At 39.7% G+C, this 52,500-nt stretch overlaps 2 pseudogenes across 1 annotated transcript; one reads left to right on the forward strand and one right to left on the reverse strand.

Moving 5' to 3' along the window:
• Positions 1-20,665: 20,665 nt before the first annotated feature.
• On the forward strand, positions 20,666-38,678 carry LOC149022529 (kinesin-like protein KIN-10A; annotated as a pseudogene). The gene is made up of 5 exons (XR_016172065.1): positions 20,666-21,252; positions 21,372-21,527; positions 21,620-21,715; positions 36,625-38,157; positions 38,410-38,678. The product of XR_016172065.1 is annotated as a kinesin-like protein KIN-10A (transcript).
• Positions 38,679-39,344: 666 nt separating this feature from the next.
• LOC149022530 (putative CCR4-associated factor 1 homolog 11 pseudogene) lies at positions 39,345-40,322 on the reverse strand (annotated as a pseudogene).
• Between the last annotated feature and the right edge of the window lie 12,178 nt (positions 40,323-52,500).

Genomic DNA, 52,500 nt, shown 5'->3' on the forward strand with positions numbered 1-52,500 from the left:
CTTGGTGTTTTGAAGTGAGAATGAAATGAAAAATGTGATTTTTAAGGTGTTTTTCGCGCACTGTTTGCGTGGGTCGACTGCTTGGGTCGGATTGAAGACTCGACCCAGCCACTCGACCCAAGGTGAAATTTTTTGGAAATTTGGGATAGTTTTGGGATTTTGATATATAATTCTTGGGTGACTTTTTAATGATTAAAGTAATGATTTTTAGTCTTATTTGGATATGCTAAGACTAAGGTTAAGTGGTTATTGTTGGTGTTTTGGAATATCAACAGAAGTTTGAGGAATTATTTTACTTTGCCCCTGAATCTGTAAGACTTGATCGTGCCAAGGCAAAGAAGTTTTTCAAGGGATTGTGTCTTGCAATCAAGGCTTATTTGACTGTGATTCCGATTGAGAGCTACGCTCAGGTAGTTCAAGTTTCGAAGAAGATTGAAGAAACTGAAAAAGAAAGTACACGTGTGCAAAGGACGTGGCAGCCAAGGAATAATGGTTTGGTTGACCGTTCGGAAAGAAGATTCGTTAGGCCTACTCCGTATCCTACTCCTAGTTTTCAGCCTAGAAGTGTGAGCCAAAATGCTAGTTTTTCACCAGCTGGACAGCAACGTCAATTCAGTGGGAATAGACCAATTGCGAATGTTCCAAGTGCTAAGTCAGTGAATGTGAATCCTCGACCTATGGGTCCAAAGTCTCTAGTAGTAGTACCTTCAGTTGGACCGCCGGTTTGTTTCTTTTGTAAGCAGCCCGATCATTTTGCTCGTACTTGTCCCAAGAAGCCTAATCAGCCCTATGTTCTTGTAGCAAAGAGTGTATCTGCCCCTGTGCCTGGAAAAGTGTTTAGTATATCTTGTACTGAACAAGATGCAAGTCATGAAGTTGTGACATGTACTTTGTTAATCGCTTCTATTCCTGCATTTGTATTGTTTGATACGGGTGCATCTCATTCGTTCATTTCGTCTGCATTCATTAGGAAGACTGACTTGATACCTAAGAATTTGTCTAGTTGTTTAATGATTAGTACTCCTACTAGATCGGTTGTGAAACTAGATAAAGTGATAGAAGATTGTCCCGTTATGATTTGTGAGAAGAAATTGAAAGCCGATTTAGTGATTCTTGACATGAAAGATTTTGATGTGATTCTTGGAATTGATTGGTTGACAACCCATAAGGCTGTAATTGTTTGTTCTTTGAGGAAAATTCAATTTCAGATTAGTAGAAATTCAGCCTTTGAATTTCAAGGTGATAAAGGAAGAATTAGTAAGAACACTTTGTCTGCTTTGATGCAAGTCTGTGCATTAGTGGAAAGTGCTGCAGCTGAAAGTGAAGTTAAGGAAGTGAAAAAGAAGTTTGAAGAAGTTGAAGTTGTTTGTGAATTCAAGGATGTCTTTCCGGATGATTTATCAGGATTACCTCCGGATAGAGAGTTGGAATTTTCGATTGAATTAATTCCAGGAGCCGCTCCGGTATCTAAAGCTCCATATAGAATGGCGCCTACCGAGTTGAAAGAACTACAAGACCAGCTGAATGAACTCTCAGATAAAGGTTATATACAGCCTAGTGTATCGCCTTAGGGAGCCCCGATTTTGTTTGTTAAGAAGAAGGATGGTAGTATGCGTATGTGCATTGATTACCGTGAGTTGAACAAATTGACCATTAAGAATAGGTATCCGCTGCCTCGGATTGATGATCTTTTTGACCAGTTAAGAGGTGCAACAGTGTTCTCGAAGATTGATTTGAGATCCGGATATCATCAGTTGAAGGTAAAAGCTAGTGACATTTGTAAGACAGCTTTTAGGACAAGATATGGTCATTTTGAGTTTAGAGTCATGCCTTTCGGTTTGACTAATGCTCCTGCAGTGTTTATGGACTTGATGAATCGAGTATTTCATGATGTGTTAGATAAGTTCGTTATTGTCTTTATCGATGACATTTTGATTTACTCAAAGAGCGAAGAAGAGCATCGGAAGCATCTTGGTATTACTTTGCAAAGACTAAGAGATAAGAAGTTGTATGCCAAGTTTAGTAAGTGTGATTTCTGGCTTCCAAGAGTGGTATTTCTTGGTCATGTTGTTTCAGCTGAAGGTATTCGTGTCGATCCCGACAAGGTTAAGACAGTTGCCGAGTGGGAAAGACCGAAGACGGTGTCTAAAATAAGAAGTTTCTTAGGTTTGGCTGGTTATTATAGGAGATTTATTGAGAACTTTTCTAAGTTGGCTGCTCCTATGACTAAGCTAACTAGGAAAGAAGAGAAGTTTGTTTGGTCTGACGCATGTGAGAAGAATTTTCAAGAATTGAAGGATAGATTGACAAGTGCCCCGGTTTTGACTATACCCGATAATTCCGGTGGTTTGACAGTCTATACTGATGCGTCTAAGATTGGTTTGGGTTGTGTTTTAATGCAACATGGGAAGGTGATAGCTTATGCTTCAAGACAATTGAAGGTATATGAGCGGAATTATCCCACTCATGATTTGGAACTTGCAGCCGTTGTTTTAGCCCTAAAGATTTGGAGACATTACTTGTATGGTGAGAAGATTGCGATTTTCACAGATCAAAAGAGCTTAAAGTATTTCTTTACCCAAAAAGAGTTAAATATGAGACAAAGAAGATGGTTGGAATTAGTCTCTGACTATGATTGTGATATCCAGTATCATCCTGGTAAAGCAAATGTCATTGCGGACGCTCTTAGTAGGAAAAGTAACAAGAAGGATTTAGATTTGAATGCTATGAGCAAGTCGTTGTTGAAGTCAATTTCAGATTTTGAATTGGAAGTTGTTTCGCAAGGTTCAGATGTTGTGCTTTCAGCCATGACAACAAGATCCACCCTTAGGGATTGAATTGTTGCCTTGCAAGATTCGGATCCGGAATTGAAAGAGAAGATAGAGAAGACTTTTTTAAATTCTGATTTGGACCCTGATTTTAGTATATCTATGGATGGTGCGTTATTGTTTAGAGGAAGACTTTGTGTGCCTGCAGTTGAAGAAGTTAAAAAGGAAATTTTGAAGGAAGCACACCAGTCAATCTTTACCGTACATCCAGGAGGTACAAAAATGTATAAGGATTTGAAAGAACATTTTTGGTGGATTGGATTGAAGTCTGATGTGGAAGATTTTGTAGCTAAGTGCGAGACTTGAACCTTGTCCCTACATGACCCGATCAATTCCATCAGGCACTCGCCATCTATTTTCATTGTTCAACTCATTGACAACATAACGTGAAAAAACCAAAAGCTCTGCCCTCCCTCTCTATCTATCCAAGGGATGGAAGGGTAGAGGCCTTTGGTGTCCCCTCCAGTCAAGAATTGGGGCCTCACAATCACTAGCCTATATGCTTTTCTCTCATGCCCTTCTTCGTTCATGGTTCGATATTCTGGTGTCCTAGGCGTAGAGGAACCACACCAATTCATCCCGAAATTGGTGGTTAAACTCTACTGCGGTGACGATACTGTAGGGGAGGTCCTGTGGAAAAATAGCTCGACGCCAGGATGATAAAAAGCTTAACACCTCTCATTCTTATTACTTATTCAATATGAAAAAGAAAAAAATGAAAAATGAAAAGGTCGTCTTATTCAAAACCCCTTGGAGAAATCTGGATCCCTCCCACTTCACACCTCAGAACGCGCCTTTCTATTTAATATATCTATATGACTTGGGACTTGGGACTTGGGACTTGGGCCGTGGGTCGTGGGCTTTGATCCGGAAGGCCCAGTTTGTCATGGGCCCTATTCTGGAAAGCCCACTACTGGGTGAATACGTGGAGATGCCATTTGAGTGGCACTCTCCTGTAGGGAGGTCAGCTGGAGGTACCTTGCTGAAGAGAGTTGAGCTGAAAGGTACCCTTACAGCCTTACCCTTTCACCCACAGCCTTTGGGGCTCTATATAAACTCAATTTCGTACTCATTCTTGACACACAGAATTCCTCCTCCTCCTCCTCCTCTCTCTCTCTCTCTCTCTCTCTCTCTCTCTCTCCCTGTTATTCTGTTAAGCAGCAGTGAACATAACCTAATTATACCTTGAGTAAACCTTTCTGGGGTGCAACCTTAAAGGTTTGGGCTGACTGGTCTTGGGGTGAAGACACTTTTAGAACCCGTATTGCACAATTCGGGGTGTCTAAATACCTTAAAGAAAATACTTCATGTACGTTTAAGCTCTAAAGGAGTATTGTGATTGCAACAACAGTTCTGGTGTGCGTGCAGATCCCTCAATCATTTACAACAGAAACACCATGCATATATTCCCTGCTGCAGCAGAGGAAGGGAACCTTGTAGATTTCTCCTAAGATCCGAAACATTCACTCCCTTAAGATATTCATCTTGTTTTTTTCTTTCCCCGAATTTGACATCATTAGTTGTGATGGAGGTTCTCATACAAACCCTTCTTTTGACTATTGGCGTTTTCCTTTCTAGGCACTGACACTGGAGGAAGTGTAAGAGCCCCTGCAGCAGCATACTGTGGAAGTTGGTGAGTTGCTAATATGGATTTTCAATCTTTTTTTCTTGTTATATATACTTTTTTTGTGATATATTTTTCAGGAACGCTTTCATGGTCTATGTTGAAGCATGTTTACTTAAATCTTGTTAGTAACATTATTATAATTGTGAGGCCATGAGCCATGAGAATCCCCACCTATTCTGAACTTAGAATTTTTTTTCAAACAGAATGTTGAAAAGTCGGTTAAATATTTCACTTGATAAAAAAGCTACTAGATGTTTACTTCTTTTTTCACCTCTTTTTCTCTCATCAATTGTTATTTAAAGATAAAGGTACCTAGGCAATTTCAATATGATATGTGAAGAGTTAATTGTAAGGACAGTTTTGTTGCTGGATTTGGTTTAGGTAATCTTGATTCTCTAAAATTCGGTCATTCCCCTATTGAGACTCACTCTCACCTTTCACCCCAAACAAAAGAAAAAAAGAGGCACTTCTCTCTTTATTACCCAATTGCATTGCTGATGACCACAAAACTATATTTGCTGATATTTTTAACTTTTCTCTTGTTTCAATGAACCCCCCCCCTTTTTATTGAACAAAAAAGATGTTTCTTTTCTATTTCAATGAACAAGTTCGAATTTTATTAACCAAAAACGATCTGCCATCTTTATTTGTTAACATCCCACCTTTAACTGTCGTTAGATGAGTAATTAACTTTACAGTTGTCTCATTATATGTGTAAGCAAGCATCATCATCATCCTATGGGTATATTTGTGTAGTAGACTTGTGGATTTTAATGATTGACTTATTGATATCTAAAGCCAAAATGTTTGGTTTCTGTTATTTGGTTAGCCTTATTTATTGTGACTTTCATTCATATAACAGTTCTATAATTTGAACTAGGCTACAAGGACCCCTTGTTACCATAAATGGGTCTTGATTGTTATTTGCTTAGTATTGTTTTGCTTTTAATGTTGTTTGAGTTGTTGCTTATAAAGTTCTATGTAATATGGTTATTTTTTTTCTTAATGATTTAACATGTTTGATTTTTTAGGTGAATCCTTAGCTCAATTGGAAGAGCACCTAGATATTATCTGGGGATCGATGATGGTTCGATCCCATCAGGGTTCTTCCGTATCTAGAATGCTTATCTTTAATGTGTTCAAACAAGTCTAAATTCATTCAACTATCATTTTAATTCTCCTCTTTTCCCTACTTCTACTAATCCTTGGAAACAGAGATAACATCAACATTTGTTACTTTGACTAGTTGGATAACTATTGGATTTTAGGCTGTTAATGCTATTGTAAACCAAGTGAATTTTGTATCTGATGGTTGTATAAGTTCACTGAGCATCTTCATGTTGCTGCAGGTTTGTAATTGATCTAATTTTTTCAATGTGTAAGCAAGCATCATCATCATTCTCTGGGAAGTGTTGACAGCCGAGACCATGGATATCAAAAGTTCCTAGTGTCAAATACATATGTTGAATTGCAAATTTTAATGTATGAACAGCTCAAATCCTCTGTAAACATGTTGAACTGTGATTATACATTCTTATTAAAGATTTATGATGGTTATCCTTTTAAAATGAGTTCAATATAGAAACATGATCAAGCATTAGGGGGAGTGTTGTTGTTGCTATTGTATGTATTTTTCATAGGATCTCAAGTTGATCTTATCATTGGCTCTTGTGTTGAACACCACAATGTAGTTTTAAGTTACTTGGGTGTATTTGGAACCTTAGTACTGTAGTACTTCATATGTAATTTTTATTAGCTAACTATACCTAGAATCATCCTCAAGCTTTCTAAAATGTTTCTGAAATTGACCTTATCTTGGATTGCAATTGTAAGTATGGCGTGAGCATGCTTGTTTTGCCTCAGACCATTTTTTTCTTCCTGATTAAACTAATTCAAGCTTAATTGTAATTTCATTCATATTCATAAGGCCTATCCCTAATAGGATCTACTATAGAATCTTAGCTCTAAACCCTCCTTTTAATGTTGAACATAATATCTCGTCTCCAAATTTATGACCTTTAAGTGTTTCCTTGATCTCTAGGTCAAAATTGCCAAGGTGCTGTCTGGGCATCCAAGCACCTTAGTGCTTGCCTTTTTTATGTCACCTTGCATCGTGTGACAACTTTGTGTAGTTCTAATTCCCATTTCAATGTGATCGCTATGATGAATCAGAATCATTTCGTTTAAAGTACCTTCAAAAGGGAACCATTTCGTTTTATCAGACTCAGTGATGAAACGGAATGGTTCCATTTTGCACATACTTGAAATGGAACTATTCCGTTTCATCACTATGATGTCTGATGAAATGGAACCATTCTGTTTAAAGTAGCTTCAGAACGAAACTAATCCATTTTATCAGAGTGATCACAGCGATGAAACAGAATGGTTCCATTTAAAAAGGAACCATTTCGTTTCATCGTTGTGATCACTTTGATAAAACGAAATGGTTCCATTCTAAAGCTACTTGAAATGGAATGGTTGTGTTTCATTAGACATCACAGTGATGAAACGGAATAGTTCCGTCTAATGAAATGGAACCATTCCATTTCATCACTGTGATCACTCTGATAAAACGGAATGGTTCCGTTCTAAAGCTACTTGAAATGGAATGGTTCCATTTCATTAGACATCATATTGATGAAATGGAATGGTTCCGTTTAAAAGGGAACCATTCCGTTTCAAAGGGAACCATTCCGTTTCATCACTGTGATCACTCTGATAAAACAGAATGGTTCCGATGAGAAGCTACTTGAAACGGAATGGTTCCATTTCATCAGACATCACATTGATGAAACGGATGGTTCCTTTTTAAAACGGAACCATTCCGTTTCATCACTGTGATCACTCTGATAAAACGGAATGGTTCCGTTTCATCATATATCACATTGATGAAACTACATTGATGAAACGGAATGGTTCCGTTTTAAAAAGGAACCATTCCGTTTCATCATAGTGATCACTCTGATAAAATAGAATGGTTCCGTTCTGAAGCTACTTGAAACGGAACCATTCCGTTTTATCAGAGTGATCACAGTGATGAATTCAAATTATTTCCATTTCCTCCAAAATGTGTTTGAAACAAAAAGACATCGGATTCGTCAATTCCCTCTTGTACGCCCATCAACGGCTTTATAACTTGCTTAAAATTTGTGTAATTTGAAACAGTATTTCAAACCAAGTCTTCAAAATGTTCAAATATTTATGTGTGATTCAGAAGTTTGGTGCTTTATTTGCCACCATGCAACATGGCCGTTCATAACCCAGCTTTCTAAAAAATTTCTTTTAAGCTTTATAGGATATGCGGATCACATAGAACATAGGAGGCATCTCTCACTTGGTCCTTCGTTATGTAAACTAAATCCATACCTCTGAAATGTTAATTTTGTTGGATTTCATACTTCGTTGCGTAAACTAAACCCCACCATATAAACCATTATGGTGTGGGGAACCTAAGATTTTCATCCATATAAACCCCTCATGGAGATCGTTAACTTCCATGTGATAGAGCAGCCAATGATGAGTAGCAGCAACTAAAATCAATATCGAACAAAAGTACATTAGCTGATGTGGGCATGCATTTGTTATATCACATATAACTTGTAATCTTAATGTGACAATTTAACTTGTGTTGAAGTTATTGAACCTGTATTTAATTTAAATTTGTAATGAAAATATGTGACCATTTACTTCCTTGATGGGAGGAGTGATTATGTTACACTTAAAACCAACTAAGTTGCATTGAAGTTATCTAAGTCTTTATTTAATGAAAGTTTGATTCAATTTTACAAATAAAGATCCAATTCCATCAATCCAAATTCAATTTTACAAATGTAAATGTGTCACTTTCCATTATACATACAAAATGTATAGTTGAATCATGTAATCAACAATCCAAAATGTACAGGTGAACCATTAGAAGGAGGTAATAGGATAGCAGTAGGCTTCAATCACTCCTTTGGCAGTAATCCAACTGCTTCTCTCTTTCGTTCTTCATCACTTAAACTGTATAGTTCTGTTGAATTGTGTAAATGTTGATTCCCTTCAACTTCACCACAGACTCAACGTTATAGCTTCATGTGTAGGTTGCAAGTTTAATGTTTCTCATAAATTCTATGTCTGCAAGCCTTGTATTTACTTCCTTTATATTGCATGCTCTAACATGGCTCAGTTCATAAATCATCCTGTTGACCCAAACCACGCACTAACTCTCCTTACTATTCCTACATACCCATATGGGTTTTTCAATTGTGATGCCTGTGGTACATCAAGAAATGGATTATGTTACCATTGTCAGATCTGCAACATAGATATACATGCTCTTTGTGCTCTTATGCCATTGTCCATTAACCATCAATCCCACCATCACCCACTCACTCTCACCTTCTCTCCACCCTACCCAACCATGACCTTCTCTTGTGATATTTATCAGCGGATGGGCTCTAAACATTGGCTGTACAGGTGCAGTTCATGTGAATATGATGCTCATCAGGTTTTGTTAGGAGTAAGTCCAAAGCACCACCACAGCCTCAGACTCGCCCAATTCATCAACAAACTGTAGGGAATTCTAGTTGCAAAGATTTCCTTCAATTTCCAACTGTCGGGCGGTGGGATGTGTTAGGAGGTTACAACGCCCGTGAGGTTACACATGCGTGCACTCTTAGGATTTTGGTTACGCCGTGCGGTTACATATAACCTGGACTCTTTAGCTATTAGATAAGCATAAATACTTGTTCCTTGCTGCCGATTCATGTTGTGATATAATAAATTCTCATCTTCCTTTGTGTCTCTAGATCGCTCCATGGTATCGGGTTCGTGAGTTAGGGCTAGCGCCTCTGTTGGATCTTGGTCATGGCTTCGGTACCATCTGCGCCTGGAGTGACCTCTACGACTGGAGTGCCGTCTTCCTCTTCGACTCCGGCGTCGTCTTCACTCGTCTCGCTTAACTTCGGTTCTGGCTTACCGATTAAGCTAACCGCTTCAAATTTCTTGATTTGGCAAGCACAATTTATTCCTTTCTTGCGAGGATATGATCTTATTGGATTTATTGATGGATCGCGTCCTCGACCTGTCGTTCCCTTTTCTGATTCATCTTTGAGCACATCTGCGTTACTTGATTTCTCAGCATCTGTAGCTATATGGGATCGTCAGGATCAACTGATCTTAGGATGGTTGATTTATTCTATGTCTGAGGCTATTTTGCCTCCTATTGTCTTTGTCAAAACATCTCGGCAAGCATGGGAAACATTGAGCCGTGTTTATCCCTCGAGTTCCAGATCGCGTGTTCTTGATCTTAAAGACAGACTGTTTCAAATCCAGCGGGGAACTCACTCTGTTTCTAAATATTTGCTTTAGATTAGAACTCTTTCTGATGCTTTGTCTGCTGCGAATTCTTTAGTACCTGATGAGGATTTGGTTCTTGCTACTTTGCGTGGTTTAGGTGAGGAGTTCCGTGATTTTAGTACCTTAATTCGTCTGCGAGCAGATCCGGTTAGTTTTGATGATCTCTCTGGTTTGCTTCTTACACATGAAATTCATATGCGAAATTCTGCTAATGCTTCGGTGAATCCTATTTTATTTGCTAATCTTGCGGCTAGAAATTTTGCTGGTGGATCATCTCGTTCTTCTACTCCTGTTCGTTCAGTCCAAGATTCTGCTTCTCCTTCTTTTAATTCAAGATCTGGAGGGCAGCATCGGCATTCTTGGAATAGATTTGGTGGTCGTTTTGGTGGTAGGTCTGGTGGTCGTGCTTCTTATCCAAGAAACATAAATTTTTCCTTTGATCGGCATTTTGTGGTTTCAAATTCTACTGCTGAAACAGGGGCTGATTTTGTTACATCTCCTAGTTTCTTGAATGAAGCTCGTGTTACTTGTCAGTTGTGTAGAGCAGTGGGGCATACGTGTTCTCATTGTCCTCAACGATTCAATCATGCCTTCATTGGTAAGATTTTTTGTTCGTCACTTTTATGCTCCTCTCCGAAGCTATTTGGTCCCTTTGTTTGGGTTTTAGATACTGGTTCTAACAGCCACCTAACTGCAGACATAGCTAATTTGGCAATTCATGAACCATATACTGGATCTGAAAATGTTTTCGTAGGTAATGTTGTCCTCTCTCCATTACTCATATTGGGAAGGCTCGTCTTCAAGTTTTGAATTCTGTTTTTCTGCTTGATAAGGTTCTTTGTGTACCAGAGGTTAAATGTAATCTGCTGTCAGTCTCCAGATTTTCTGAGGATAATTTTGTTTACTTTGAGTTTTATTCTGATTATTTTCTTGTTAAGGATCCGAAGACTCGTGCACTGTTGCTACAAGGGAGGAGTATTAATGGGCTGTATGCTCTTGAGTTTTCTTGCTCTGTTGTGATAAATAGAAATGTTTCTTCTTGTAATAAATAGAGTTCTGTTACTTCTACTACTGGTTGTATAGATTTTGCTAGGATCTCTTGTAATTTTTCTACTGCAATGGTTGCTACCACTATTGATTGGCATCGACGGTTCGGTCATCCAGCACCTCAGCGGACTAAAATGATTCTCAGGCAACTTGGTATTTCATCTTCATCTTTGCCATCTTGTGTTGCTTGTCAATGTTCTCATAGTCATCGACTTCCTTTTAAGTCTTCCACAACAAGTAGTAGAGCACCTTTGGATGTGATTCACAGTGATCTTTGGGGACCTGTGCCTGTTTCATCTATTGATGCTTTCAAATATTATGTGATTTTCATTGATCAATTTACTCGGTACACATGGATTTATCCCATGAAACATAAGACAGATTTAGTTGCTGTTTTTTGTCGTTTCAAGACATTGGTTGAGAATTATTTTCACAGAAGGATTTGTTCATTTCAAACTGATGGAGGAACTGAATATAGGCCTTTGTTTAGAATTTTTGCTGAATGTGGAATTTCACATAGACTGTCTTGTCCGTATACTGCTCCTCAAAATAGGATTTCTGAGCGGAAACACAGACATATATTGGAGTCTGCATTAGCCTTAATGTTTCAAGCTGGTTTACCTGAGTTGTTTTGGAGTTTTGCTGTTCAGCTCTTTGTGTATTTGTTTAATAGGATTCCTATTCCTTTGCATCATGGTCGATCTCCTCTAGAAGCACTTTTTGGTACTACACCTGATTATAAAGCCTTATGGGTGTTTGGGTGTCTTTGTTTTCCATGGTTAAGACCATATTCACAAAACAAACTTCAGCCACGCTCAAGACCATGCATTTTTTTGGGTTATCCTTCTACTTATAAAGGTTACATTTGCTATGATCCGGAGACTGGGAAGACATTCATCTCACATCATGTAGAGTTTGATGAACATCGTTTTCCATATTCTGAATTGTCATCGTCTGCGACTCTATTTTCTACATCACAGTGGTTGCAGCATTCTATATCTGATAGTAATGGCGTTCAATGTAATAAGCCCTCATCCCCACCTTTTAATGAAGTTTCCCCATCCCCTCTGTCTTCTGGGCCGTTGATTGTTGGGCCTTTGGGTAGTGTCTCTGCTGATGGGTCAACTACTAATCTTAATGGATCCTGTCCAACTGCTAATGGGCCGACTGCTAATTCTAATGGATCATATCCAACTACTACTGGGCTGACTGCTAATCCTAATGGATCCTATCCAACTACTAATTCTAATGGGTCCAATTCAAATGCTAATGGACAAAGTTTAACTTTAAACTCTTTGCCTATTGGGTCATCTTGTCAAAATGGGGAATTGAATCTTGCTGATGGGTCAAATATTGTTGATCCAATTCCTTCTCAATCTGATTTAGAGGAGCGTCATCCTATGACTACCAGATTGCGTAGTGGGATTTTAAAACCAAGAGTTAGAATGAACTTATCTGCTATTAATGAGGATTGTGCAGTTCCCACTTGTTTTAGCAAAGCTGTTCTTTCACCTTATTGGCGAACTGCTATGCAAGAAGAGTTCAACGCCTTACTTCACAATGGCACATGGGAATTGGTTCCTTCTCACCCTTCACAAAATATCATAGGTTGCAAATGGATTTTTCGAATCAAACGTAAACCTGATGGATCTATTGATCGGTATAAAGCACGGTTGGTTGCTGAAGGCTTTCACCAACGTCCTGGGTGTGATTTTAGTGAGACTTTTAGTCCGGTTGTAAAGCATACTACCATTCGGATTGTTTTGTCTCTTGCTATCAATCAAAATTGGCCAATTCGTCAACTTGATGTTTCCAATGTCTTTTTACATGGAGATCTTGAAGAAGATGTATTTATGGAACAACCTTCGGGTTTTGTGGATCCAAATCAATCTTCTCATGTGTGTCATTTAAAGAAATCTCTTTATGGATTAAAACAAGCACCTAGGGCATGGTTTATGAAGTTGACTACATTTCTTCTCTCACAAGGGTTTGTTGGATCAAAGACAGATACCTCTTTGTTTTGTTATCACTCTAGTGGGATTGTCATATATTTTCTCATATATGTTGATGACATCATTGTCACTGGCAATACTCTCTCGGCTATTAGTTCCCTTATCAAAGCACTCTCCACTGTTTTTGCCATAAAGGATCTTGGTGATCTTCATTATATTTTGGGATTAGAGGTTTCGTGAACATCTGAAGGTTTGTTTTTGTCACAAAAGAAGTATATTAGTGATTTACTTCGTCAAACTAAGATGTTGGATGCAAAATCGGTTGCTACGCCAATTGCATCAGGGAATTCTTTGTCTCTCCAAGATGGTACTTCTCTCTCTGATGGGACTGAGTATAGACAAGTGGTTGGTTCTTTACAATATCTTGCTAACACACGTCCAGATATTGGGTTTGCTGTCAGTCGAGTTGCTCAATTTATGCATGCTCCTAGTGATGTTCATTGGGGGTGCTATCAAGCGCATTCTTCGGTATCTTAACGGCACTTCTACTTTTGGCCTTTACTTTCCTCGTACCTCATCTATCTCCCTCTCAAGTTACTCTGATGCTGATTGGGCTGGATGTCAGGATGACAGGCGTTCCACTACTGGTTTTAGTGTTTTTTTTGGCAATCATCTTATTTCATGGAGTTCTCGTAAACAACGTACTGTCTCTCGCTCCTCTACAGAGTCTGAGTATCGAGCTATTGCTTCAGTTGCCGCTAAGTTAGTATGGATTCGTTCACTACTACGGGAGTTGCATGTTTTTCTTCCCTCGGCTCCTCAAATATGGTGTGATTGTCACACCCCACCCAGCCGGATCTGGTCATACCCAAATACCCGTGGGGGTGATACACCGCAAGATCTAGGTTCAGTGACAAATCCATACAAAACATGATATAGCAAAATTAAATGGACAAGAATAAATCAAGTTCAAGTAATAAATTATCAAAATCGAAATAATGGTTACAATCATCCATTACTTCAAAATAAAAGTATAACATCAGAGTTTTAAAAAGGAAAGAGAATAATTTTCAACGCAGCGGAAAACTAAACTAGACTAGTTCTCTAATGGAATCCCACCCAAAAGAATAGTCTTGATACTGGCATGAAGCTCCATGTGCGTCCACTTCTTCTTCGGTCACTCCTTCAAGAAGATATACTAGCAACGAATCCTCCATTTGGAATAAGTCCTCATAACCTACAGTATAATCTAATAGAAAAAAAAAACATATAAAAGGAATGAGTTCAAAAGAACTCAGTGAGGTCAACTCAACATCATATCACATATTCATTCTCAAGATTCCACACCACACATATAACATGAATATCAATAATGTAATTAATGACAATGATATGATATGTAATGATTATGCTCCTAACTCTATCATGAAGTCTCTATGGTAGACACGCATTAAGTCATACACCAGTCTTCTTTGGGCGGTCTCATCACTCTTCCCTCACTGCTCTGATGCACGTCTGTTGGGTTCTCCGCGGTTGTTGTGTAAAGTCCTGTCAAGCCATGGTTGGGGATTAGGTCACCACTCTCTCACATCACCATTGGTATAAGATCTGGCGCGTGTCAAGGATAATCCTAGGCCAATGCAAAGTCATACGGTCTCGTACTACATGTGGTATAGATACTTCTCCTATGGCACCAACCAACTCGGTTCAGTATCCAATATCTCCCCTCATGCCTAGTGCCCTGTTGGTTCGATACTTTCCCACCTAGAGTCAACGTATCCTATGGCACCAACCAACTCGGACTACGTTGACCCCTAACCCTATGGTCATCCACATATAATGGACAGGATGCTCTCCATGTCCTCTCACGGGTCATTTCACCGGTCTTAAGTGCCCATGAGCCCTTGTTTATTATATGCAACCCTACCATCTCATGATGATAGTGGGCCTGCTTGACACACAGGACCCATCCACTAACATCACGGGTTAACCGGCTTCAATACCCCTGCCGAAAGGGTAGTAGTACTCATGAGGTCACCTAACCAAACACTTCTAGACATGCCCTAAATATGTAAATCAGTAATCGGAAAGAGCCAAGGACACCATAGGAGTGCGTCCCATACCGCCTCCTCTGTTATCCTATGGCAGAAATGCCAAAAGGGCATTCCACATTCCCAACCACAATATAAGCAATCATATAATGTCACTAGGGCAATGGGTGAACCCACAACCCTAGTAGAAAATACAAGGTAGAAGAAATAATAATATTTCTCCTCTCATACAATCACATTCCATTTCATAACAACAATAATAGATTTCAAAGCAAGGAGCAACATCAGAAGTAATAATAAACATAAATTATAGCAATTCATATTTAACAAAAGACATAAAATAACCACAAGATAATACTAAAGCAATACAAGATATCAATAATGAAAAGTAACTAACATCATTACATATGTAATATAAAGTTAAGTATATTCCTCACCTTTTACTTTGTTCTTCCTCCAAATCCAAGAATCCACTCCCACAAATTAGTGATTAAAGATATATTAACCTATTTATGCAAAAGAAATAATTATCACAAATTAGAGCCAATTTGGGTTTCAAAGGATATCCTAAAATCTTCTCACGAAAACCCAAATATGAAAACTAGGTTAAAAAGGGTAGTTCTCAACCTCACTAGTGAATGGTCACTAATTTGCCACCAACTCGAAGTTTATAATGAAGCAAAACTTTGGGAAAATCTAATTGGAAACAAAAGGATCCTACGGGTACCTTCAATTTTATTAAATTTGACCCATCTCAAAAAGCCCCAAATTTGACTCTCATAAATCACCTGTGGGTGACCTAGAGAGTCAAATTCTAAAATCTTTTGCAAGGGGATAAACCATTACTCCCAAACTCAAGGGAAACATTAATATAATAAAAGATAAGCATCTAGGGTACCTATCATTATTCCCTTTCATAGATCCCTCAATAGAAGAGAAAAGATATTACTCCCACAAACTAGGAAGGGACATTAATATAATAAAGGAAAGCATCCAAGATACCTAACAACCTTCTCTTTCAAGATTCCATAAAAGTAAAGGAGAGAAAATACTCACAAAATTGTGAGTAAGAGAAGGATTAAAGAAAACTAACATTTCGTAGTGATTTTGCGAAGATTCCGATCACAGACACCTTCGGAAGAATGGAAATCGCTCCTCTCTTTTGTTTCTCCTTTTCTCCAAAGCCTCCGCCTCTTTCTAGCCTCCAAAAAATGTGTTTATGGATGAGATAAAACATAAATAAGGTTTAAAAATCCGAATTTCCAATTTTGCCCCTAAACAGAAAATAGGGTGAGGGATTGGTTCACCCAAACGGCCCAAACTTCTAGTCCATGGTTGGACCCCCAAACGAACTCCGATTTTGATGTGTTTTGGCTCTTTGGAAAGGTCTTTCAACGATCTTCGATTTGATACCTTATTTGCATCAATCGGATTCTCCATCACTGATCTACAGATATTCCAAAATTACCCTTTTTACACTATCGAGACTAATCTTCTCTCTTCACTTAAACTCTAGGAGAGTTTTTGAGTCATTACAAGGGTTATACACCAACATTGGTTCAATTTCCAATCCTTTGGGATCGACTTAAATGGTTTACAATTGTCGCCGAATCAAGGCCCAGGTTCTCGGTCTTAAAACTACGGGTTAAAGGGGTAGAAATCCGGGGGATTTCACAGTGATAATATCGGTGCTACTTATATGACCATAAATTCGATATTTCATGCTTGTACTAAGCATGTTGAGATTGACTTTCACTTTGTACAGGACTTGGTTGCTTCTCGTCAATTTATGGTTCGCTATGTCTCTACAGTTGATCAACTGGCAGATCTTCTGACTAAAGGCTTACCTCGGGCTCGGTTCCTCTTTCTTTGGGACAAGCTTATGGTCCTTACTCATCTCACTTGAGGGGGAGTGTTAAGGAGGTTACAACTGCCACGTAGAGGTTAACACATGACAGCTGCACTCTTAGGATATTTGGTTACAATCGCGTGAGTTACATATACGCTGGACTCTTTAGCATATTAGATAAGCATAAATACCGTTCCTTAGCTACACGATTCATGTTGTGATATAATAAAATTCTCATCTTCCTTTGTGTCTCTAGAATACGCTTCAACAAGATGGTACCACCCGATCCTTTGATATTGTCATGATTGTACCTATAGATTATATTGCAAAATGGATCAACCACACAATTAGAATGATGAAAAACGGTTGTGAGACCAAAGAGACCTATAACTGACTCCAAAACTTTGTGTGACAAAAGCTCACCGTCATTTAGAATAGCAAATCAAAACCATGAAGGGAGAGAAGTCAAATTGCCGGATAAAGCAATAAGCAAGAAACCCAACTACACAATCACCGGGAAGACAAACAGTTCAATCGGGAACCATCAGTGGAAGTACTTAGAAACCATTTATCTCGCATTTAAGAAACTTACCACAATCAGATTGTGATTGAAACTGCATAAATTTGAGAAGGTTAAAAAAGTACAAATTAATACTCTTCATAAAGTAAAAGAAATTGATGCATGTTAACAAGTAAAGAAGATGACAGAAACTAACTGTGTGTTCTTCATCCTTTGGAAAATTGTTCTGGCTGCAGCAGCGATAATAACACCCAACCCAAGTTTTGTTAGGACAATATCGAAGCACTTCTAGCAAGATCAGTAGCATCAGCAACAATGATACCAATATCAGCCTTCTTCAAAGCAGGGGCATCATTAACACCATCTCTAGTCATACCATAGATATGCTTCATCTCCTGCAACCTCTCATGATTCCATATATCATTTTTGGTTTCAAATTCTTATCACCCTTGATGTCCCATTTTATGCCTAGGTTTTACGTATGTAGTGGTCCTCTTGTTGGTATGGCATACATAATGTAAAACTATGACCAAGGATGAATTTGCCAATTAGCCCCATTTAACCCACAATGAAAATTTAGAATTAAGACAAAACTAGAAGCCTAAGGTGTATTACCAAACCAAATTGTAAAAGTTCAATAAGGCAATGTCAGTTGTAGTCAACAGGAGAAGAAATAATGCTCTATATTTGTTTCAGCTCCGGTGGATGGATTACAAGATCTGGGATGGTTCGATTGGAGCATAAGAAGCAAGCCTATAACTGGTTATTTGAGAGTGATTGAGTGAACTAAACTTAGTTTTACAGTCTCAGCATCAGCTGTCAAGAACTGTAACAGTAGGATTTTGAACAACAGAAGAAGGTCAGGAATAGAAATATTGAGATGATTCAAACAAATATTGCCCGGTGCTCCATTCGTAGGAGAAAGAACCAAGGAATTAAACAGAAACTAAAGAAGCCCAATCCCAAATTGATATGTTAAATCAATTGAAATCAGATTAAGTTAAGATGATATGAAAAAAGAAGAAAACAAATTGGGAATAAAATCATGGATGTGACCTTCCCAAGCAGCCGATTCCATATTGTGTGGGCATTTCTGATGTGAACAGGATCAACTTCAACGATCTTTTACTCTTGAAGCTAGACCTGTATGAAAACTCAGTCAGCGTATATGCACATGAAGCCATGAACCATAAATTATTGTAGCATAAGTGATATTAAAGGAAACATGACCATTTCAACCAGTCAAGAAATAGATCAGAAAACTCTTATGACCATTATTTATTTTTGGGACACTATGTATACTGGGTCATTATTGTGAAAGGTTACAACACAAATATGATCTGCACCAAAATATCCTTATCACCTAGTACACAACTGATTTCAAGATGGACCTAAAGGGAATTTTTCAAAATTGAGATTTATTACCCTAAACGGTTGCTTAACCAATCACTATACGATGGCATCATCACTAACATCAGTTTCATGCTTGAAGGCAAGCACGGCCAGAGAAACTGATAATATTATCTACTTGCTTCATAAAATCTAAGGATCACTAATCTTCCACACTTTCCCTGTTCTGCATGTCAGTAGTTGTATTTCTAACGTATCTTTCCATGAAAAGCATAAATGTAAATATCAAAATAAAAAGAATATATCAAATATAGTCATTCATGCAGGTTGCACACCTCCTCGGCACAATAATTGCCTCTACTGCACCCAACACACCAACACCACCATCATATTTTTAGTGTATGGAATAGCATCAATGTGAAAACCAGTTGCAACTGTTGCAAGGTATGGTTCATATCCATCCCTGCAAAGAGGACAAACAAGGCTAACGAGAAAGATATAAAGGACATTTCAACTGGATAAAACAATAAAAAGAAATATGCCCGATAGAGAGAAATTTCTTCAAACTGATCTCATGACCGACTAGAAGGAAATGTAAAAAATTAAATTAAAGGAGGCAATCAGAGTTCAAGTAGTAGCTCAGAAATCCTATTCTAGCATGATTGTAGGAAACTTACTAAAGAGAAATTTACTCATATAAGGTGCTTCCAAATAGAGAGTAGAATGAGTAAATGAGACAAGACATAATTCAGATGAAACATATATGGTATTCAATACTGCTTGAAAGATTGATACCCTTTACATGTCAAGGAAAAACAACTCGACCAAATTTAAAATGAAGGCAAAAGATCTGAAGATGCCATTGACTCAAATAAATGAGCCAGAGAGAATAATAGAAAAACTAACACAAATGTATAATCTCCCTAAATTTGATGATAGCGTTCAAAAGTAGCAACTTGGTTCCTTTCAAATGTATAATCTCCCTAAATTTCCCTAATACAAGCAAAATTAGGTACCTTAAAAGGTGCTAGATAGCAAACATTAACAATTGTTCTAAATCTAGGCACTTCATTTACAACATTTAAGGAAAGAGTGAATGATTACCTTTTGTTCAGCAGCTTTTGATTCTTCTTATCTCTGATACTTCTCGTAGGCATCCACATCATCTACAAACAAGCTAGAGTCTAAGAGGAACAAGTCACGGCCATTGAAACATATGAAAATTTTAGATTATTTAATAGCTTTTTATTAGATGAAATGCATTCAACATTTTCAGATAAATAAAGAAAACAATACCTCATGCAGCCATCTTAGCTCTATCAGCCCTCTATGCAGCAAGACCAGCTTCCTTTTTTGCCATCTTCTTCTTCCATTGCTTGAAGAGTTTAGGAGTCAACGGGGTTGAAGTTGCTACTTTTGAACGCTATCACCAAAATATCACACTAGTTGGAACTAGTTTACTAAAATCCAAATTTTAAGAAAGAACAGTAGAACTAGTGGCAGAAAGAAAACTCCATCTACTTGGTTCTCTATCTCTTCTTCAATCGATTTCTTCTCAGCCTCTTCCTCTAACAAAGCTTTCATTTGATATTTTAATACATAACTAGGAGGAAGAGCATGTCTGTAATTACACACTTTACCACCATTAGGACAAACCCAGAACCAACCATATTGTTTCTTCTCCATTGCTTCCAGAAAGTTTATACAAACTATGCATATAACCATGACTTTGAAAATAGAGATCATGCTTTTTAATTACAATCAACCACTATCACCATTGAAAGAACTATTATCATGGGAAAAAAAATAAAAAGTCAAAAGCCTGAAATGTTGAACAAGTATATGGACCAGTGATAAAAGGAAACAGGCGAATGATCTCAATCTCACTTAAGAGTCTATAAGACCATCGACTTAGGTGTGGGCTTGTGGGGTTTAGGAGTTCGGATCTTCTATTTGCATTGGTAGAAAATTGTGTTTTTTTCATATTTTTTTATCACATGCTTAGAAAAAAGACACTTGTTGAGAAGTGTGAGGAAAACAGTCCTCTATCTTTCAAAGAACCCAATCTCAAGTTAGACCACATTGACCCATAACTAAAAGCATGCATTTTGACATATTATACATAAAAATCACTCACCCATCTTCGAATCCAACCTCTGCAGCTAAAGAAAGCCCACCTGCAGAGCATCCAATCGAAGTCATTGGTCGAATACGTAACTACCCACACCGGAAAGACAAGCCTGTTTCAGCATTGCATCTCTCTTCCGACAAGAGTGTTCGGGTACGAACTGATATAGGCTACAGAGATTTCAGTCTTGATGGTGTTTCTACATCAGAGGAAGAAGATCTCGATGGGTTCTACAAAAGATTTGTGGAATCGAGGATAAATGGAGTCAAATTGGGGGCCAAATGCACAATCATGATGTATGGTCCAACGGGTTCTGGCAAGAGCTACACAATGTTTGGGTGCCCAAAGCAGCCAGGGATTGTGTACAGAGAGCTCTGAGAGAGATTCTTGGTGAAGGGAATGAGGAAAAAGAAGAAAGCGGTTGTGGTCAGCGTTTGGGCTTCGGAACATTTGTTCAGGTATCAGTTTTGGAGATATACAATGAGGAGATTTATGATCTGTTATCAAATAACAATGGCGGAGGATTGAACCTTGGATTTAGCAGGGGAAACGCTTCAAAGGTAAGTTACTAAATCTACAGAATACAAGGAATTCTTGTGTGATTAATGCCAATGTACCATGTTTATTGTGATGATTCTTGTGCTATTATCAGTTTGGTTATGTGCTTTTTGAGTTCCAGGTGAGACTTGAAGTCATGGGGAAGAAAGCAAAGAATGCAACTTTTATCTCTGGACATGAAGCTGGGAAGATAACTAGAGAGGTTGCAAATGTAGAAAAGAGAAGAATTGTCAAAAACACTAATTGCAATGAAAGAAGCTCCAGAAGCCATTGCATGGTTTGTCATTTTAGCTGCATTTTCTATTTACGGTTTTATCTTTTAATAGTTTAGCTGCTATGTTAACATTTATCTCATAATATCTTTGGTAGATTGTCTTGGATGTTCCTTCTGTGGGAGGAAGACTGATGCTTGTTGACATGGCTGGTTCCGAAAACATTGAGCAGGCTGGCCAGATTGGATTTGAGGCAAAGGGAAGGTTATTTTTTTTTTTTTTTTTTATAATAAAAATAAAAACCCAAAGCCGGGGCTCCCCCATCTTTTTTTTTTTTTTTTTTTTTTTTTACCCCCCCCCCCCCCCCTTCTTCACTCCCCCCCCCTTCTCCCTTGTGGTGGCCTTTTTTTTTTTCTCTTGTGTTTAAAAAACACAAAAAACAACCCAAAAATATTCCCCCCCAGAGTGGTTTTTACCCCAAACAAAAAGGGGTTCCCCTTTCCCCTTTTGAGTTAGAACCAACCCACCCCCCCTCAATAATTTTTACCTTTCCCTTTGTTGTGAAAAAGTACAACGCAAGTGTACGCTGTTGTAACAAGTAATATAATGATAAAAGATCGATCCCTCGAAGACTATAGATTAAGTACCAAATTAATTATACCAATTTTATTTGAACAAATAATAAGGAAGATAATTATTCTAGACTATATTGCAAATTGAAAGTTAAATTGAGATTATTAATTGCTAAAGACCTAGGGGTCAGATTTCACCATAACTAAGCATTCCCACCCTTTTCTCCCTCTTTATAATTTGAGAAATATTTTCCTGATTGATAGTCGAGATTCCCTTTCCCATCTATTAGTCTCTCTCGAGTACTAATAGAAATTCCCTCACTTGCTAACCCACTATATTTCTATGTGGGTTACAACAACTGAGAAATCATTAAATTCTGTGGATTCCCATGTAACAACTACACAAACCATGTAAGTATATCTCTATCCTACATGTAATTCATGGCTTTTACTCCAATGAACTAAACACATAAATCCCCTCTCAGTTCATTATGATTAACAAATCAGTTGATTAGTGGCCAATTAATCAAAAGCATGAAGAATAGAAGTAAAAACTCAATCAAGGGAAACAATATTCAAAATTATATTGATGAATTCAAGAGTGGGAATTCAAAGATAGGCTACATCTGATCCCTAGAAAAACTAAATTAGTTCATACTAGAAACTAAAAACATTACAGAGGAGTTCAAGAACATTGAAAGAAGATCAAGAAAAACTTATTCCCAAGATTCAGATCTCCAAAGCCAACCAACGTCTCCTGGTTCGATCTCTCCGCTCCTCTCCAAAGCTCCAAAAACGTCCTCCCCCTCTTCCTTGGCTTTGCTATCCTTTTATAGATTAATTAAACTCAGAGTTTGAATCAAACTCAGAGTTCTTATCTGACTTAACCAAGGAGTGTTTTGATGTATAAATCGGACTAACTTAGAGATCTCCAATGCATAATCCCACCGTTGGATTTGAAGACCAAGACGTCGTGAAGCTCTCCTCCAAAAATCAGCTCGATCAGACGCCATATGACCATCCGATGAAGATCTTGATCAAAACTGGACAGAGACACTCAAAATCGGGATTCTTCTCTCCTTCTTATTTGAATTGGATTCTTCTTCCTCTTTTCCCTTCTTTGATCAAATCCTAAATAGGAAATAAAACGTAGAAGCATGCAAGGACTCATTCTCTTTATGTTTTTGACTTGAGGTAGGACTCTTGCAATAATACCCAGATTTGATTGATAATTTCCTACATGTAAAAGTAATAAATCTTTATTAGAATTTGTTAGGAAATATATAAAATCACCAAAATTATAGAAATTAAAGGAAATGGTGCAACATATTCATTTTCATATCATATTAGGGTAAATTGATATAAAACAATTGTAAATACATGGAAATATAATAAATTAATCATATAACATAATATGTATGAAATCAACTTATCTTTTTTTTTTTTTTTTTTTGTTGGTGAGTATGGTTTTTTTTTTTTTTTTTTTTTTTTTTTTGTTTTTTTTTTTTTTTTTTTTTTTTTTTTTTTGGGGTTAATAAAAAAAATTTTTTTATTATTTTGTGGGAGGGGGGGGGGGGAGGCCACCCACTTTCACCCCGGTTGGGGGGGGGGCGGGGGTGTTGTGTGGGGGTTTTACCCCCCGGGCATGTGGGCAATTGATTTAAAAAAAAAAATTTTTTTTTTTTTTTTTTGAGGAGAAAAAAAAAAAATTAAATAGGCACACCCCCCACCCCAAACCACCCCCCAACCCCCCCCCCCCCAAGGGGCGGGCGCCGAGGCCATTTGCGCGGCCCCCCCCACCCCCCCCCAGCCCAAAATGGGGCCGGGATGCCACGTCTGCTGTAGCTTTAAGTTCACAGGTTGCAGCCATGGACCAGTTTATTTTGAAGCTACAATGGGAGAATGATATGGAGAGTTTATGATCAGACCGGGTTCATACCTGGTTCGACCCTCGACCCCAGTTGAGACGGAGAAAACCGAATCGTTCCCGAGCGAACCGGATCCGGAAGATGGCTTGCTGAAGAAGAAATCTTATTCGGCTGCAAGCGTGCCCTAATCTTACTTATGGATTAGGGTAATCACCCTGATAATGGCAGACTCAAACTGACGGATGTGGATAATCATTATCAAAGGGATAACCATCGCATAACCTAAAGGTTATCTCAGGAGTCCTCTACTAGCCCAAACTAGTAGAAGTCTATCGCTCAACGGATCTAACTAATAAGATCCAACGACTACCCGAAGAAGGCTCAAGTGCATCCAACGAAAGAGATTCGAAGGTACACTCTATATAAACCTCACTACCATACAAGGTGAGGGACGGATCAATCGATCGAAAAGAATACTATCTGAGACTCAGGTTCAGATACATACTGATAGACCTAAACTATCCGCGATTTGCTATCTAGATCACCTTTCCCAGTTCTTCATTCCTTAGCTCTGTGCTTCTAGCAGAGCCGTTTGTGATTAAGTTCATCAACTGACTTAGCCTTCGGAGGTGGACTCCCGACCCCAGCGGTCGGGCCACATCTGACGCTTTCGTTTTGCAGGACATCATGTGGAGATCCAAGGGCTGAGCAGATTTTGGACGCATCATTTGGCGCCGTACGTGGGAACGACTTGAAAAGCCATGGTGACTAGATCAGCGCCGCAGCAGCCGCCGCACAACGCAATTCCGGTGTTCGGATACACCGGAGTGAATAATCCAGATATTCCCCGGAAAGCCAAAATCCTATCGAAGTGGATGATGGCCGGGGAGGACGTAATCCTCCTCCCCGATACAATCCAAGATCAATTGGATCAGGTAAAGATTCAACTCTTGGAGGTGAGCCAAGCACTCCGCATGCTCACCGGGACGAGTGGTTTTACCACAAGAGCCCGATCAACGCGATTCGGGGGAGACGTGCATTGCCACGTGACCGAGACCGGCTGAAGACTGGAATGTTGATCGGAATTTCCATGAAGGAGACCGAGGACTTCGGAGGATCGATGATCAACCGAGGCGAGACGATCGGTTCGACGGACCGCAAGAGAGTACAACCCGATTCAAACACAAGGTTGGATACAAGGGTAAGAACTCACTCACCCACGTCGTCGAAGAGCCGTTCGTGATGATCGAGTAGTTCGTGACGAGAGGAATGCTCGGGAAGGACGGGCTGTTCGTGATGATCGAGTAGCACGGGATGATCGTGTTAATCGAAGTCGTGATCATATTGTCGAAGATCACTCGACCCAGATTGGTCAAGAATTGGCCAACATCAATGAGAAATTAGGGCGGTTGGCTAAGGGAAGAATAACCGAGGATATTTACTCGGTCATTCGGAAGACCCCTTTCTTGAGCCAATTGCGGGATATCGGTTTCCCCATAACTTCCGTTTGCCTACCTTCTCAACATTCGATGGCTCCGGAGATCCAACAGCTCACATCGGCTATTACCAACGAGACCATGGCGAGTTTCGAGTAATTCTAATGAAATTTTATGCGGGGTTTTTGGTTCATCTCTAATCGAAGCAGACACAAAAGTGGTTTTCTAACCTCCCCTACGGAAGGATCGTAGAACTTTGACGAATTGGCGCGCCAATTCATAGGGCGATTCCGAGTGGGATACGAGTCAAGAAAACGGAAGAAACCTTGTTTACTTGTCAAACAAGGAAAGAGCGAATCGATCGAGAGAGTTTCGAAAAGATTCAACAAAGTGACGATGGAGATAGAAAACTTGGATGAACAAGTAGCCGAGAACCGCTCTATTCACGGGACTCACTAATCGGAAGCTCCCGGAGTTATTACTACGGGATATACCTACGACTTATCTTGAGTTGGTACGAGATGCCGAAGCGGGCTGAAGTCATGGAGATTCTAGATGCGCGCCAAGGAGATAATAAAGTCTCCAATAAGGAACAAAAGGCTCCCGAGTAGAAGCGAAGCCAAAGAAAAATGTTCGCGATCGGGTTGGAAAATCCCAGCCTTGGCGCCAAAGATCCCCCGGTAAAAGTGAGTACACTCCATTGAATGCTCCTCGGGCTGATATTTTGAATATCCTCAAAAGAAAAAATATTTTAAAGTGGCCGCCTAAAATTCTTTTGAAACCCGGAGAGCAGCGAGGATCGGGAAAAGTATTGCCGATTCCACAAGGACTATGGTCATTATACTAATGACTATCGTCATCGAAGGCGGATATTGAGAGATTGATATCTCGGGGACATCTGTCCGGTTTTGTTAGCGGGGAGAAGGGAGGAGCCACGTGGGCCACGTGCGGCTGCTCCAAAGAGGGATCGTTCGGTTAGTTCAGAACGATCGAGGGAAGCCCCGAAGTCTAAAAAAGGCAAGGAGGTGATTGAAGCTGTTACTCGGTCACCGATCCTTACCATCTTCGGGGGACCAGAGCCCGAATCATTCCGGAGTCCGAAAACAAAATCCAAATTTGTTGGAGCCGGAGAGGCGCGAAGCGGAAGAAGCTGAATGGTGAAGATTCTATCACCTTTAGCGAGGAAGACGAAAGAGACGTTTGTTTACCTCATGATGATGCTATAGTCATCAAGGTAGAGATTGCACGGCGGGAAGTGCATAGAGTTTTGATTGATACAGGATCTGCAGCTGACCTAATCTCCTACGAAGTGTATCAAAAATTGAAGGTTGATCAAGACTTGATGAAACCTTCATCTACACACCTATATGGCTTTGCAGGGTCATCTGCAGTAGGGGAAGGATCGGTTCAGTTGGATCTATCCATTGGAAGTTTTCCTAAGGAAACAACTGTCCGAATCAATTTTTTGGTGGTTTGAGAACTACCAGCCTATAATATGATTCTCGGGCGACCATCTTTATCCAAGATAGGTGCTATTGTTTCGACAAAACACACGAAGATAAAATTCCCGACTGATATGGGAATTGGTCAAGTCTCCTCGACCGGAAGATCTCTCGGCAGTGTTATGTTGCCTATTTAAAGGACAAGGAGGGTCCGAGGAAGGTTACTGCCCTCCCCATAGAAGTTCGAGATGATCGGGAAGAGACAGAGATGCAAAGGCCCAAACCAGTGGAGAAACTGGAGCAAATCCAGCTGTGTACCGACGATGAGAAAAAGATTACTTATATCGGGTTTGAACAGCTGGAAGAGTTTAAAGATGAGTTGAAGTTATTTCTTCAACAGAATAAGGATGTATTCGCATGGTCTGCTGAGGACATGCCTAGGATCGATCGGGCCATTGCAGAGCACAAACTCTGGATAGACCCTAAGGCGAAACCAGTGATACAGAAAAGAAGAAATTTCTCTATTGAAAAGTATGAAGCCGTTCGAAGCGAAGTTGAAAAACTTAAGAATTCAAGTTTCATAGAACCAATCGAGTGCCCAACTTGGTTGGCCAACGTGGTGATGGTGAAAAAGGCGAATGGGAAGTGGAGGATGTGTACAGACTACACAGATCTAAACAAAGCTTGCCCGAAAGATTGCTACCCGTTGCCTCGGATTGACCTCTTGATAGATGCGACTGCAGGATATGAAACTTTAAGTTTCATGGATGCCTACTCGGGGTATAATCGGATCCTAATGAATAAGGAGGATGAGAAGTATACGGCTTTCATGACTGATCGTGAGAGCTATTATTACAAGGTCATGCCTTTTGGCCCGAAGAATGCGGGAGCAACATATCGAGAGGGCCGTCAACAAGATTTTCAAAGAGCTGATTGGAAAGAATGTTGAAGCTTATGTTGACGACATGCTAGTGAAAAGCTTTACAAAAGCAAATCATATTGCAGATTTGACTGAGGTTTTCTCAGTACTACGGAAACATCAAATGAAGTTAAACCCGGGAAAAAGGTGCCTTTGGAGTCTCCTCGGGCAAATTTTTGGGTTTCATGGTATCACGAGAGGGGAATTGAGGCTAACCCTACCAAAATACAAGCTCGATTGATATGGAGGCTCCCAAAACCGTTCGGGATGTACAATGTTTGACAGGGAGAGTTCTTGCTTTAAATCGATTTATCTCCAAGTGCGGAGAAAAATGTTTGCCTTTCTTCAATGCACTTAAAGACCCGAAGGGCGTAAGGAAGCAAAGTGGACTGAGGAGTGCCGAGAAAGCTTTCAAGGAATTAAAAGAAGCACTTGGACAACCACCGATCCTGTCTAGGCCGAGAAGGGGAAAATATTACAGCTATATCTAGCGACGTCCCTTTCGGCGGTCGGTGCAGATTTGTTCGGGAGAAAGATAAAAAACAGTGGCCGATTTACTATATAAGCCACGTGTTGCTAGATGCGGAGACGAGATATTCGCAGATTGAGAAGCGAGCTCGGCTCTCATGATGGCCGCCGGGAAGCTAAGGCCATATTTTCGGCTCATCCAATTGAGGTATTTACAACTTTTCCTCTTAGTAAAGTTCTTAACAAACCTGATTTGTCCGGAAGGATGGTGTCCCGGTCGGTTGAGCTCGGTGAGTTCCAAGTGAGCTTTAAGCCCGGAAGCGCAATCAAGGCTCGGGCATTAGCCGACTTTGTAGTAGAAACTACTGCACCGGGGGAGCCCACCATTGAGGATCCAATTATACCAACCACTTGGGAGGTATATGTGGATGGTTCGAGTAATAAAGATGGAGCAGGCGCTGGAATTCTATTAAAAAGTTCAGCAGGATTTATTATTCGATATGCTTTGAGATTCGCATTTGATGCAAGTAATAACGAAGCGAGAATATGAGGCCCCGATAGCGGGACTTCGGTTGTCAAAAGCATTAGCTATTGCGGATGTTACTATTTATAGTGACTCTCGGCTTATAGTCAACCAAGTCCGGGGGGAGTATGGCATTAAAGAACCACGCTTGCAAAAATATCGGGAGATAGTGCGGGCATTTCAAAACCAATTTCGGAATTTGAAGATATCTCGGATTTCGAGGAATGAAAATTCAGTGGCGGATGAGCTATCCCGACTAGCCAATGCCAAGGAAAAGAATCTAGACCCTTCGGTCTACATTGAAGAGATAACTTTTCCAAGTTATCATTAGAAAGAAATTTCTTATATTGAAGCGAACGTTCTTGGATGGATCCAATAATCAAATATCTAAGGGATGACAAATTACCCGAGGATCCAGTAGAGGCAAGGTTGATCAAGATTCGATCAGCTAGATTTGTCATTCAGAATGGGAGACTATACAAAAGATCTTATGTTGGACCCCTTATGAGATGTATAGGCCCCGAAGGAGCAAAATCAGCTTTGGCTGAAGTTCATGAAGGAATTTGTGGAGCTCACATGGGTGGCCGAGCCCCGGCCCACAAAATTCTAAGACTTGGGTTATATTGGCCTAAGATCCAAGAGGCTGCTATGGACTACGTTCGTCGATGTAGTAACTGTCAAATTCATGCTACGATGTCGAAGCACCCGGCGGAAACTATGACTTCAATTCTAAATCCCATTCCCTTTGCAATGTGGGGAATTGATATCATGGGCAAATTCACCAAGGCATCGAGGCGGACGGGAATATCCGATAGTAGCAATTGATTACTTCACAAAATGGGTAGAAGCCGATTGCAATGGCGACAATTACTTAGAAAAAGTGGAGAAATTTGTGCTTGAATCAATCATATATCGCTTTGGGATTCCAAAGATTATTGTCACTGACCATGGTACTCGGTTCATTGTCCACAATTTGAGCAATTTTGTGGAACATATATGATCGAGCATTGTATGTCCTCGGTGGCATACCCCCAAAGCAATGGCCAGGTAGAGGTTACTAACCGAACGCTCTTGGAAGGAATAAAGAGAAGACTCGAAGCCGACAAAGCTTCTTGGGTCGAAGAACTACATAATGTCTTGTGGGCTTATAGAACTACGGTTCGAACACCCACGGGAGAAACTCCATTCAGGTTGGCATATGGATCCGAAGCATTGGCACCAGTGGAGATAATGGCGGGGACATTACGGGATCGTGAATTCGAGGAAAAAGCAAATGAACAAGGACTGCTTGATAGTCTTGATTTGTTGGACGAAGTTCGGGCAAAGGCAATAGCACGAACTCAACATTATCAAAGAAGGATAGCGTCTCATTATAATACTCGAGTGAAGAATCGTCGGTACTTAGCCGGAGATCTGGTGTTGAGAAACACCCTAGCTTCCGACCCGCGTCATTAGAGAAAGTTGGACCCTTCCTGGGAAGGACCTTATATGGTTGTGAAACCGGTCGGTTCAGGAGCTTACAGGCTGAAGAACATTGATTCCCAGAAAGAGTTGGATCGTTCATGGAATGCTAGGCATCTCAAAAAGTTTTATCCTTGAGGATGATTTCAATTTTGTTCGCGATGTAATCATTTTCAACTCAATCAATGCAATTTTTGGCTTTCAACAAACTATCTTTTGATTGGGGGGCATCATACACCACATTCAAGAACAAGATCCAACTATAAGGCATCGGACGAAAATTCGTATGGGTCCTTCAACACTTCAACACTTATGGAAATTTTTCGAACTTTCTTAAGTCGGGGCATCGGATGAAAATCCGAGTGAGTTCCTTTTGCAAGGCGTCGGTTTGAAACCCGAGTTAGTTCCTTCGAGACTTATTGAATTTTTGAATTAACCTTAAGTAAAGGCATCGGTTTAAAACCCGAGTGAGTTCCTTCTCAGACTTATTGTATTTCTCCGAAAATCCTTAAGTAAAGGCATTGTTTCAGACAACTAAGACCTAATACAACGGCGATTCAAGTGGCTAGCAAAGTTCAAGATAAAGTAATTTCTTATTTCTTCAAAAGATCCAAAGAGGCCAGTATCAAAACAATTACAAGAGCTGGATACAATCTTCGATCAAAGAAGAAAGTCATTATAGGTGACTGTTAACAAGTTATACAAGATCGACGCGACTTTGCTAGAACAAACATATGAGTTAACCATTGGTGGGGAGTCAAGGAAAAGAAGAGAAGAAATGAGGATTACAAAAATATTTCGGTATGCATAAAATCCTCCGCAATTTCATACTCTTTGTCCAACTTGTCCAAGAGAAGAATGGTCCTCGACCAAACTCGCATTCAGTACAAGCTCGTCATAATTGACTTCTTCTAGCGGAGAATAAACAGGAGAATCTTCCAGATATTGCATAATATCTGGATCGGAAGGTGGAGGATCAATCTTATCCTTGGTCCGGTCGGGAGGAGGAATACCCGGGTCGGTAAATACTTCGGGATGGCAAACAAGACTTGTAGGGAGTCGTATCAAAATGAGGATCCTTCCTTAATATTGATTCCCATACTTCGTTCTCACCATTCCGGTACGCCTGCAAGTTATAAGCATTCAGCATATCAACAAAGGGCTTACTGTGTAAATACTTGAAGATGCAGGCTCTGCGAACATCGGTTGGAAGGGATTCGGGCAAAGGAACGACGGCTTGCCTTTCGGGTAACGTTTCAGATCCTTTGGCTCCTGACTTTCCAACTGTTCGCTCCGATCGCCGGATCTTCTCCCCGGCATCATCCAAGTCCGACCGAAGACGACCAATCATCGAATTTTTTTCTCCTGCCACCTCCCAAGCTAGATTCCGAAGGCGAGCAATCTCAACATCTTTAGCTTCAGAAATTTCTCGAAGCCTAGAAACTTCATTGCTCAACCTCCCGAGTCTAGTAACTGCTTCCACTTGGTTGTGGAAGTTACCAGCAAGACTCTTGCAAACAACTTCCGAGTTAGCGAGGAGCGAAAAGTAATTTTCAGAATCGGAGGATAATGAAAAAAGACTTACATCACCAGATACTTCGTAAAGACTTCATCCGGAAGTTTGGAAAGAACTGCGCTCTCGAAGTCATTCGAGCAGCGGTACACCATTCCAACGCTTTGTCAAACTCGTTTGACACTAATTCAGCGAAGGATGAGAAGGATGAACTACACCAAGAGAAGGATGAGCTTCATCACTTGTCACCCGACGGCGCTTCCTAGTGGCAAAATCCTCCAACTCAGAAGGAGAGGAGGAGGATGCCAAACAAGCACTAGAGTTAGAAATAGGAGCAGCACCTGCTGGGACCACACCTTCATCGAGCGCCAACATAGTTGCCTCGGATGCCCGAAGAGTCTCCTTCGGGGGTGCACCAACAAGCTCACCAACAAAGCTCACCAGCGGGAGCGTCGGCAGCACCATCGGCAACGGAGTGATCAAGATCTTCCCTGGGAAAGACGAGAGATCATTTCGGGCAAAGGAGGCGCAGGGACGGCATCAATAGAAACTGCGGGAATCGACTTGAAGATTCACCGCCGGCGATCGCCTTACGCTTGGAGGATTCACTAGCTGAAACCACCGCACTGGCCCCAACCACCACCGACGGAATGATTTTCTTGCAAGATTTTGCTCTGATAAAGTTCGAGTTGATCTTGGGAGCCCCTATGCAAAACAACAAAAAAACCAGCCGTATCGGTACGAGAAATAAACGACAACAACGGCGGGGAAACCCTAGTTTTCTACGACTTCGACAAACCAACAAACTAAACCCCAAGTATCACTACTGTGCAGTTTACTCGGGGGAAGTGGGGAAAGAGATGAGTAATCAAAAAAACTCACTTGTTCGGAAGTTGATAGAGCTATTGTTGGAGTACGAGGAATATGGAAGCGGGCCGAAGGACGAAAGGTCGCTTTGGCACTTTAGCAAATCTAACTTGCGGAAGTCGGGATAGATGGAGAGTACCCACGAAGGCTTTAAATAGCCTCGGGTATAAGACGACGGTTGAAGGCTAAGGACAACCGACGACCTAGATCGAAATGACGCTTCAAATCTGCAAAAAGCAAGATCAACGGTCGAAGGGATGCCACATGGAAACATGTGGAAGCGAGCACCGATGCGAGAGATACCTCCAATCGTCACACTGCCATTAAAATAACGGATGTATTTCCGATGCATTGGAAACAGTGAATGGTATACAAAAGCAGGAAAACGTTTGAACTTCGCAGAAGGGAAACGTGCGGACTTTGCAATAAATGAAGTAGTGGGGAAGATTAATGCATCTTCCCGAAATGCATCTTCACAATATTTCTACAAGATTATTATTCGGCGAGGAATGAAAAGTTAAGTGATAAGTTTTATCATTAATACTTCGATATTCAAGGCAAGATTTCGGCAGGAGACGGGCAAATTTTGAGGCCAACATGAAAAAAGAAATGTCTATTCATTAAATTGAGGGTAAATCTTTACAAAAGAACAACTCCCTAAGCCTTTTCTTCTTTGTTGCCCGAGGGACCCCGGTCGGGAGGACTTTTCTCGGGACCATGAGAAGAGCCTTCCTCAAGAGTGGCATCGGGCTGAGTCCTCTACACAGCAACTTGAGACTCGGCTTGTGATTTCTCCTCTGGAAGTGCCGGCTCGTCATTCGGGTATGCCTCATATTGAGGGTCAGCGGGAAAAGGATCATCTTCTTCCCGAGCCCGGTCCGGGAGATCCATACCAACTTTCCCGAAGACCTCTTGGTGGCATACCTCACGAAAAGGAGCAGAGTGTCGAAGTCGGGGATCGTTCCAAGGATTTGCTCCCAAACGTCGTTCGACCCATGCGATAAGCTTGAATGTTGTAGAGACCTAGCAACTCGGAGAAAGGTACGCTGTTCGGGTATTTCCGAATGCACTCCTTCCGAAGCTCGGCTTTATATGCTTAGGCTTGCTAGGGATCGCCAACTTCGTATGTTCTTCGAGCTCCCTACTTTTGATTTCAAGGCTGTCACCAAACAACGTGGCAGCTGCCTTTTGCTTCCCGGCCTCGCGCTCGGCAGCGGTGACACGAATTTCGAAGCTTCGAGGGCTTCCTTGAGGGAGATCACTTCTTCCTCATGCTTTTCTGCAGCTCCACGGTAGCTGCGGTCAGCTGGTCTATTTCGGAATTGGCCTTGGCCAATTTCTCTTCACAAGTTTGCGGCAAGGAGCTGGTGCGACCAACCCGGCTCAATGCTTCCATGTGTTGATAAAAGCTCAACACAACATTCTGGGGAAGGCGGAAGATATCGAAGAAGTCATAAGAAATTATGAAAACATAAGTAAGCAAGAAGACCGGTACCTTGTAGATTGACTAACAAGGGAGGTGTCATCCGGGGGCTTCAAACTCCCGGCGATCGAAGGAGCAAGGCCGAGGGAGCTCCATTCTGCGGCTTTCTCGGGATCCCGAGTAACCCTATCGGTCATCTTCGGGGTCCACTGGGGATGAAGACCTCCTCACCATCCGTCGAAGCTTTGGATTTTTTATTGGAGGGAGCATCAATTGTGTCATGCCTCCTCTTGGTTCGGGGCGGAGGAAGAGACATTAGCCCTCTCCACCATCGGTTTCTTCCCTTTACCCGAAGCATCGGCTACGGGCCCGATATTCCCGATACCCCTATAAGAGGGGTCGGGAGAGGGAAGAGAAGCCTCTTGATCTACGGTCAAGACCCCGGGCGATCGTTGCTCGGCTGTCACAAAGGCCCTAGCGGCCTTCACCCGCGAGGCTTTCGGGGTTCATTACGGGAGGCACCGCAAAGAAGAAGGACAAGAGTCGGAATTCAAAACATATCACTTCAGTCAAATCAAAGGATGATGGTTAGAAGCTCACAATGAGCCAAGCCCCAAGATCGAAGGATGGAGTTATACTCCACTTCATATCCATGTATCTCTTGATACCACGGAATGGATTTGATCTTCCTGATGGCCGCCTCGTCTTCTCTGGATAAGGGAAGGCCCCGGTTACTCTCGGACGAAGAAGTAAACCTCCTCCAGGTGGTTGGGAAGTTAAGATCTGATGGAGGCGCTCGACGAAAAAGTATCGTTCGCGCCATCTTTTGTGGTTAAAAGGGCAAGTTCCTTTGACAAGGATGCTGCCCCTCCAATCAAGTTCAGCCTTATTGCGTTTGGAAAGAAAGACCCATCCGGGAGGATGGGAGATAGAAAGAACATGAAAATGTACAAAAAGAGAAAGAGATGGCATAATGCCAAGCTCAAAACACAAACCCAAGAAGCCGACGATGAGACGCCAGCTATTGGGGAGGAGCATTCCGGGACAAATGTTCCAGTGATTCAAAACTGCGGAGAACAAAGGATTAAAAAAGGGAAAGCGAACCCCGCTTTCCAGTGCATCTATATACGAGAGAAAATTCACCCGAAAGGGATGAATCAACCCTCTCATCGGGGTAGGGAGCCCTAACCTGATATGAGGAAGGAAGATCAAAATCTTGGACAGCTGAAAGAAGGGTTTCCTCATTGTAAATGGAGGGAACAGAGCCGAGTCCACCATTGGACCCGGAGGTTTGAGGCTGCCTAGAAGACTCGACAATCTTGGAAGATCCGGACTCAAGAAGGACAGGGGAGAAGTTTCGGTTTTTCTTTCAAAACCTTTTGAGAAACTTCAGCGAACTCTGCCCGAGGACGGTTATGGTTTTGTTATCACTATCCGACTGTTCGGGAGCGGGGAGAAGCAAAAGCATCACTTGCTATTACCAACATGGGGTACTAAAGAAGCCCTATCATCCGCCATTACTCGTTTTAGTAAACTACAAAAAGAAAAAGACCAGTAAACTTACTGATTCGGTGAAACGGAAGCTTGAGAACGGGAAGGCGCGAAGCGAACAACAAAGGTTCAAATCCCGGACAGGGAAGAATGAAACCTACGAAGACAACGAACCGCTTTTAAAACTCCCGCACGAGTGTTCGGGAATACGAACGATCGAGATTGATTCAAAATCAACGATCAAGATTGAAAGAGCGTTTTGAAAGTTTGAACTCACGAATCCGAAATAGGCGTTCGGAAACCGTCGCTTGGATGACGTGAGCCACGACAGATCAACTGCAACGAGATATGTGGCCTTACACTCACAACGCTCGAGGAAAAGTGACCACCGCATTAAATGTGATATGACATTTAATGAAGCACGCAGAGATCATCACCGACGACGAACCCGGTTAAAAACCAAGCCCTCGGGATCGGCCGAACGCTTGCGTGCGGGGGCTCGTGATATGGAGAGTTTATAATCAGACCGGGTTCATACCTCGTCCGACCCTCGACCCCGGTCGAGACGGAGAAAACCGAATCGCTCCCGAGCGAACCGGATCCGGAAGATGGCTTGCTGAAGAAGAAAGCTTATTCGGCTACAAGCGTGCCCTAATCTTACTTATGGATTAGGGTAATCACCCTGATAATGGCAGACTCAAACTGACGGCTGCGGATAATCATTATCAAAAGGATAACCATCGCATAACCTAAAGGTTATCTCAGGAGTCCTCTACTAGCCCAAACTAGTAGAAGTCTATCGCTCAACGGATCTAACTAATAAGATCCAACGACTACCCGAAGAAGGCTCAAGTGCATCCAACGAAGGAGATTCGAAGGTACACTCTATATAAACCTCACTACCATACAAGGTGAGGGACGGATCAATCGATCGAAAAGAATACTATCTGAGACTCAGGTTCAGATACATACTGATAGACCTAAACTATCCGCGATTTGCTATCTAGATCACCTTTCCCAGTTCTTCATTTCTTAGCTCTGTGCTTCTAGCAGAGCCGTTTGTGATTAAGTTCATCAACTGACTTAGCCTTCGGAGGTGGACTCCCGACCCCAGCGGTCGGGCCACATCTGACGCTTTCGTTTTGCAGGACATCACGTGGAGATCCAAGGGCTGTGCAGATTTTGGACGCATCAGAGAACAATCTTAGGGAGAAGGAACGTCTTGAAGCAGAAAAAGAGCTATTGAGAAAAGAAGAAGAAATCACTGCTCTGAGGGCTAAACTGGAGTTAGTTGAAGGGAGTGATTCTGGACTGACTGAAGAAGAGATCAATGTGAAGGTCAATGAAAGAACTCAGTTTTTGAAACTTGAGTTGGAGAAGAGGCTGCAGGAGTGCCACCAAAAGGCAAGTGAGTTTGTTGAAATCAGTAAGAAGAGAATGGAAGAGAAAATATTGCGACAACAGCAGGAGGTTGAGATGCTGAGACGGCGGTTGGAGGAAATTGAAACTGCACTTAGTAGTTCAGCAAATAGCAGTGCTGATGAGCATAGTTTACAAGACATGGATGAAAGCAGCCTTGTGAAAAGACTAAAGGAGGTTTATTCAGATGGAGAACATGGAATGGAGAAATCCATGGACTTGGATATAGGGGACAGGCAACCAATTGCTCATGAAGTGAAAGAGATAGGTGGCATTGTACATCAAACTGACAACTTGAGTTACCACACACAGTTTAAGGTTCATTGTTGGAATGCTGCGGAAGAGGAAGCAGATGATGATATGATTGTCACACCAAAATTTACTGAGAAAGTATGTTTAAGTACTGTGTTTGAAGAGGAAAATGAGGGATGAGACAGAGAGAATGTAGATGATGATGAGGTGGAGAAAGAAATAGTAGAGGAAACAACTGTAAATTTAAGCCCAATTGATGTCTCTAGTCAACAGATCAATCTCAACAAGGGGTGTTATTCCGTTAGTGCAGAGAAGCTGGTACCAGAACTAATTAGTAGCAGTAATTATAGAGACAAATTTGATTATAGCAGAAATAGAAGTGAAGACAAGAATGTGAGTCCAGGAGGACTGGGTGAATTGGAAAGTCCAAGAGAGGTAGTCTACGATAGAAGAACAAGAATCCAAAACATTTTCCTGCTTTGTGGGAACCACAGAGAGCTTGCACAACATGTCAGAAATGCAACACCTTATCCTAAAAGACCCCTACCTTCTGACATCCAATCATCTTCTGCTACAAAAGCTGATGATGAATCAGTTAAAATGTGCTCTCTTTCCAACAGGATATCAGAGGATCAAACTGTTCGTAGGCCAGAGTTTGGGTTAAGTGATCAAGATCTAGCTGATGTAACAGATAAAAACGTCATGCGAACACCGAATCCAACCCCTGAAGCAAAGCCACCTGCAACACTTAAATTTGTGAAGGAAAAATCAACAGAAGCTGTCCCACTGAATACAAATCGGTGGCTACCTTGTGAAGTTGCCCAGGACTCAAAGGAGAACAACAGGCCAGAAGACAGAAACACAGATGGTCTCCTTGAGGTGTATGTGAAATGGGAGGCCTCAAAGGAGAATTCTGGGAAGTTCATTAAGAAGTTAAAGATTGTAAAGGATTCCAGCCTCGCAGATCTGTGGAAGTTGATTGAGACCCATCTTGTGGAGGACAACACTAACAAGCAAGGATTCACATTTCTCATGCTTGGGGTATGTATTTTGAGCTTGTTGCAGCACATTAAACTATTCAAAATTTCATGCTGTTTATACCATACTGGATATGCTTAGACATGGGGGGGGAATCAGTTGAACCACTCAAAACATGCAGTACCAAATTTTATTATGCTTTCTTTTAGGCTTTTAAGATGTCATGCATATGGATAATCTGTTCTAACTGTGGTATATAAATGTTGTCTATGCTTTGTTATGGGTTCTTACAGAAAATCTGTGTTTTGTGTGCAGGATCCTACAGGTGCTCCAGTTGTGAAAGAGAAAGAAGGAACAATTCAAGCAAGCAAACTCCCTGTTTGCAACAATCAATTGCACGGCCACTTGGCTTGCTTGCGTCCAGTCAAGGCAACCCAAGAGACGAACCTTCTTCCCTTTAGCTCGCTGGAGAATAAACTTCCACATGTACTTCCAAATGTGCTTCCTGTATAAGAATGTGTTACTTGTATAAGAGCCCCTTTCCCCCACATCATTTGTTCTGTGTTTTGAAAAGCCAGTATGCTCTCTCCAAGGGGTTTGTTGGATGATCCAGATTTTGTTTCCAATTTTTACCATCAATGTATGTTGTTTCTCGTTTATTCAATTTTATTGTGAAATTCATCCAGAAAAAATTTCTGTACAAAAGTTGATTTGGGTAAGTCTTGGGGTCTGATACTGCAAGACCTGGTCATGAATGAGAGATGGATGATGCATTCCACACCAATAATGAGCTTTGATCATCAGATGATTTCTTCTGTAAATTATTTCTTTCATGAGCTTGAAAGCTGAGCAAGTCACAAATATAATTTTCAGGCCAGAAGAGATCATACAGAATAACCATTGCTTATAGAAGCAATTAGAATCAACAATTTCCTCTTCATATTATGCAGTGGCAGAAAGTTAAACCAATTTATATTTACTTGTGAGCTGCGATTTCGAATTGACAAAGCAAATAAAATATTGATGGATCTGGTGACAAACAATAATGAATAATCCAGAGACTAACAATCCTAATTAAAAGTATAATATTTAATGTGCTAACTTTGTATATGAACTACAACTTTCCTTACAAATCAAGGGTTCAAGAACAAATTTTACAACTGAATATTGAAAATTTACATTGAAACAGAACATGATATTTAAGTTGTCAATCAGACTTCATGAAGAAGCTCCAGGAATAAGAATCACTATCACGCAGATCGCATTCCAATGAAGCCAGGATCCACAGGCATGGTGAGTAAACCACAACTAGCAGGAGGCATGAATGAAGCAAGTACCATGCGACGAAGAATCAGAGGTGGTACTAGCGTTGCTGGCTTAGAATCAATATCGAGTCCAAACAGAATACCATCAGCTCTTTCAACTTTTTCAGTGCCTTTTGGGACAATTTTCTGAAAAAGTTTCCAAGTCAGCAGGCTATCAGAACCAGCACAGTGAGCATTCCCAGCTCTACGTTTCACTCCATATGTTGCAGCCACACGTTCCAAACCACCATATACACCATTATAGAATTTAATAATCTGTTTGAGGTCATAAACTCGCACCCCAAAATACAAATTCATAAGAGTGTAAAAGCCAACAAGATCATCTGGTAATGGCTTCCTTGTAAGAACTTTCAGCAGATAAGCAAAATCATATGCGCCATGAAAGGTAATCCATCTAAACCAATTTGTACGGTGAAACACCAAACCAGATGAAAACAACAACTTACAGAAATGTAAAGAATCAATCCCCTCTCTTCTGTTCTTCTCAAAATCTATACCTTGTTTCTTGAGAAGTTCAATGGAATCTGATGAATATCTGTCACTTGAAATATCAAAATCTTTGAAGTTGAACTGCCAAACCACACGATGACCTCCAAATGCAGGGATATCACCGTTCAAACTAGTAATAGTGATCCCAAGTTGAATGAGGTGGAGTGAATCTACATTGGCCTTCATAAGTTTATAACGCTCAGATGAACTCATGCTGTGGTTGGGTTTGTTCGGATGAATTATAGTTCCAGGAAACTCGGTATCTATGGAAATAAACGGACAGAAGTTGGTAGCCGCTCTGATCCGACTGAACTCATACTCGAGATTATGAGTCCATACATTCAGGATCTCAACATTTTCATCCCAAAGGTTCTCCGGATACACCACCCTGTTACTCGCTTCCTGCGTCTTCATGAGAGCTAACTCTACTGTTCAGACCAGAAGAAACTAACTCTACTGTTCAGTCTTCGAGTGAAGCAATTTGAGACAGAGAGAGAGGAGTGTGTTAAAAACTTAAAAAATGAGCAGGAGATCGTTTCGTTTCGTTGAGTATTTAAATAGAAAATAAAGCAGGTTTTTTTTTTCAAATCCCAATAGGATTCCTTTGCTGAATCCTATTGGGATTTGAAAAAAAAAAAAAAAAAAAACCTGCTTTATTTTCTATTTAAATACTCAACGAAACGAAACGAAAAAAAATTAAAAATATTATCCAAAAAATCCTTTAAAAATATTACAAACATAAATGTTTACTTTTTTTGGATAAAATACAAATATTAATATATATATATATATATATATATATATATATATATATATATATATATATATATATATATATATATATATATATCATACTACTATAATCATACTACTATAATAAAAGCATGTACTCTACCTTTTTCGAAATCTTTTTCTGTCCTTTTCTGTCCTTAGAATTTTTCTAAATACCAATAATGTTGTACTAATTGTTATTTCTTTAGTTATTTTTGTAAGGATAATTTGGACATTGTAGTCATGAATTTATCCTTAATTTTAATCCCGGTTTCTCCCTTGACCTCTTTCAATCTCTCTCAAACTCTGTCGCTCTCAATATCCCTCTCCCTCTCGAACTCTCTCTGAATCTCTCTCTAAATCACCACTATCTCTTACGACCTCTCTCAATCTCAGTCTCTCGCTCTTTATATCCCTCTCCCTCTCGAATTCTCTCTGAATCTCGCTCTGAATCCCTCTCAATCTCTCTGAATCTATGTATTTGTTCTCTCATTGCAGAGAAGCCGAACGATGGTGAGAAGAAGGATGATGGGCGAAGAAGGAAGATGGATCGATAATGGTTTCTGATTTCTGATAGTGATGGTTCTTCGTCATGCATTGGGAAGGATGTGCCAAGAAAATAAAGCGGGCTGTCAAGTGTTTTCAAGGTATTAATAATCTCTCTCAATCTCCTCTCTCAATCTCTTCTTAGGTGAACTTATCATATATTTTAGGGTTTCTGATTTCTCATAGTAATAGTTCTTCCTTTTGCAACTGATTCACGAACCTTAGAGAAGCAATGGTTCTTTGTCACCCTTCTCCAGACCAGATGCAGCAGATGTCACAGACACGGTTTGGAATGGATAATTGTCACCCTCCCCCTGGATCTTTGTCAGAAAGAAGCACTTCTGATGAATCGAGTAGAAGACGAAGAAGAAGGTTGAACTAATCTCCCCTTTGCCCAAAGAAGGAGACGATAAACCGGAAGAAAAACTAGAGAAGAAGCCAAAATAAACGAAACCCAAACAGGTAATACTAGAATCAGTAATCAATCGTTAATACATATGAAATTTTGTCTTAAGTAAGTTCTTTGAAGATATAGTCATTAACATAAATTTATTTTGTCATTATTTCAGTATTTGGCGCATGATGGTTGTGCCTGTAGGAAAGGAATTCTGTGATAATAGCGAGGGAAATGGTGAGGTTGTGAATAAAATTTGTATACTATCCCGTCGCTTACGTTGTTTATGGAAGGGAGTTATTCTCTAGGAAATCAGCTGAAGCAGTTAATTCCTTGTGGAAAGAGAAGAATAGTTAGTTCACCATGAAGTTGTTTAGAAAGATTTGAATAAATATAAACGAGAAAAATGCTGACGTATCCTGGAGTTGGCTTGTTTTCTTAGGATTCATTCTAGGGTTGGGTTGCATGCATGGTGGGTCTTAATGCAGTAGGCCACTTTAGTAGGCCTTGAGTATGGGCAATATGGTCACAACGCAACCAGCTAGCTTATTTCTTTACTTCATTTATTTTTCAGTTGTGTTGGGTTAAATCAATTAACGGATTCTCTGTGGTTCGATTTATTTATTTTTGGGTAAATATGTGTTTCAATTTATATTTCAAGTAACTTTTACCAAGTGTTTTAGTGGCGCTGTATTAGGTTTCTCCAAGTCCAACCATATTCTGAGGCGACTTCCTTTAGTATTAGCAAGTTATTGATATCTTAGGGTTTTGGGGAATTTCCGGTGCCACGTGTTGGGGAACAAAAGGAGATGTAGAAGAGGGGAATTAGAGGTGGGGAGGGGTTAGGGATGCTCCTTACTTGATGAAGGACTGCTGTAGATTGAAGCTTGAAGAAGAAAATCATCCACACTAGGTGCTGCAGTTCATGGATTAAAGAGTGTCAGGCTGAGAAGAGAGTTGTAGCCAGGAAGTGCAATGGAGTGCTCCAGGGTTCTGATGTGTAAATCTCCATGGTAACTTGATGTGAACCAAATTCTAGGGTTTGGCTTGTAGGGATGTCGCCCTAGATTTAGGCTCACTCCAGGATCCTTGCACAAGGAACCAACAGTCTTTTAAGGCTGTATGAGTTTGTAATAGGAAATTTCTTGGAGGAATTAGGATTCAAGGTGATAAGGCATTACTCTAGAGGGGTTTGGCCATACTTAGAACCACAGGAAATTGGGTTTTGCAGCTTGTAACTTATATTTCAGGTAGTAAGTTTATGATTAAGTTTCAGAAGTTTTATTTTGAGGCTTCGGATGAATGTTATTAAGGTTCGGCTGCTACTATATTGAAGTTCCGGAACTGGAAAGTAAAGTATGGGTTTAAAATTGAGGTTCAAGGGTTCAAATGGGACTTGGGAGAGGTCTGCTGTTGGAGATTTATACTTTCAGGTTGGTTTTAATATGTTTAGGGAGGCAGTGATGTAGCCTCAAGTGAATGAGGGTCAGTTCTTCCAACATCTTTAGATGATCAATAGCGAATAAACTAGGATTTAATGATTAGGGATCTGGGAAAAGCGTTTTATAGTTTTAGAGTTGTGGTTCTTGGGATCTAGGGTTATGGTCTCACTGTTTGAGATATTGAACTTTGTTTCTCTTGCTTAATAGATTCCTTTGTTTGTTTTGCTCTTATTTCGTTGCCTCTCTTTCCCTTTCATCTGATTTTTCCTTTTTGTCATATTATTATTTCAGTTGCTCGCAGTTCGTATGATTCCTTGAGCAAAGCGTAACCTTAATTATATGGCACATGCACTCATCATATATGCAGGTACTATTAATACCGTTATGTTTTATGCGGTTTTTTTGTTAATACTAGCTTGAAAATCTTGCACGAAGTGTATGGGGCTAAATTTTTGAATCCATTCATTCATGTCATTGTTGCCAACTATCTTTATTTCAGTTTATTTTTTAAATCCATTCATTTATTTACTTATCTCTTTAGAGTACAATGGCAACAACAAAACTGTTTGAAAATCAATGTCAAAGATATAATGAGAAAAGAGAATCATAAAAGACCACACAAATGCAAACAAAAGAAGGAAAAACAGTTTTTTACTTAAAGCTCAACTTACAGTTTCGAATGGTTCAACCAGAAATCCAAAATCTTCAGAGGATGAATCATTCAAAATGGAAGGTTGGTATCAATTAAAATACTATACAACTCTTCATTATATTTATATTCATATATCTAGCTACTAGATACTAATTTGATTTATAATACAAGAGTATTATTAGAATCGAAAATTTCAAAAATACGTGAGCTTAGAAAGGTTCCTCCATGCAAACATTGTGGAGCAAAGAAATATGAATATGAAACACCTTCTTTTTGTTGCTCTAATGGAAGTGTTACTTTGGTATCTCTAGCAATTCTCCTAATCATCTGAGGCAATTGAATTTTGGAGATTCATAAGAGCTTACAATAGCATATTTTCATTCACGTCGTTTGGAGTTCATGTAGATAGAGAACTAGCAAATGGAAGAGATGGTATGTACACTTTTAAAGCTCAAGGCCAAGTATATCATGAACTACCTTTCATCATTCCAGAAGAGGATAAGCCATGTTATTTACAGCTATATTTTTATGATACGGATAATGAACTTCAAAATAAGATGAAGGTATTAAATGATTCTAAATTCAGAGAACCCATAGTTTTGAAACTAATGAAAATTCTATCAATAATCCGTATGCACGATTCTTTAGAAGCCTAAAAGATTTACCTTCGTTGGAGAAAAATGAAATAATCATTAAAAGTGATGTACTCCTTGATCAAAGGGTTTATAATGCACCATCAGTAGATCAAGTAGCTACTATTTGGGTTGAAGGAAATATTCCAAACAAGAAGCAGAGATGCGACATCGTAATTGAAGGGCATTCCGGTACAAGACATCGAATGAAATATTACTATGGTTGTTATGATGCATTACAATATCCACTTCTGTTCCCAAACGGAGAAGTTGGTTGGCACAGGAATATTAAGAAAAAAGGTCAGCCATGTACAGTTATACAAGATATTCAAAGTGAGGAGTCAATACTTAATAGAGAAGAAGATGTTGAAGGTAATGTTACAGTTTAAATTTTAATTTCCTACTGTTAGACCCGGAAATTAAAATATAAATTACAAACAAAATTAGCAATACCCTATGGTTAGACGCGATATATGTGAAGCATCTCCTTTCGGTGTCAATTTTTGTTGGAATGTAGTATTTCAACCAAAATTATTTATTTTTATTATTATAGTTGTTTAGCATATAATGCACACCAATTAACGTGCATTTGCACGTGCAAATTTTTACTAGTATATATATATATATATTTAATGACGTATACTAATATAAAATTTAGTATCTAATATCTCATATCGAGTCCAATCACCTCCCCGTTAGAATAGTGTGCCCTCTTATGATTTTTAATCACATAATAGAGATCGGCCCTATAGAAAAAATACTAAAATTAACAAAAAATCGAACCCACTGGACTTCACCCCCATTTATATGGTCAAAAACCATCAATAACCGCATTGTTTTCTCCTAATGGGGAGAGGTGATCTGGACTCTCTAATAACTATTCAAGACTTGAATCTATGAAAACTTTATAAAAGTCCCGTTTCATTAGGCTGGTAAGTCCATCGTTACATTTGATTATATATATAATATAGAATAATAATAAAACGATATCGATATGAGCCTTGATGGTTTCTGCCTCAAAAGTAGCTATTATTCCGGTATCACATGCTTTTATTATTCATAGTAAGAAAAATACGCAACATGTACTTCTTAATTTATGAATTTTCAGGTGACTTATTTCACAAACCGGTTATAACAAAATGTTCATAACTTGTTTAGGGCAGTTATACTTACAGAATTGAGTTTCAATCAAGTCATGCTTAAACCTAGCAATTATTTTCCTTTAGTATCCCCTAGCTCCTTAGACTCATGGTTCACCAGTATGACTTGTATGCATTAGACAACAGCAGTTGTGTTTGCTAGTCCACCCAAACATTCCGCACATGCTATAAGCATTTTTTTCTCTTCCACTTTTTAGTAGCATATGCTAGAAGTTTTTTTTTTTTTTGGTAAACTATGCTAGAAGCATTTATATCATAGAAATGATCCAAGTCCATATAAGTATACAACATATATGTGGTCTGCTTTACCTGAAGAAAAAAAATATTGTGTAAGTTTTTATAATATACAAGGATTTCAATGTACCTTATGAACACTCTTAAGTGTTTTAGAAATTTATTTATATAATATACAAGGATTTTTATTTGGCCCAAATCTGTTATATAAAAGTTGGGTACTTTTAAGACATATATTTTACACTGGGTTGACCCTTTTAAAAGTCTAATATCTCATTTTTATTAACATAAAAGGTCAATTTTAACGAGTAAAATTCTTTGCCATGGGCTTTGCCCAGTGTGGTTTACTGGGCCAAATCTATTTGTACTAATGAATTTATTTGAGTCTTAAGACCTTCAAATTTTGTTGGGCCAAGCTATATTAAGGCTTGGCCGTAGCTTGAGCTTTGATTAATGCTACAATAGGGATGGGTTTGGTTTGGTTGGGCTTTACAAAATCCAATATCAGCCATAAATGTTCTTAACTAAGTCTTGTTTTGGCCTAACTATTACTCAGGGCCTACAAATTTTATCATTTACCCTGAACCTTGATGGGTGAAGTCAAGTCCAACCCTGGTCGATTATTCCTAATTGGGCCAGTTAAGTATGGGTTGACTAGCACGGCTTAGCATGAAGTGACATTGACTCAAGGTTAAAATGTAATAGCCCAGGCCCTACCGTGCTAATTTGAGCCTAGCTTAGTCTTGGTCAAGCCTAGCCGAACATATTGGTCCAAAACGTTGGCCATACCATGGCATGTTTAGTATTCAGTCTAGTCTAGTCTCGGGCCAAGTTGAGCCATGTTGGTCTTGGGACTACAATTGGGCAATTGTAATGGGATATGATCAGTGTACATTATGGCAGCAAACTTAGGCGACACGAAATGGCCACCCGAATTTTTCGGTGATATATTTTGAAAATTTCAATATTTAGCTGAATTTCGTTCCATTCTTCAACAATTTTTCATTCGATTTTTGCCATTTTAATCCTATTTTGCTCAAACTTCACAGAAATTCTAAGGCCCAAAGTGACGTAGGACCTCTACAGGCTCTAGGGGCATTGTTGCCACACCCACATGTCTGTCGGCAACAGAATGTGAAGCATGAGCCATGCTCAACACAATTGCATAATTTTTTTTTTGGGTACAAAGGGGTTTTATTAAGCCGGGGGATGGGAATATTAATATGCCTTAGCAAGAGTCGAACCCACAACCTCTTCACCAAGAGGTGTTGGTTTCACTAGAACAGCTCTCCGTTGGCCACAATTGCATAATTAATTGTAGACCTTGATACTTCTCTTCACTAGTTGTGTACTTGTGTTCTCTTTGCATGTTTACATTAGTTTATTTGAGTTTTTCAAACTTTCAGTTGCGCCTGCATACAACCGGGTATATACCAATAAGGAATATTAATTATGTGATGTTTTAGGCCAAAATAGCACTCTCAGTGTGTTTATTGGCTTCAAATTAGGCTACACAACAAAATTCAGGAAAAAATGATCCCAAATACTCCTTGAAACTAGGGTCAAATTTTCACCGACACCCTCTCCAAAGTTACCCTAAATGTCGTGACATGTCGCCGTGTCGGTGGTGTCGTCTACCACGGACATGGCAACATGAGGCAACATTTTGAAACTTGGGTATAATTGAACTAAAGTGGGCATAATTAAGCCTACTAACCCAAAAAATTCTACAAAGGAAACAAGCCCACGCCATAAGGTTGGAAAGATGATTTAGATACCCCATTAGGGTTTAGGGGTCCTCGACTGAACTTAGCAAAAGTTAGACCTTCCATCTTGTTTCTTTAATGATAAAATTATACTTCTAACATGGATACAGAGCCCAACCAAGCGAGGAAACAACCCCATAGGGTTTTAATTACCCCCACTTTTAGGATTGAAACCGAGGAACAATCACACAACAAAAAAATAAAAACATAGAACACAAAAGATTTTATGTGGATATCCTCAAGGGGAAGAAAACCCACGGCCACCAAACAATCGACTAGTTTCAACAAAACTGGAAAACCAATTATAGAGGAGGAGAGCTACATCTTTAAACCAAAAAACCCTAAATTGAAATATAATCAACTTTGTCCATATCTCATGGTAATCTGGGCTATTGGATGAACGATTTCCATGTGAATTAGATGCACAAAAATAATTTTTGGCGCAAAATGAGCGAAGGCCAAGTTTACACAAAATCTGACCCACATACATAACATAATGACCATGTTCTTGTTTTTAGTGTTGGGACAAATGTCTTCATGGATAATAGCCATTATAGAGATACCTTCATGTCACAGACACACGAAAATTGTTGAAACGCCTTAATAAAGGGCACCAAAGAATAGAAATCAAGTAGGAATTGGTTTTGGTAGGATGATGTGGCCCGTCAAACTTGAATCTCCCTTTTGAGTCCATGATCCACTTTCTCTTTTTTGAAAACCTTAAATTGAAACAAGGTCTTAGATTGATTTATTCACACTTATAATATTAAAATTTTGGCATAATCATCGTTAGCTTGATTGAAGCCAATCATTTAGATTTCGACCTTTAAATGTTGAAAAACTTGTTGAGGAATCTCCACGAACACTTGAATGGATGTTGTAATCATAATACTTCGTCAGAGTTGAAACATACCAGAGGTACTTTCTTTAAGGTATTTAGACACCCCGATTTGTGCAATGTGGGTTCCAAATGTGTCTTCACCCCAAGATCAGTAAGCCCAAACTGTAAAATCCAGCCCTAACCTTAACCATATACAGTTTTCAAAATCTAAAACATAAAACCCAACCTTGCTTGCTCAGACCTCATTTCGTTTTATACCCAGGGTTTGCTCGAAGCTTTGACGGAGAAGAAGAAGTGGCTTGAAGTAGCAGCTTTGCTCGCAGGTCATTCGTGTTACACCCAGCTTTTGATCGAAGGTCTGACGGAGAAGAAGAAGAAGAAGCCCTATTTTGGGTTCTTGTTCTAGCATTTGGAGCTTTCATGGAGAAATTCGTACCAACTCCTCCACCAACTGCTTCTACTGAACTCCAAGGCTTTACTTTCACCATCAAAGGCATGTCAACTCTTTTCTCCCTTCGTTTACTTCTTTTGACTTCTTTCATTTTTCTTTAACTTGTCTGTTTATTTGCAATTTCTGAACTGGTCTTGAAATTTTGGGTTTGTGGGAACAGATTTGATGTTGAAGGGTATGTGACTGGATTTGGTCATCCGGATTGGGCCAAAACCCACTCGGCTGCTGTATCAACTGCTCCCGTTGTTATAGTTCTCCTGAATGCTGGTGCCACATCTGTTGGTAAAACCGTCCAAGATGAATTGGCCTACAGGTATGTTCCATTTTTTTTTATATGAACAATTTCTGGGATGAAGAGCTGTTCACGTTTTGTTTAATATTTTGCCTTTTTTTTTTTTTTTTTAAGTTCTTGAGTTTTTGATTGCAGTCTCAATTGGGGAAAACATACACTACGGACCCACCTATTAATCCTTCTTTCCCAGATCAGATTCCTGGAGGATCTTCAAGTGAAAATCTATCCAACGGTTACTATGTTTGTTTCGTCACAGTTGCTTCTTACATATAATGAGAAATAAAAAGTGTTAGGGATAATGGATACACCACTCTCACACCCAAAAAGTATTACCCTTTGCTTCCGTGTCTACTAGGTTATCCCTAATCCCAATGTAATTACAATTTTACCCCAGTATTAATAATTGACCCAAACCCTGTTTCAATTACAAATACAACCAAAACCATAATTACATGGACCCACATAATACAAGACACCCAAACCCAACAATCTCCACCTTGGCTTGAATTTTGCAAACCACCTTGAAGAAAACCGTTGATGATGTCTCTCTGCAATCACCTGTCTCTGTGTATCCACCACACCTTACCGCATGGCCCACATCCCCTCTAGGGATGCTTTTGTTACCGCCATCACTAACCAACATGGCGCACACCCCCACCTGGGATGTCCCGTACAGCTCATCGTCGTTATACACGCATGACCCACTTCCCTTCCAGGAATGCTTTTGTTACCGCCATCACTAAACCAGCATGGCACACACCCCCACCTGGGGTGTCCCGTACAACTCATCATTGCTATACGACGTGATGTGGCTCCATCTCTCCTTTTGTCACAGTCGGCTCCGAGAGATCACTGCCACTCACCAAATCCAAAGCAAAAGTCACTCGCTTCTTTCCATATTTGCCATTGTTTTGCGCCTAAACAACTTGCAAATTCTGTCTACCTGTACCCCTTGCCAAAGTGTCAACTAGAGCTCCACCTGTTTCAACACTACCTGCAAACCTGTACAATTTATCTGATCTGTGGCTTTCGTACCCATCAATCAATTAAAAGAACCTCACCATTGATTTCCATACGAACTCACAAAATCAATACCAATGGAGCGAAATTTCCTCGATCCGTCACTTCCACTGAGTTTGGAACGTCCAAAAATTTTAGGAACGCTTAACTCCATACAAAACCCTTCACACAAAAATCTGTGGAAATAATCTATACGATACGATCCGATAATACCAAAAAAAAAAAAAAAAAATCCCTTTTCTTTTTTTTCCTTTTTTTTTTTCACCGAATTTTTGTTTCTTTCCTCCGTTTCAGCTTTTCACGTTCCACCTCTCAGCTGTTTTCAACTTTTTTTTTTCTTTTCAAAACGAATGTAACCATTACATTCAAACCAAAGTTAAAAAATAAAATAAAATAATAATAAATAAAAAAATAATAATAATAAAAACCCCACGGACAGTCTGGTGATCTAAAACCGGAACACTTAAATTTTTATTTTTTTCTTTTACAACGATCTTAAACAGGATCGCCTTCCCCTTCTTTTTTTTTCTTCCAATCATTGAGCCAATCCGCTCAAATCATAAGAAATAAAAAGATAAAAAAAAAACTTCACGATTCTAGATCTAGAATCGTACCTTCGATCAATCCATCGAAGCCTTCTCCGTTTTTCTGGCGGCACCTATCCTCTAATTTTTTGATCTTCGCACATCTCCGGCGACGATCCATCGAACCTTGCTCTGATACCACTTGTTAGGGATAATGGATACACAACCACGAACGGAGAAAAACACAAAGCACACAAGGGGATTTAACGTGGTTCGACAAAACCCTGCCTACGTCCACTAGAGAGTTTCACTATTTCCAGGAAACCTAACACCAGTCTCACAGCCACAAAGTATTACCCTTTGCTTCCGTGTCTACTAGGTTATCCTACAGAGACTATTTATAGGGAAACCTAAAACCCTAATCCCAATGTAATTACAATTTTACCCCAATAATTAGTAATTGACCCAAACTCTGTTTCAATTACAAATACAACCAAAACCATAATTACATGGACCCACATAATACAAGACACCCAAACCTAACAAAATGTGCTTATCTAACATCTTTCGACTATAATTTTGGTTTTCTGAAGCAAGCTAAAGGCACTAGAGACAACTTCTGAGTGAGTTATCAAACGAGTTCATGGAAGTCAAGTGAAACAAGTAATAAGAAGGTTATGACAATTATTTTCCATTTAATCAAATAACGTAAAACTTTTACAAAGCTTAAAGCTTTAGAGCACTGAAAACATTTCGAAAAACTAGTTTTATCAAATGCTTTTAAATTTTTTCTTTCTATAGAAATATGAAAACTGTTACTGATGGTTCTGAAACAGAAACACTCATTGAGAGTTATCTTTGTTTTCTTTATTTATTTATTTTTTTTTGTTTTTTTTGGGGGGGTTTTTTTTTTTGTTTTTTTTTTTGTTTTTTTTTTTTTTTTTTTTTGTGTTTTTGTTTTTTTTGTATTTTTTTTTTTTTTTTTTTTCTTCTCTTTTTTCTTTGTTTCAAGCAAAAGCAAAAAACGTGAACGGTGGGGGGGGATTGGATTGATGATAAAATAGAATCCTGGGTCGCGAACGGTGATTCGATTGATGATGTAGAAAGAGAATTCTTGGTTCAGTTCTCCACCTTAACGACAGAAAAAAGGATGGATCAAATTCTATTGAGTCTGACTCATAGTGATAATTTATCAAAGAATGACTCTGGTTATCAAATGATTGAACAACCGGGATCCATTTACTTACGATACTTAGTTGACATTCATAAAAAGTATCTAATGAATTATGAGTTTAATAGATCCTGTTTAGCAGAAAGACGGATATTCCTTGCTCATTATCAGACAATCACTTATTCACAAACCTCGTGTGGGGCTAATAGTTTTCATTTCCCATCTCATGGAAAACCCTTTTCGCTCCGCTTAGCCCTATCCCCCTCTAGGGGTATTTTAATGATAGGTTCTATAGGAACTGGACGATCCTATTTGGTCAAATACCTAGCGACAAACTCCTATGTTCCTTTCATTACGGTATTTACGAACAAGTTCCTGGATGACAAGCCTAAAGGTTCTTTTATTGATGATATCGATATTGATGATAGTGACGATATTGATGATAGTGACGATATCGATGATGACCTTGATACGGAGCTGCTAACTATGACGAATGCGCTAACTATGACGAATGCGCTAACTATGTATATGACGCCGAAAATAGACCGATTTGATATCACCCTTCAATTCGAATTAGCAAAAGCAATGTCTCCTTGCATAATATGGATTCCAAACATTCATGATCTGTATGTGAATGAGTCGAATTACTTATCCCTCGGTCTATTAGTGAACTATCTCTCCAGGGATTGTGAAAGA

The sequence above is a fragment of the Hakea prostrata genome, chromosome 3 (assembly GCF_041222555.1).
Source record: "Hakea prostrata isolate BN-2017 chromosome 3, UWA_Hpros_2, whole genome shotgun sequence".
NCBI classification, from domain to species: Eukaryota; Viridiplantae; Streptophyta; class Magnoliopsida; order Proteales; family Proteaceae; genus Hakea; species Hakea prostrata.